The sequence below is a fragment of the Elephantulus edwardii genome, unplaced genomic scaffold (assembly GCF_000299155.1).
Source record: "Elephantulus edwardii isolate Elephantulus edwardi_28Jun2011 unplaced genomic scaffold, EleEdw1.0 scaffold00057, whole genome shotgun sequence".
Taxonomy (NCBI): domain Eukaryota; kingdom Metazoa; phylum Chordata; class Mammalia; order Macroscelidea; family Macroscelididae; genus Elephantulus; species Elephantulus edwardii.
In genome coordinates this window covers 8228955-8291908 of record NW_006399807.1, presented here as the reverse complement: position 1 = coordinate 8291908, position 62954 = coordinate 8228955, and the positions used below count along the sequence as shown (strand labels likewise).

General features: G+C 41.7%; 2 protein-coding genes across 2 annotated transcripts; one reads left to right on the top strand and one right to left on the bottom strand.

Moving 5' to 3' along the window:
• The first annotated feature begins 8174 nt into the window (after positions 1-8174).
• On the top strand, positions 8175-30994 carry TADA1 (transcriptional adaptor 1). Its single transcript, XM_006887386.1, has 8 exons — positions 8175-8421; positions 18774-18865; positions 19125-19190; positions 23231-23328; positions 25318-25527; positions 27355-27506; positions 30110-30272; positions 30842-30994. Exons 1-8 carry the CDS (start codon positions 8348-8350, stop codon positions 30992-30994), a joined length of 1008 nt encoding a protein of 335 aa, XP_006887448.1. The 5' UTR covers positions 8175-8347.
• Positions 30995-49225: 18231 nt separating this feature from the next.
• Positions 49226-62664, bottom strand: POGK (pogo transposable element with KRAB domain). The gene is made up of 4 exons (XM_006887385.1): positions 62533-62664; positions 54134-54260; positions 53298-53396; positions 49226-50694 (listed from the first exon to the last, which is right to left on the bottom strand). Exons 1-4 carry the CDS (start codon positions 62662-62664, stop codon positions 49226-49228), a joined length of 1827 nt encoding a protein of 608 aa, XP_006887447.1.
• Positions 62665-62954: the final 290 nt, after the last annotated feature.

The window sequence follows — 62954 nt, the reverse complement described above, 5'->3', positions numbered from 1 at the left end:
TGGATTTCCATTCATTCATTGTTGCACTTTTCTCCCTGCCCACCCCTCTCCTCCAGTTCATTCTTCTCTTTGAAAAGTAAAATTCTTTCATTATTATGCAATCTCTCCCTCCAAGTCCACTTCATTATGCAGTCTTTGTTCTGGTCTTACATCACATAGCTTTTAAACAGTTCTCTCTCTCATCTGTTTCAATGGAGTATAAACAATTTATCCCATCTTTCTCAGTCTCCCCCTAATCCCGATGTCAGTTCCATTTTACAATAGTGGCAGTATGCAGTATTTGTCCTTTTGTGACTGAGATACTTCATTCAGCATAATGTCCTCCAGGGTTGCCCATTTTGTAGCATATTTCATGAGTTCTTTGTTTATCAGTGCTGCATAATATTCCATTATGTGAATATACCACAGCTCTTCTATACATTCGTTTGTTGATGGACACTTGGGTTGTTTCCAACTCTTTGCTATTGTGAACAAAACCACGGTAAACATGGGTGTGCATATATCTGCTTGGGTGGTGGTTATGGTTTCTTTGGGGTATATTTCAAGTAGTGGAACTGCTGGGTCACCTGGTATTTCTATTTGCAACTTTTTGAGAAAGTGCCATTATTGCGTGCTCTGAGAGAGACACCAAGTTACCATGAATGGGGGCTGGGGAGTAGAAAAGGTCAGAATGGCATAAGGGCAGTCAAGGATAATTCCATTTTATAAAGATTTTAGAGAGGACTGACTAGGAGAGATGGTATTTTGCTAGAAACTTAGGCAATGGTCCTGTTAATTAACTTGGGTATGAGCTTTTGTGTTCAGGCCCAGAACCTTATTGGGATCCATTGACTGGTCATCTTGGACAATATCAGGATTCTTCGAGAGGTGATCAGGCCTGGAGGCAAATGTGACCTTTTTCCTCCAGGTCATACGTGGGTAAAGTAGGTTCAAAATCTAATCACCTTTGAGTTGTGAATAGTGGGTTAGAACTGAGGCACCATACTTGGGGTCGGGGAAGAGATTCTTAACAAACCAAGACAAAAAGAAATAATGTTCAGAATCACTTATAAAGAAGAAATCAACAGAATTGTAACTTTAATTTGGATTCAGTCTCCAGAGTCATGAGAAAAGAATTTTTGTTCTTTAAATCCACCTGCTTGCCGTATTTCTGTTACAGCAGCATGTGATAACAAGACACTATATATAAATATGTATTTATTTTAACATTTTGGCGAAACTCTTCTTTGCATCTTGAGTCTTCAGCCAACCTTTCCACCAGGCTTAACTATTTTTAGTGGTTCTTTGTTCAGTTTGTTAACTCCTTCTTTAGAAGGTTTAAAGAGTGGCCCCAGCTCTCAATAAGTTATATATTGTGCTCCATCTCATTACAAGTGTGGTCTGTAGTTTTCTTGAAGTCCTATCATAGCAGCAAAGGTGATCACTGCTGAGAACAAGAGTAAGAAGAGGCAGTAGAATGATGATTGTCCTTTGAGATGCTCTTCAGGAGATAAAAATATACTGGGGAGAGCTAAGGACTATATCCTTTCCCCTTCCCCTTTCTTCTTTTCTTTGTTGTCCAGCGGATTTCCAAGGCTGTAAATTGTTTGAGACAAGGCTGTCCATCATTCTTTCCTGGAGGTGCTGGCAGATTTGATTGTGCAGAGAGACACAGTGCAACTCCCAGAGCTCCCTGTGTCTGTGGTTAGTTGTTACCTCTTTATGTTATTGTTGTTGTTATGTGTTGTCTAGTCACCTGCAGCTCATATCAACCCTACACATAATAGCTCTAAATTCTGCCCCATCCTGAGCCAACTCTACTGTCTCCAACACACCGACCCTCATTACCCCAGTTACTGTGTCAATCCATCTCATTCAGGGTCTTTCTCTCTTGTGCTGTCCCTCCACCCTTCCAAACATAATGTCCTTGGACTGGTTCCTCCTGGCAACATGCCCAGAGTATGTGAATTAGAGCTTCAAAGTCTTTGCCTCCAGAAAGCAACTTGGTTTCACCCTCTCCAGGACAGACCTGTTTGTTTTCTTGGCAGTCCATGGTATGTTCAAAACTCTTCTCCAGCACCACAATTCAAAAGCATCGATTCTTCTTCTGTCATCCTTAGTCATTGTCCAGCTTTCTGATGCATAGCAAATAAATGCAAAGACTATGGCCTGGATCAGGTAAACCTTAGTTTATAGGCTGACATCCTTGTTCTTCCCAGTGCAATTTGTCTTTTGATTTCCTGACTGCTGGTGTCAAGAGTGTTGACTGTAGATCTAAGCAAGCTGAAATTGTTTTAACAACCTCAATCTCTTCTCCCTCTGTCATGGTGTTGTCACTTGGCCCAGTGGTGAGAATCTTTGTTTTTTTGATGTTGAGCTTCACTCCATATTGAAGACTACAGTCTTTGACCTTCTGCAGCAAACAAGCTAGGTTTAGAAGTTGTAGCACTTATCATCCATGTCAGGTGAATCTTGGCTGAAAGCAGAGTATCAGAGGAATGTATTATCTGTGTTTCATTGACTATGCAAATACATTTGACTGTATAGATCACAACAAATGGGGCTAACCTTGAGAAGACTAGGAATCCCAGAACACTTGATTGTACTCATGTGAAACCTGTACTTTGACCAGGAAGCAGTTGTCAGAACAGAGGAAACTAGGAAAACAGTACATCATCGATGCATCCTTTCTCCATACCTTTTCAATCTATATACAGAACAGGTAAACTGGACTTAATGAAGAAGAATGTGGCATCAGGATCAAAGAAGAATTCTTTATGTTATAGTAAGCTAATTAGTGATGTAGCTCTGTCCCTTCAGTTGAATAATAAACTCTACTACATCTTAACTTTCAGTTGACCTCCCAATTTTAAATCTTCCCATCCCAGCAATTCTTGTACTGTATTCCTCTAGCTGAGTGAAGAAAAAAAACCAATTTGCTATAAGATTAAAAACTAAAGCACTAACCTAACATTTATAAACTTCTTTACATTTTATAATGTATAAATATTGAAAGACTTCTAAATATCTTTCATGTGTCCTCCCTCTATTCCTTAAATCTTTATCCTTCCATTTTCAGCCTCTCTGGCTTCAGAAAGAGGGGAGGGAAGGAGAATGTTTTGATTATGTCAATTACAACCCAGTGGTATCACAGTACACTGTAAAAACAGTCATTGCTTTGGGAGGCAGCGTAAGGGTTTTTCATTCACTAGAATCCTTAGATGCCTTCATTTCTCAGAGCTCTAGAACTCTCATCCCATAGAACTGACAAAGGGAATTGAAAGCGATTGCTAACTCTTGGTAGTACTTACGAAGCATTAGAACATCTTAACCTAAGTGGCCCAAGGTATATATTCTTCAGTTTTTCTTATTCATTGTACAAGAAATTTAGCTATGTTAAAATCTATAGATTGATGTAGATATATGTGGAGAGAAACATTACATAACAATTTCGCAAACATTTCATTCTAGCAAACATTTCTGTTGAGTGCGAGCCACTATGTACCATATGTACCATAGTATAACCATATGCCTAAGGTGCCATATGTATATATACTAGTATACCATATGTATATGGACCATTTGTATAGGTACCATATGTATGTGCCAGATGTAACATAGTCTATTATATAACAAGTATTATATAATCAGAAAACATTATAACAGTAAATTCAAAAGGTCATTTAATAAAGGTTATTAATATTGGTTTTTAGTTGAACTCTTTCAGTAAAACAGAGCTGCTGATTGAAGCAACTCACACATTTTTCTGTCAGTGCTTAGAGGTGATACAGATGAGTCTATCTTACTGTGGAGTAAGAAAGCCCATCAACATGTTTACTCCGTGGCAAGTACTAGCCAGTGTGAAGAAGGAACACATGATTTATAAATAGCTCTAAAGAACTAGAATATCGGATCTAGGAGAGGAACACAGTAGGAATTAAAGACTCTCTAGGCAACTATAACTATATATACAATCTCCTCCTGTCTACTCTAAAATATATTTGCAAACACAAATAGATAAATTGCAAAGCTAACACTCTAGAGTCTCATAACCATTGTTATGTGCTATAGAGTCCAAACCAACCCAAAGCTGACCCTCCCGTGAGTCTTCAGAGGCTGTAAATTGCATGGAGGGAGAGTGCCCATCCTTTTCCCTCAGAACAGCTCAACCCAGCAGTTTGTGGATCAAAATTGCCTGGTTTTAGGTTGGCAGTGCAACTCCTTACCACTCAGCCACCAGAGCCCCATACAGACTGTTGGTGTGAATCCACCAGAGGCCAGTTCTACGATTTGGTTCAAACTAGAGAACAGTAAGATTGTTATTTTTTTGGCAATGAGATTTTTGTAATAGATAAGGTTAAGTCCGCAACAAAAATCCGTTCTCAATTCATATCAAGCTGACTCCACTATTTATTTAGCTTCAAACCATGCTCTAAGTAGGGAAGGGGGAAAAAAAAATTAGATGAAACTAACCTAACACTTGCAGAGAGCTTTACAATTTTGGGGGGGTTCCTTATTTCCCCCCAAGAGGGCTTTACATTTTATAAAGCACTTTCACATATTCTCTGAGGCTATTTAGTAATTGCCTATACCTAGATGGAGAAGAGATTGAGGTTTTTAACAGTTACAGCTTGCTTGGCTCCACAATCAACACTCTTGGCACCAGCAGTCAGTAAATCAAAAGATGAATTGTGTTAGGTAAGTCTGATATCAGGGACTTTCCAGAGTACCAAGAAGCAACAATGTCAGTCTTTAGACTAAGGTGCATCTGATCCAGTCCATGCTCTTTGCAATTACCTGCTATGCATCAGAGAACTGGACAGTGACTAAGGATGGTAGAAGAATTGATGCCTTTGAGTTGTGGTGCTAGAGAAGAGTCTTGAACATACTATGGATCACCAAGAAGGTTGGTCTTGGAGAGGGTGAAACCAAGTTTCTCCTCAGGTGCCAGGATTTTGAAGCTCCTTCTTACATATTTTGGGCATGTGGCCAGGAGGGACCAATACCTGGAGAAGGACAACATGCTCTGGAAGTTGGAGGGACAGCACAGGAGAGAAAGACCTCGAATGAGATGAATACAGTGACTGGGGCAATGGGGGTAGGTGAGTTGGAGTCAGTGAGACTGGCTTAGGACAGGGTAGGCTTCAGAGCTATTATACATAAAGTCACTATGAGTCGCAGGTGACTCAATGGCACATAACAACATCCCTAGTTTTACTGGAAGTTTGAAATCAAGGTATGAGTAGGGCTATGCTCTCTCTAAAGGCTCAGAGAGAGAATCCTTTTTTTTTTTCCAACTTCTGTTGGCTCCAGGATTTCCTTAGTTGTGGCAGCATGACTCCAACCTCTTTGTCCTTACATGGGCCTCTTTCCTGTGTTTCTCCTCTGCGTGTCCTCTTCTAATTGCTCTCTGCCTCATACCTGTCATTGGATTTAGGGTACATTCATGTAATTTAGGAAAATCTCATTTTGAGATCCTTAATTTGATGACATCTACAAAGACTCTACTTCTAAATAAAGTCACATTTATGGGTTCCAGGAGTTTGAATTTGGGTATATCTTTCAGGAGATCATGACTCAATCCATTAGGAGTCACTGCATGGTATAAACACACACTCAACTACTAAACAAAAGGTTGGTAGTTGAAACCCACTTAGAGAGATACCTTGAAAGAAAGGCTTGGCAAGGCATCCTGTTTCCAAAAAGTCACACCCTTGACAAATTTTATATAGTTTAACTCTGCAGCAAATACATCACCATGAATTGGAATAAACTCTGTTGCAACTTTAAAAAGATTTAACCCACTACAACGTGGGAAATCTTTACACATTATGAACTTTATTATAATATGTATTCTAATAGAGGAAAAATATACACTATCTTTAGTCTAACAATTGGAAAACAAATTATTTTCTATATTCTCTCTGTGATATTGTTATTGTTGTTGAGTACCATTGAGCAGCTGGAACCAGCGCATAGCTGACCTCCAGGGGGTTTCCAGAGGCAGTTAATCTCATGGGAGGAGGTTGTCGATCATTTTCCCACAGAGCAGCTGGTGGATTCAAACTACATGCCTTCGGGATTGCAGTGCAGTTTCTTACCACTAGGCCACCAGAGCTCCCTATTCGCTCTATAGGATATTTTGTTTGTTATCATTAAAGTTATGATTAAAATTATTTTTTATGTTGAGTTGGCACAAACCCATAACTGACCTTCCATGAGGCTTCTAAGGTTGTAAATCATAATGGAGATTGTCCATCTTTCTTCTGAGGAGCTGCTGGTGGGTTTGAACCATCAATGGTACAGTCCTTGGGTTAGCCATGCAATTCCCAATGGACTATGCCTGCAAAGCTCCTTAAATATGGTATCATAAAACTGAAAACCAAACTCGTGGCTATCAATTACAACTCATATCAACACCACATATTACAGAACTGCTCCACTGGGCTTTTTTTACTGGATTCTTTAGGGGAGCAGATTGCCAGGCCTTTCCTCCCACAGATATGCAGCTGTGTAGATTCAAACTGCCAAACTTCACTTTAATTGTTGCCGTGTACAGTCATGTGTCAAGTTTTCGCAATTCCTTGCTATGTATTAGAAAGCTGGACAATGACTAGAGATGATAGAAGGAGAATTGATGCCTTTGAGCTGTGGTGCTAGAGAAGAGTATTGACTATAAAATGGACTGCTAAGAGAACAGGTTTGTCCTGGAGAGGGTAAGATCAGGCTGTTCCATGGAGGCAAGGATTCTGAAGCTCCATACTTCGGGCATGTTGCAAGGAAGGACCAGTCCTTGGAGAGGGTCATTATACTTGGAAGGATGTAGGGACAGTGCAAGAAAGGAAGACTCTGGATGAGATGGATTGACTCAGTGACTGGAATAATGGGGGTAGGTGTGTCAGAAACGATGAGCCATTGTGCATAGGGTCGTTATGAGTCTTTAGCAATTCACTGGCACATCAACAACAGCAGCAGCAGCAGTCAAGTTAGAATTGACCCATAGCTGACCCTAGAGCAGGTTTTTGGATGCATTAAATTGCACTGAAGATTACTATTGGGCTCCCTTGGAGTGGATGGGGGATCTGAACCTAATACCTTTGAGTTGGTATCATAATTCTTTACTAATAAGGCAGGCGCAAATTTTGTTTGTGATAGCTAAGAACTAATATAATGTAACAATCAACTCTTGTGCAATTTAGTGCCTCTGAAAATCCGCAGAAAGGTCAGCTGTGGTTTGGTCCATAAACTATCACCATAATATATTAAGTTGACAAAAGAAAATTTAACATAGAATATGATTATAATTAAGTGGTCAGGGAGGGATGTCTCCCAATTAACAGTATTCGTCAGAGGTGATTAGACACTTTCTTTTGTCTTTATCCTTATGTGCATTTTGCAAAAAATTCACAAGTTTACTCAAATATTACAAAATATGTGCCAGACACTGCTCTAGGAACTGAGTATACTTTTATTTTAGTGGACCTAGCCAAAAAAGAAACAAAATAAAACTGTTAACTGCTTATCTGTTTTTGTTGTTCTGTACCATTAAATCGTAACCTACCTATAGCTGACCCTCCAGCGGCTTTTCAAGACGCAGTTTTATCTCACAGGAGATTGTCCATTTTCTCCCGCAGAGGAGCTGATGGGCACGTCTTCAGGGATTGCAATGCAGTTTCTCACCACTAGGCCACTAGAGCTTCCTCTTACTTAATTGCAGTGCAAAATACCATACTGCTTTGGCTGGACCTGAAATGTAATCCTAGACAGTGAAAGATAGTGATATTCTATCTACTTTACGAAGGAACCAGAACGGTGAAAGGTTTTTTGTTTTTTTTATTATTTGCTGTTAATTAGAATTCACCAGAGGCTCTGCTGAAGAAAGGCATGGCAATTTGGTTTCCTAACGATTCCAACCAAGAAAACGAGAAGGAGCAATTCTAGTTTGTAACACATGGTGTCGCCATGAGTAGAGTCTACTATTAGGCAGTGGGCTATCTACTTTATGTGCTGAAAGGTGATGGCATTTATTTACAATCAACAGGTAGGCTCCAGTATCAGGGAAGCGCTAAAGCGGGATAAACCATAGGCGGAGCAGGTCTGATAGGTTTAGATTGAGCGCGAGAAATCCAGGTGAAGCGGATCACGTGACCCAAGGCGCGGGAGGAAGAGGGTAGAAAAAACGCGGCGTTTGGCCCGGCGCCTTCCTTCTAGAAAGGCGGGCGGAGCCTAAAACCAAACATTTTCGGAGAATTTCGGGGCGGGGCAGACGGGAGCGGATTTAGCTTTCAGATCTCAGAGTAGAGTTGGCTTTTTGGTTGTTGGACCCAGTGGTCGGGCGGTCTGCGGTCGGGCTGAGAGGCGTGGAGCAATGGCGACCTTTGTGAGTGAGCTGGAAGCGGCCAAGAAGAACTTGAGCGAGGCCTTGGGGGACAACGTGAAACAGTAAGAGCTGCCTGAGAGCGGCCTCCGGGTCTCCGACTGGGCCAATTTCTGGCTTCGGGCGGCCAACCTTGTCTAAGACTCCACTAGCGCGCGGAGGCCTGTGCAGCCTTGCGTTTCGGCCGGCAGGGTCGTGGGTTTTTCTCAAGCTGGGGTCGGGAAGGTGACCTGGGCCACCCAGTTAGAGGGCAAGGTCTGTCTAGTACCATTTCTGAAGCCAGCCTGTGTCGTCGCCCGGACTTGTCCTGGTTGGAGCAGGAGAAGCACACAGGCTTGATAAGTGGGTGTGGGCCTGGTACCTGGGTGCGGGACGCGCGAGGGCGGCGGGCACCCCAGTGCCTGGGCACCACTCTGCCCAGACCAGAATGGGACTGCGCAGGGTGGCAGGTCTCCGGAGGGCTTCCTGGAAACGGGGTGAGCCAGGCTTTGAAGAGACTGGAGTTACTCTTGACCTGGGCAAGGGCAGGGTGCGTTGTTGTTGTTGTTATTGTTATGTGCCCTCGAGTCACCAGCCACACAGCGATCCTGTATACAACAGCTCTGAAGCCTGCCCTGTGCAGAGCCAGCCTCAACTGACTCCAGCACACCAACTCCCAATGCCCAAATTACTGTATCCATCTCACCCGAGAGGTTTTCCTCTCCTGCACTGTGTCTCTATACCCTTCTGAGCATGATGTCCTTCCCAAGGAACCATGCGCCCAAAGTATCTGAGATGGAGGTTCAAAATTCTAGCTTCCAAGGAGAAACTTGGTTTCACCTTCTCCAAGAGAGACCTATTTGTTTTCTTGGTGGTCCATGGTATTGTCAAGACTCTTCTCCAGCACAACTCAAAGGCATCAGTTCTTTTTCTGTTATCCTTATTCATTGGCCAGTTATCTGATGCATAGCAAGTAAGTAATCGTGAAGACTATGGCCTGGATCAGGTGCACCTTCATTTCTAGACTGACATTGTTTCTTCTCAGTACTCTGGAGAGGTTCCTGGCAGATTTTCTCAGTGCAGTTTGTCTTTTGATTGCCTGACAGCTGGTGCCAAGAGTTCTGATTGTGGAGCTAAGCAAGCTAATTGTTAACAACTCAATCTCTTCTCTGTCTGTCTGGACAGAGTGTGGAAATTGTTAAACAGTATCGCTGATATCACACCTAAGCAAAATCCTGCTGAAAATTATCCAAAAAACGACTGGAACGGTACATTGACAGAGAACTGCCAGAAGTACAACCTGGGTTCTGAAGAGTTCATGGCATTAGAGACATTCTCGCCAATGTCAGGTGGATTTTGGCGTAAAGCAGAAAGTACTAGAGGAATGTCTTATCTGTATTCCATTGACTATGCAAAGGCATTTGATTGTGTGGATCACAACAAATTGTGTGTAGCCTTGAGGAAACTGGGAATCCCAGAACACTTGATTGTGCTCATGTCAAACCTATAATTGGACCAGGAAGGAGTCCTCAGAACAGATCGAGGAAACACTGAGTGGTTCAAAATTGGGAAAGGCATGCGTGAAGGATGCATCCTGTTACCATATCTTTTCAGTCTATATTTGGAACAGATATTTGAGAGTCTGGGCTTTATGAGGAGGAATGTGGCATCAGGATTGGAGGAAGACTCAACAACCAGTGTTATGCAGATGACACAGCTTTGCTTGCTGCAGGGTGCATAGTGAATATATTAGTTGAGCTAAAGCTTTATTTGCTAAGTTAACTGAGGCACCCTGAACCAAGCCATTGTATTGCCAGTTCCTTCATATGCATGGAAAAGCTGCACAGTGAGTAAGGAGGTTGAAGAATTGATACCTTAAGGGAGCTCTGGTGGCCTAGTGGCAAGAAGCTGCACTGCAATCCCAGAGGTGTTGTTTTTGTTGTTAGGTGCCGTCGAGTCGTTTCGGACTCATAGCGACCCTATGCACAACAGCCCTAAACTCTGCTCTATCCTGCGCCAACCGCACTGCCTCTGACACACCCATCCCGATTACCCCAGTCACTGAATCGATCCATCTCATAGAGGGTCTTCCCCTCCTGCGCCGTCCCTCCACCCTCCCAAGCATGATGTCCCTCTCCAAGGACCCGTCCCTCTTGGCAACATGTCCCAGAGGTATACAGTTCAAATCCACCAGATTCTCTGCTGGAAAAGGAGGGGCAATCTCCTCCTGTACCAGTCAGATCCGATACATGCACAAAGTAATAAAATTTAAAAAAAGAATTGATGCCTTTCAGTTATGGAGGTAGCGAAGACTATTGATACCATAGATTAGAAGAAACAACCTTGAAGATGTACAACCAAAATTCTCCTTAGAAGCTAAGATGGAGAAACTTAGTTCATATGGAAGGGTCCAAATTCACTACAGCGTACTGAAGCATCACTAGCCGAGTGTTTATATCCTTTTATAAATATTCTTTATACAAAATGAGTGTTGATGAAAGCAGTCAGGGGCTCAGTTGTCATCAGGACTGAACAAAGATAAGGGTATTTATCCATTCTACATTGGCCAGTTGGGCTTGGAGCCATTTTACATTATTATTTCAGTAAGAGTAAACATTAATCATATTTACTATTTTCAGGAACACAGGGACCTATTTGGGTAGGGTAAGAAGGTCAGCAAAATGAAATTGTTTCGGTTTCTACCTTACACGTACTATAAGGAGAGTTCCTGAAGAAGGACATGCTAGTAAAATAGGTCAGTGGAGAAAGACCCTTAACAACATAGTGGATACAAAAATGAGCTCAAACATTGCAACAGTTGTGAGGATGGTGCAGTACCAGGGCAGTGTTTAGTCCTAATGTACACAGAGGGTCAGTACGTCTTAAAACAACACTCTCAGCAAGAAAACAGAAAGATGGGGTAAAATAATAACTAAGCTTCCAACCTGTTAGGACTGCTTCAAATATGGCGGACAAGGCAGAAAGCACAGCTGACTCAGATGTTTAAAGTTTGCATTATCTGGAATGCTCACTGGAAAAGGGAAAATTATGGTTTAAAGCCCTGGAATGGGAGACTTGGGAGAGGCATAGTGAACCCTTTCAGGAACCTGCTGTTTGAGGTTGGGGTTTGTTAGAACCGGAGAGCAGCATACATCCAAAGTGATGTGGTTGGACCCTGTCATTTTCTGCTTAACTATTGAAGAGATTAAGTTGCTATACAGTGAGCACAGCTGCCCTTGTTGTCTAAAAGGAAGATTAATTTTCTAGCAGAGCTTTGAGTCCTTATTTTTCTGTCTGACTTACCCATGACTTAATCCTTCTGTAATTTGTGGGACGTATTACCCACATACCTTTTTCACTTCTGGGGTTTAGTGGTAAGCTGCTATCTTGCTGTTAGTGTCTGCCCCCTTCTGCTGGGGTTCTGTATAACTGCATGAATCTGAAGAAATAGGCCTCATCCCACCAACCCCAGTACTAGAGACCACTTGAGACTTAGACACTCCACTAATTGTATGAAATTCCACATTAAGGGTTTGAATCTGTTTCAGCCTTGCTTTGTCAGTCATGATAGAACCTATTCAAAACCCCGTAGTGGTGAAAACTATTTGTGGAACACTCCTTGGAAAGGGACATCATGATTGGAAAGGTGGAGAGTCAGAGAAAGAGGAAGATCCATGATGAAGTAGATTGACACAGTAACTGCAGTAATGGGCCCAAGTATGTCAGAGGTGATAAGGATGGCACAGGATAGGGAAAGGTTCAAATCTTATTGTTCATAAGGTCATTGTGAGTCCTACTCAGCTGGACGGCACGTAATAACATATGCATTACAGACACCTCATAACATACATGGACAAGATTTGACATACAATGATTGTGACACGTTTTCTGATTCCTGCCTCTGATGCCTCGCTGGGCTTCACGGGATATGAAAACTACAGAAAACTTGGATTTCCATTCATTGTTGCACATTTTCCTCCCCACCCCCTATCCTAGTTTGCTTTTCTCTTTAAAAAATTCATTCACTGTTGCATAGTTCCCCCCCACCTCCACCCCAGTCCATTTTGCTCTGCTCCTTTTATTTTGGGCTGTTGTTATGGAGATAACGCCTAATCATATATTCCTTTTAAACACTTCTTTCCCTCATCTGTTCCAGTATTGTATTCATTATTTACCCCTGTTTTTCTTAGGTTACCCCTAACCCCCAATGTCAGTCCTGTTTTATAATAGTGGCATTATGCAGTATTTGTCCTTTTGTGACTGAGATATTTCACTTAGTATAATGTCCTCCAGGATCACCCATTTTGTTTAGTATATTTTATGAGTTCGTTGTTTTGCAGGCTGTGTAGTATTCCATTGAATGAATATACCACAAGTTCTCAACCCATTCATTGGTTGATGGGCATTTGGGTTGTTTCCATCTCTTTGCTGTTGTGAACAGTGCAGCAGTAAACATGGGTGTGCACATATCTGTTTGAATGGCAGTTCTGATTTCTTTAGGCTGTATTCATTCCCGGTACTGCCAATTGCTGGATCAAACGGTATTTCTATTTCCAGCTTTTTGAGAAAGCGCCATACTGCCTTCCAGAGTGGTTGTACCATTTTACACTCCCACTAGGAGTGAATAAGTGTTCCAATTTCTCCACAACCTCGCCAGCATTTGTTTGCTGAGAAAGCAGCTTTTAAAAACGTAATGTTGTAATCCTGCATTTTCACTTTCAGATGTTCATTTTCAAATGAGATTGGTGGAGGAATAAGGTGTTTGGGATATATTTTATTTTCTCCAACACTTTCTTCTTTTCGTAATTTTCCATTGGTTTATATTCTTTATTACTACTAGAATGAAATTACTTAGTTGGGATGTCATGTGTAATATTTGGAGTTTTACTTTGGGAAATTTTGGGATGGCAGTGTTGATGTTATGCTTTGAGAAAATATGCAACATCACCCCCTAGGATACTTATGTCCTAAATGGAAAAAATAAACATAAATACAATGCTTATAGATTATTAAATCAAATTTCTATGAAGTACATTTAGAGTGTTCTTTACATGCAAAGAGGTTGAGGCTTCGTCTTGCGTACAAAAACTCGATGCCGTCCAGTCAGCATGGACTCATGGCTGACCCTCCAGCAGATTTCCAGAGGCTATAAATGACACAGGAGGGTCCTGAATATATTGCCTGTTATCTCCAGTAAAATAACTGGTAGATTCAAACTCCCTGCCTTTGGGTTGGTAGTGCAACTCTTTAACTCCCCCACTCTCCAATTTATTTTCTAGTAAACTATATAACTGTGAGTAAAATCTCTGAGTCTTACAACAAACATTGGACCCAATGCTAGGAAAAAATAGGTACAGGAGCATGTAGGATGGCATGTTTGACTTGTAGTTATATTTATGATACCATGGATATTATTGATGGAGACAGTTCCCCTTTATGAAGCAGGTAGAAATAGGACTCGGCCTTCCCCATGCTGCATTTGCTTCTTTCACAATGACACAGAACTTTGAAGTGTTTTCTCTGCTGTTCCTGTCTCTGTTTGTTGATGGAATGAGATGGAGTAATACTCTATTTCATTTTAGTCCTTAATTGTTCTTATTCTTAGAAAAAGCATGGAAGTACCCACTTTTGTTAATGTTATCATTGTTTACTAAGTATTTGAATATCATGTAAAAAGTAGTGTTTAACTTTGTAGCTAAATATGTTTTGCTTTTGAGTGAAAATGTTGTCTGAAAGATGGAATTATAGATTTTCTTCCTAAAAATTAAATATACATGAAACCAAGTCTTGCATATAATTAACATGCACACATTTTTTATTTGTGCTGAGGAGTTGATGTCAACACATAGCAACACTGTGTATCAAAAAAATGAAACACTGCATTATCCTCACAGACCAGTCTCTAGATTTCTAAGCCTGTCATTGCAGCCATTGTGTCTGTTTTCCTTGAGGGCCATGTTTTGGGTTTTTTTGTACCCCTTCTGATGTTTACAAAGGATTTTCTCTGGCAACCCACAGGCAGGCAGTTCAAATGCATAGGCTGCTTGGAGGGAGAAAGATGAGCATATCCCTCCTGTGTGATTTATAGCTCTGAAAACCTGCTGGAGGCTTAGCTATGTGACTTATCACTGCATAACAGATACTAAGGATGACTTCTTCTGCAGACACTGGACATGTTTTCTCCTGATAACATGTCCATAAAGTACGTGGGACAGAGATTTGCTTCATATGAGCATTTTGGCTGTAGGTCTTCCAAGAAAGAATTGTTGGACTTTTCTGACAGCCTTTGGCATATTCAGTTACATGCGTATATCCATACAGGGACTAGTCATTGACTATTGAGAGTCAGTGACTGAAGCCAATCCATGTACAGGAGAAACCCTGCTGTGGCTACCTGATGGCTTGATGTGTGTCAGTAGAATTGTACTCTCTAGGGGTTTCAGTGGCTGATTTGCCAGAAGTTTATAGCAGACCTTTTTTTCTGAAGTACTTCTGGATTAACCTGAACCTCTAAGTGTTTGGTTAGAAGCTGTCTCATTAACCATTTGCTTCCAAGAGATGCTGTGGATCTAGGACACTGATAAGTAGTTAACAGATTGTAATTGTTGTTGTGAGCCATCGAGTTGGAATCAACCCATAGCTGACCTTCTGTAGGTTTCTCCCGCAGAGCAGCTGGTGGACTCAAACCATGTGCCTTAGCACAATTGAGCACAGCTTGTTGCCACAAGGCCCGCTGAATGACTATTCTGTTTCGTTGTGAAAATTATGTGGTAGGAGAATTGTGGACTCTGGCCTCTACTAACTTCTCAAGGGAGAATAATTCCCATCAACAGTACAGAGACAGTTTCTGTGAGGTCAGACATGCCCTCTCATCTTCCTCACTTAATGCTTCTTACCCTCTTTTATTAATCTTGACACCAAACATCCCTTCCAAGTCACACTCTACTTCTCTACTTAGTTCATGATTTTAGTGTAGTGGCCACACAGAACTCCCAGAAAATACTAATCATTAAGGAACTTATTAAGGAAATAACTGACTCCAATTCAGATTCAGGAACACCCAGCCTACAGTTTTTCCAAAAGATGAGTTCTTCTCAGGTAGCTCTCTTTGACCTTTAGTCTTTGCAGAATTGGCCTCTGCCCTGTTAAAAAGTGTTAAAAAGCGTTAAAAAGCTTTTCTGTTATGTGACAATGCATAACTGAACCTCCAGTGAGTTTTCAAAGGCAGTAAATGACACAGGAGGAGATTGTCCTTTTTCTCACACAAAGCAGCTGGTGGATTTGAACTGCATCCCGTTGGATTGGCAGGGCAGCTCTTTACTAGTAGTTTCACCCCTACCAGTAAGTGTAGACCCCAAGGAACCTGACTCTGGCTCTGTGGTTTGACAGACCCAGCTCACCAAGCAGGGACTTCACCAGCCAAGCACTCAACTTTTTTGCTTTGTGGTCCTGAGTCTATAGCTCTGTCTTGCACCACTGCCTGTGTCTCTGCCATTTCTGGTGACATTCCCACTTCTCTGTGTCTGGTTAAAAGAAATCATAGGTCCAGAGGATGTGCTGTGCTCTCTTGCTACTTTCTTCTTGATGGTAACAAGGTCCCTATTTTCTCATTCTTGAGTTTGTGTAATTTAACCCAGGCCAGGTGGCAAACTGACAGATGCCTACATTAGCATTCTTCTACATGCTTGTTTGCATGTTCCACTCACCAATACCATTTACCTTATTTACATGGTCTTTTTTACTATTACTTGAAATCTATCAGAGAACTGGACAGTGACTAAGGATGATAGAAGAAGAATCGATGCTTTTGAGTTGTGATGCTGGAAAAGAATATTGAACATACTGTGGACTGCCAAGAAAACAAGTTTAGCCTAGAGAGGATAAAACCAAGTTGTTCCCTGAAGGCAAGGATCTTTAAGCTTCATCTCACATACTTTGGGCAGGTTGCCAGGAGGAGCCAGTCCTTAGAGAAGGACACCATGTTTAAAAGGATGAAGGGTTAGAGCAGGAGAGGAAGACCCCAGATGAAATGGATTGACACAGTAATTGGGGTAATGGAGGAGGGTGTGTTGGAGACAGTTAGACTGGCTCAAAATCGGGTAGGGTTCATAACTGTTGTGCATAGGGTTGCTATGAGTCACAGGCAACTCAAATATATAATAGTATATATAATCTAACAATAATATAACATTATTAGCAAGGCACGTGGTCCCATTGCTGTTGTTGTGTAGTGTAGAGTTGGAACCACTCATCATTCACCCTCCAGCAGGTTTTCAGAGTCAGTAGATCACATAGCAGGAGATTGTCCATCCTTTTCCCACAGAGCAGCTGGTGGATTCAAACCACATACCTCAGGGTTGACAGGTCAATTTATGGCCCATAAACAAACCATAAGCAGACACCTCATACTTGTATAGTTCTTCCTAGTCAAGTAGTGAAAGTAATATAATGGCTTAGAAGAGCCACATCAAATAAGCCACCACACTGGATCCATAAGCAGAGAGCAGCTTAATCACTAAATAATAAAGGAGAGTTATAGATGGTAAAGCTCATGTCACTTCTTTTTCTAATGCTAAGGTTTAAAATGTATCTTTTTAAAGTAAATTCTCCTTCTACCAGCTGACAGCAATTTTTATCAGTAGTTGATTTAACTTTACAAACTTTCTGATGTGCAGCAATATTTTCTTTGTGTGAAACACTTAGAAATCTCTTCTTTAGAATCCATTAACAATAAAATTAGTGTTCTTTTAAAGGAAAAGACATCACCTCAAATCAGTATTGATTACCACAGGCACATTCACATTTTAAAACATGAATCTTAAATGTGGGAATCTGGAGGGTAGGTTTACAAAGGGGAGCATAAGGAAGGGAAAGCACAATTGTGGGTTTTGATCCTGAAATCTGATTGTGTGGCTGCTTGTCAGTCCTCTTAGGGAGGGCTTTTCTTCCTGTTTCTTCTCTTACATTCTAATATCCTGAGTTGACATGTTTCAGTAAACACACTTAGCCCTGGATGTGTTCACATCCATAGATGTTCATATCCCCCCAAAAAAGGGATCCAACAGAATGTGCAAATTATCAAACAGTATCAGTACCATATGCAAGTAAAATCTTGCTCAAGATTCTTTAAAAATGACTGAAGAGTATATTGATAGGAAATTCAGCCTGGGATTAGAAGGGGCCATGGCACAAGGAATATTGCTGATTTCAGATAGATCATGGCTGAAAGCAGATGATACCAGAAAGATGTTTATGGGTCTTTTTTGAGTATGCAAATTTATGTGACTGCTTCAAAACAAGTTATGGGTAACATTGAGAAGAATGGGAATCCCAGAACACTTACTCTGTGTTCATGGAAAACCTTCATACAACAAGAAGCAGTAGACCAAACAGAACAAAGCAACCCCACATGGTTTAAAATTAGAAAAGGTGTCAGTCAATGTTGGTTCCTTTCTCCATACCTTTTCAATCTTAATACTGAGAAAAACATTCAAGAAGCCTGACTATATGAAGAGAAATGTAACATGAAGATTGGAGGAAGATTCATCAGCCACCCGTCATACAGATAACACAACCTTGGCTGCAGAAAGTAAAGAGGACTTGTTTACTTTCAATTGCAGAACAATTTACAATTTACAAACAATTGCAGAACAATTGTTCTGCAACAATTGTTGCAGAAGGATGTTCCTTTAAAAACTAAAGTGTACTTAATGGAAGCCATGGTCTTTTCAATGACTCTAAAAGTTGGACAATGAATAAGGAGGACTGAAGAATCTGTGCCTTTGAATTGTGGTATTCAGAACTAAATATCCCATGGTTTGCCAAAAGAAAAAAAAGTCTGTATTGGTGGAAGTATAGCTAGGATTCACCTAAAAGGCAGTGCAGGTGAAACTTTGTCTCATGTACTTTGGACATGTTATCAAGAGGGGCCAGTCCTTAACAAATGACATCATGCTTGGAAAGGTGAAGGGTCATAAGAAGACCTTTGACAGGATGGATTGACAGAGTGACTGGAAAAATGGGCTGGTATCCAAGATGGTGAGGATGATGCAGGGTGAGGACTGGGTTCCCATCTGTTCATAGGGTTTCTCTGAGTTGTAGACCACTCGCTGCACTCAACAGCAACAAGATTTAAAGTAAGAATCTTTGCGTGCTGCAGCTGGTTAACACACACAGGGTGAGAGCCTTGAGTTCACCCAGTAACATTTCAGAGAAGAGGATTGGAGATCTATTTCCAAGAAATCAGCCGCTGAGAATCTTGTGGAACGTAATTCTTTAGCACAGAGGGGTCACCGTGATTCAGAATCCATTAGACAGCTAAAAGGTAAAAATGTATAATTTAGGGAATGTAAAATTCCTTTCTTAAAAGTTTGAACAAGTTAAATAAACTTGGGAAAGAAGTAAAAACATCTCGTTCTTACGGTTTCTGCCTTTGCAGATACTGGGCTAACTTGAAGTTGTGGTTCAAGCAGAAGATCAGCAAAGAAGAATTTGACCTTGAAGCTCATAGACTTCTCACACAAGATAATGGTAAGATGAGTACCCGGTTGGTTACCTTAGTACTTGGAAGTTTTCCCAAATTTACAAGAATTTAGTAAAATTCACTTGTAAAATACTGAAGTTCTGGCTTTGGGTGGTAAATGAAATCATATTAATAATGAGAATAATTTAAGGGTAAAGAATGGTAGGACGAGGGAGAGGGGCATCTATACCCTTACAAGCTAGACTAGTGGTTTCCTTGCATTGCAGATGTTTTATGTTTGATGTGTCATAATCTTCCCTTTTTCAGTCCATTCCCACAATGATTTCCTCCTGGCTATTCTTACGCGTTGCCAGATTTTGGTTTCTTCACCAGGTAAGGCTGTGGGCATATTTCCAGTGGATGTCAGTTGGCCAAGTCATGAAGAATTAGGCATTAAGTTTCCTTTGTCAGATAGATCTCTGCTTGCCAATGAAATGGTTTTTGAACTGGTTAGAATAAAAATGTTAGTATGGGAAGATAACATCCCTTAGAGAATTTTTAAAAGCAAGTGATTTGTTATACTTACTTTCAGTCTTCATTCCCAGGTCAGTTGGATTTTAATTACTTTAAGAAATGAGAAAAATGAGAGATCAGGACAGAAAGTTGAAGGAAAAAGAAGAGGGGGAATTGGTGTTAAGAGAAAGTTCAGGAGATAGCCAGCATGTGCTACCAGAACTTTCACTTGATTTCTTAAGAAAGATATTAGCACCTGCAGAATTAGAGTTTCATGCTATTGATGGCCAGGTATACAACACACTGTTTATCATATTACTTGTAAAAAAGAAAGGCTAGAAGATAGCATCATTGGAAGGTAGATGACAGCTCACTCTGTCATTTGAACCCAAATATTGAAACATTGGCCCTTTACCTTTGTGTAGTTTGGGGCTTAAGTTAAACTGGCTTATTTTGTGTTGTAGTTAAGTGCCATCGAGTCATGGGCGACCCATAGTGACCCTATGAACTAAAGTCCCCGACATTTGGGTGCGTGACTTTCATCCTTTCTCCAGGTACATAGGGTTTCCGGAGGCAAGCTATTAAGGAAGTGGATACCATTCCTCCTTCCAGCCTTGTTTTAACCAGGGAGCTCCACCAAACACTGTCCACTGTGGGTAACCGTTACCGCATTTGACACATCAGTGTCACAGTGTTTAGCTTCACAGCAACCACAAGTTACCTCTGTACAGCAAATGGACACACCAGGGCTATACGACCTAGAAGGCTGTTTGAACAAAAACAATGAAAAACAGGCATTAGGGCCGCGGATTAGAATCACCCACCTTTGGCTTGGTAGCATCACTTTTGGTCCACTAGGCCAACTGGTCTCTCTCTGTATTGTTAAGTGCCATTGAGTCGTAGGTGACTCATAGCAACCCTGTGAATGAAAGTCCTCGGCACTTGCGTGCGTGACTTTCATCCTTTCTCCAGGTTCATAGGGTTTCTGGAGGCAAGCTATTTATGGAAGTGGATGCCACTCCTGCTTCCAAGCTTATCCACCATGGCATACTTTAGACAATAAATAATATTAAATACTTACCTTTATAAGATTAATTCTGGATTCTTTTTAAGGACTTAGATTCATAGATCTGTCCTGCTATAGCAAAAGGGGACTGGTTTTGTTTTGTTTTAAAAACTATGGTTGACTCTTAAGCTCATTTATTGAAAGCCCCTGGTTTACTTGGAAAATGGCTGAGAATTTGTATTATAATCCTTCTCTCTAACCTCTACTCCATCTTAAAGAATTGCTCGTAATACATCATTCTTCCATCCTCAAAGATGAGTCCTTGTAAAAAGGATTTGTTTATAGATGTAGGTGCTGAAGAGTAGAGGCTGCTTCTTGGAAGCTTTGGTAGCCTAGTGGGTAAGTGCAAACTCAAAGGCATGCAGTTGAAATCCACCATCTGCTCCATGAGAGGAAGATGGGCAGTCTCCTGCCACTGCCTCTGAAAACCCACTTTAGGGTCAGCTATTGGTCTGTTCCTACTCGATGGTACATAACAATAAACATGTCTAGAGTTAGATCATAAGGAGGATCCACTGTAGGATATGACATTTAATAGGATCAGAAAAGCCAGCATTTTGAGAATTTGGACTTTTTTAGGTGTCTGTATTTTAATGTGCCACAAACCTGAAGGATTAGTAATCAAAAGAAGAATCCCAGTTGAAAGAACTAGGTTCACATTTGTGTTTTATCTACTAGCTTAGATAATACAATTCACTAATTGGTGGTAGAGGGACAAGAGTCTTTCTTAGCTTTTATATACATAAAATAAGAAAACTAATACCTGTTCTGTATAGTTATAAAAGTAGAAATGAAAAAACATATAAAAAAATTGAAAGTAAGAAATGATGAACACATGTTAATGTTAAGTTACTGAGTCTTATTAAGTAGAGGACTTTGTTATTTTTGAATGTGTTTCTGGTTATTTAAAACTATGTGAAGAAACATCCCACTAGGAATTTGAGAGGTTATTTTGTCCATTAGCAACTAAAATATATCTCCTCAAGATGAAATTAGTGTTTCCTAGCAACAAAGAGATAACTTTCTACTACAAGTGAAATATATATGTCTTTGTGATTATAATATAATTATGGGTAGATTATTTTCTATTTTTCTGAGCTACACTGGAAAGACAATTTTAGTAATAAAATTTACTAAAATTTACTGCAATATGCTAAACATTTTACATGCATTATTGTTAATTCTCCCAGCAATGTTGCAGAATGCTTTTATGTATAAAAAATAAATAAGGAAACAAAATAAAACTTGCCTGATGCTGGGGCTAGCTAAGTGGGAGTACCTGGTTAGTCCTTATTGGCCTCAGTGCTTCACCCAAGTAACGCTGGCTGGCTCCGTCGCTGTGATTTTGAAGGTCTGGTTTTATGTCACCCTCAGCTGTTTCTCTTCGTAACTTAATTTTCAATTCCATTTATCAGCCTAGATTTCTCTGGGACATCATCCAAGATTGACTGATGACATTGTCAAGTGAGATCTGGTGTGTTAAAGACATCTCAAGTGCTAGAGACTTTGCAATACTTCTTTTAATTGAGGAACTTAGAATATATATGTTTCCCAGATAAGGACTTCAAAACCAGTTGAGCCTGTTTCAATCATGGCTAAGGAAGAGAAACCCTAATTGACCTGAATTTTTAATGTAGATGAACTGGAATGCTAACAGAATTTTTATTGCTCTCCACAGCTTTTCTGTTAGTACATTCTTTGATTCAACTCCCCACCCCCCACCCCAAACCATCTTGTTTTATCCACAGATCTTTCTGAGGACACCAGCTAGAAGTCTTTCCAAGTTCTCTTTGGTTCTGAGAATGCTCCTTTTTTCCAAGGACTTCTGTATTCTGTTTGTTTATCTTGGTCTTTTCTTATCCTCAAATTTATGATGATTCACATTAAGAATGAAGCATAAAAAACCTGCTTGGAGGCTTTTGCTTTAGGGTAAGCTGAGAGCTAAACTGCTGTTATGTGCCTTTGATTAAAGTGGCTCAGAGGATCGGGTGGACAGCAGATCACAGAACTTTATCCTGCACCATCCTCACTCTCTCAGTCAAGCACATCGTTTTAGTCACTATATCAATCCATTTTGTTGCAGGTCATTTCCTCTTCCTCTGACCCTTCACATGGTGTATTTTCCCCAAGGACTGGCCCCTCTTGACAATGACCTGAAAATGTGGGATGCCCATCTCATGTATTAAAGACCCATCCTTGCCTCTAAGGGTTTTTTCCCTAGTTTCATTTCCTCTAAGACAGACTTGTTTGTTCTCTTGGCATTCCTTGGGATTTGGTAGTCTTCTGCAATACAACAATTCAGAGTCATTAGTTCTCCTTTCATCTTGTGCATATGAAGCAATTGCACATTGCTTGGATTTTCTTGGATCCTTTCTTGGATCAGGCACATTTTTAAACTGACATCCCTTCTCTTTAGGACTTTGACAGCAGTTTTTCCCAGTGCAGTTTGTGTTTTTACTTGTCTGCCACTTGTGTGGTATTGAATATGGAGTTAAGTAAGAGGAAATTCTTGACAATTTCAGTTTTTTCTCTAGTTTATGATGTTGCTTCTTGGTCTGTGAAGATTTTTGTTTACTTGATATTGAGGTATAACCCATATTGAAGACTGTAGTTGGGTGAGTGCTTCAAATCCTCTTCTCTATTCACAAGCAAGATTGTGTTAGGCACCTAATGCAGGAATCCAAACACCTGGTAAGTATAATACTTGTCTTCCTAAAAAAAATACTTTGGTTACAGCTGGGGAACACATGTGATTTGAGAGAATTTGTAATTTTTTTTTTTTAAGTAGAAAAGTAGGGGATTTTAGTTTAAGCATTATTAATTAATTGATCACTGTTAAATTTCTGTTTCATAGAGGGTGCTGGATCTTTACCCTGGCCAGGGAGTTCTGCAGCCAAACCTGGAAAACCCAAGGGGAAGAAAAAGCTTTCTTCAGTTCGACAGAAATTTGATGTAGGTTATTTGCTGTTAGATCTCAGTAATGAATAACGTGTAGTATGTCTTAAGTTTAGCTTTGAAAGGAATCTTAAAAATAGTGTTGGGCAAAGTATGATTTTAAGAGAAGTGACATTAATATAATTGAAATAGATAAAGTGTCAAAGATTTTGAGTCCCAGCTATGTGCATTTTTATAATTTTAGTTTGTTACTTCTTCAGTACTAACATGTTTTCGTTAATATCCATTGATTTCCCAATGATTCAAAAGCCATGCTGTTGTTGTTCTCTTAAACAGTCTCAGATTAAATAACTGTGCTCTGTGGGTCTGGGAGGCCTGGAGGCTGCCAGTAGGACCCTCACAGCCTTTCAATGGGCCTGGGCTGTCGGGACAGCAGGGATGGCACAAAAACATTTAGCTAGAACGTGTGTGTGTGTGTGTGTGTGTGTACACCGTCAAATTGGATCTGACTGGTACAGGAGGAGATTGCCCTTCCTTCTCTAGCAGAGTGTCTAGCAGATTCGAACCTCATACCTCTGGGATTGCAGTGCAGCTTTTTGCCACTAGGCCACCAGAACTCCCTTAGCTAGAACATTTTAAAACATTTTAGAATGACTTGCTTTTTAAATATGTATTGTCTGACATGCTTTGGGCATGTTGCAAGGAGGGACCAGTCCTTGGAAAGGGACATCGTGCTTGATACGGTGGAAGGATAGCACAAGAGAGGAAGACTCTGAATGAGATGGATTGATTCAGTGAGTAGGGTGATGAGCGTAGGTGTGTCAGAGACAGTAAAGTTGGCTCAGGATAGAGCAGGGTTCAGAGATTGTTGTACATAGGGTTGCTATGAGTCACAAGAAACTCAGAAGCACCTAACAACAACAGTAGAAGGAAAAGCATCCCTTGTATAGATTTCACTGATATTGTTTGCTTGTACTTTATCTTCTAAGCCGCAGTAATAATAATGCTGGAATGAATCATTGTTCCAAAGATACATTGGCTTCAAAGGGTATTTTCAATATCAGATACAAGTTCATTCCTGGAAAATGGAAAAACAATACTTTTCTTTTGTTTTTAAAATTTTATCTTATATTGGTTTGCTTACAAAGTTTGTGTATATTGTGTTTCACACGATCCTTCATTCTACAATTGTGGTTTGGTTTTGGTTTTTTTTTTTGGTTTGGTTTTTTTAACAGTACATTGAATAGAACCAGTAAGTTTGCTGTAACATCTTTGTTAGGGAAGTATCTTCTGTTGCTGATGAGGATTCTAGAACCTCCCAAAGTGAGGTCCAGGGTTTATAAATGACAAAATAATTAAGGGGAGAAAATAAATTAATCTTAGATAAATTCTGTGTTGAGAATTTAAAATAGGAAAAACCAGTAACTGAGATGTTATACTACCCAACATTATCGTGGAATATTTGTTGTATGGGTTAGTTGGGCATTTTAGTGCTTAATTAAAGCATTAACTATACATTTATATTTTCAGATCTTAAGATCTTATCCTCCTCTATAATATTTTAGCAAATATTCTTAATCACTAAGATATTGAATAAACCACTGTGCACATTACCATTCCTTCCCCTTGATTCAAGCCATCATTGTTAATATAATGGATATTTATGATTGTTTTTTCCACAATTTCTTTTTCTTTTGCCATGAATTTGTGGGATTTTTAATGCTATATATATATATATATATACACACACACACACACATATAAGTATTAGGAGGGAGCTCTGGTGGCCTAATGGCAAGAAACTACCCTGAAATTTCAAAGGCATGCTGTTTGAGGCCACCAGCTGCTCTGCAGGAGAAGGATGGTCAGTCTCGTCCCATGCGATTAACTGCCTCTAAAAACCAGCCAGAGGGTCAGCTATGAGTTGGTTCTGACTGGATGGTACACAACAACAACTATATATATATATATATTTGTATTAGTACTGAACTATATAATGATTAATTTTGAAACTTTGTGTCTGTGTCTATTTATTTTAACTTGTAGCATAGGTTTCAGCCACAGAATCCCCTTTCTGGAGCCCAGCAATTTGTAGCAAAAGATCCCCAAGATGATGATGACCTAAAACTCTGTTCCCACACAATGATGCTGCCCACTCGGGGTCAGCTGGAAGGGAGGATGATAGTAACTGCTTACGAGCACGGGCTGGACAATGTCACCGAGGAGGCCGTCTCAGCCGTTGTCTACGCTGTGGAGGTTAGTTTGCTGCTGTCAAAAATAAGTTTATAAATTGCTGTTCAGAGGTGATGACTGGAAAAAATGTGATTCAAGAGAATTTGTAAATTTATTTTTTAGACAAAACAGTAGAGGATTTAATTTAAGCATTGTTATTTAATTAATGGCTGTTAATTTTAGCCAAGAAAAGAACCGAAGTATTACTGTTTGAAATTGCCAATATTGGTGTTATTTTCAGAGGAAGAAGCACATAGTCCAAAGACTTGCCTTCAGTGAACAGACTAAACTCTTCGGGTAGGCTTGTTACAGCATAACACTTCTGTGTGATTTTATGTTTAATTTGTCAGCAGATGAATAATTTTTTTAAGGGTAAAAATGAGATTGAGAATAGTTAATTTGGTGTGTATAGTATTGGAAGAGCATCACATTTAGTATTTGAGTAGTAATATTCTTATCTCTGCACATTATTCATTTTCTTCATATATTTGACAAAATATACATTGGGACATATAATATGTACCTTGGATACTTCTTCCCAATTCCCTGTGCCTCAGTTTCTTTGTACCTCAACAATAATAGCTTGTCTCAGAATGGTAAACATTAAATGACTTATGTATATGATAACACATCTTATGTTGAACCGTGCTATCTGTGTCAACAAAAAACAACTCACTCTTGGTATAATTGAAACCCCCTTCTTGGTCCTGCCTGCCTTGTAATGGTGGTAGTCTTGGACAAATCCTGCCTCTCCATTTCCATACAGTCACCTCTCTATTTCCTTCTTTTTTTTTTTTTAATTTGGGCTGTTTATTTTCTTAGGTACTTGTCTCTTACAAAGATAATGAAAAATTAAATACTTTTTTCTTATTTCATCATATATATAGTTTTTGGAAAAATTAGAGTGATTCTAGGGAATATCTGTACACTGTTGTCATTCCAGGGGTTTTAGTAGTTTGGGTATTCTGAGTCAATAAATACCAGACCTGGGAACTTTTTGTTCTGTTTGAAACCAAATTTGAAGGTTGTTTGTCGTGTGTGTGTGTATGTGTGTATGTGTGTGTATATGTGTGTGTGTGTGTGTAATTTTATTTCTACCCTATTTAAAAGGAGCTCTGGTGGCAAAAAGCTGTGCTGCAGTCCCCACAGCACAATTTGAGGCCACCAGCTGCTCCACGGGAGGATGGGCAGTCTCCTCCTGGGCAAATAACAGCCTCTGAAAACCTGCTGGAGGGTCAGCTATGGGTTGGTTCCTATCTAAACCCATCTGAAAATCCTTTTTGAGAGGAGCAAATTTAGAATGTAACATCACTTGTAATAAGTTTCATTAGAGCAGGTCCATCTTACCTAGAACTAAATAAAAACAAGCCTGTCTCCCTGTCCCCGCACCTCTGGTGTGGCCCTGAGACTCCATGATAAGCATTGATCTGGTTCTAGCGTGTGCTAGCCTGTCCCATAATACCTCCATCCACCAAGTGCCAGTTAACTTTTTAATGTCCCTACACCCGTTTTTGTACACACACTTCTGTGAGTAGCATTGATTGTGTTCTTTGACATGTGTGGCCACTTTCACCCTCCTTTGCAGATTGTGCCTTCCTCCTTAATACAGCTCATTGCCCCAAGGTTTCTGTCCAGTCCTTCAAGCTGCTGTTATCACAGCGATCTTGTACAGATAGTTCCTAAAAGAGCAATATACTTGCTGCAGACCTTTTTAATTTTTTACTAGTTAAACTTTTGTTTGGTCTAAGAAGACTTGGGGGTATTTTTGGTTTAAGTTGATTACTCTGTAATTTCAGAGTTGACGTACTTTTAAGTAGAAGTCCTTGCTAATTTTCTTCCTTGTTTTTACAGAATCATCTTAAAGATATTCTAACATCAGTTGTGTCAAGAAGGAAAGCTTACCGTTTACGGGATGGCCATTTTAAATATGCCTTTGGTAGTAATGTGACTCCACAGCCCTATCTCAAGAACAGTGTCATAGCTTACAACAATTTAATAGAAAGGTAATTGAAGTTTATAATCTTACTTCCATCATTTGCCAAATTAATTAAACCAACTTAGGTGGTAGACAACTGTTATATAATAAGTGTTTCTCTGAGTGCTTTGACAGCAGTATAGCTTAATTGTCTTATGTTCTATCCTTGCATGATATCTTGGAGAATTGTTTGGGTGTTTTTCATATCAGGAGTGAGGTCCATAGTTTGGCTGCTCCCTGTGGGTTGGCATAGAGTACCGCCCCTGAGCAGTGCATGCTGCTGGCTCCTTGAGACAGCACCTGTCAGGAGCTACTCTGCATGAAGCAAGGCCTGTGGGTGCTGGGTCAGGTCAGGTCTCTTGATGGTGGGTGTTTCTCTAGGTCCTTCTGACTTTGGCAGATCAGGATAGTAGCCTGTTCTGGATATCGTCAGCTTTTGGCATCCTGATGTGTTGATCTGGTCTCTTAGCTCTGTGGTCTTTGCTAGATTCCTGTTCCTCATCCTCCCGAAACCTCCCATTCCCTCCCTGGGCCCGCAGTTCACTCCCCTGATTTATGAGACAAAGTAGATTACTTTCATGTTGGTGTTGTCTGTTCTGACCCCTCCAGAAAAAAATTTAGCCTGAATGTTGAGCCTTTGGGAAGCAGGTGGGGCAAACCATCAGTACACTTTTCCTCACGATGAATGAAGCTTGTGTCTCTGGGTAGTTAAGGACAAAACATGTAAAGAGAAAAGTTGAGAGGGAAAGTATGATTGGGAAGTTTGGCAGGAGTAACAGTGGCGAAGAAATAACAGGAAGAGAACGACAGGCGCTGTGACAGAAAAGGAAATGGGGGAAGTGGGGAGCTGAGAAGAGGATCAGACCGAGCGGAGGGTTGACATCACACAGTGGGGGTGTGCCAGTGCCTGAAGCAGGACTTAAGATCTGTTCAAAATGGTTCATTACTATTGCAAACAAGGACTGCATATATGTTGCATAGCAACCAGATCTGCTGCTGGTGGTATTTTGACTCAAGTAAGAAAACAGACAGTTGTGCCCTGCCTGCACAGGCATGGCATACAACCACACTGCCCTTAGTGGGTCTTGTTCTTCAGAGCCCTGGCAATAATCCAGTCTCGCAAGTCAGTCTTCCTGAAATTTTTTGGGGAGGAACGAGAAGTGCCCCTTTTGAGAGAAGGTTTATTAGCAGGACTGTGGGGAGCAACACGAGCTGAGTGGTAATGTCGACGCCCATCACTGAGCCAAGCACAACTGTTTGCTTCCCCTAGTGAGTCAGAGTACCATAAGCAGCAGGTCTGCCTGCTGGCCATCACCAGTGTGGACCAGTGTGGACCAGTGTGAAGCCCTGCTCTGGAGGAAGACCTTCCGAGAGTCACGAGGCTTGTTCTGAAGGGCACTATCTTAAATTGGGTGAACCATTTAGATTATCATATATGAACATTTATGTAATCAGTCTCATTCAGGTGTGGGTTATCAATTGGGGATTATTTATTTTGTAAATTAATCTTCCTTAGGGGGAAAAAAACCAAATGAAAGTGACTCTATAACGTGTGACTATTGGGAGCAGTGTCTGTGGCCATAATGGGCTCCCAGTCCTCTCCTTCCTATTGGGTGGCCCCTGTTAGGGCTTTTCTAATAGGACTGCTTTTGTTTGTTGCTGAAAACTCATATTACTGTTCCATTCTTGCTTTCCTTCAAATTGCTTCTTTACTTACTTTTGTTTTATCTCCTTTTTTATATTCTTCAAATTAGATGTGTTGTCTCTTATTTTTTAGTGTTAAAAGACTCCTGACTTCTTACCTTGTATTGTATTCAAGTTCTCTTTTAGGAAGATTGATAGGATCTGGACTCATTTTCTTTATTCTCCCTTTTTGCCTGTTGCTTCTTTTGTTCTATATTTTGTTTTGTTGCTCTTTATTTCTGATCCTTCTGTCTTATGTACCATTTACGTTCTCCAGTGAGTTGTTTTCTATTTCATATTTCCTAATTCACGTCTATAAGGGTAGAAAATGAGTCTTATTTAATAGCCTGGTCCCTCGTGGTCCAGTAGTTAAAACGTTCAGTGGCTAACCAAAAAGTTAACTATTTAAAATCATCAGCCATTCTGTGAGAGAAAGCCAGGGTGCTCAGCTTCTGTAAAGATAATAACCTTGGAAATCCTGGAGACTACTTCTGCTCTGTTGCATGGGCTCATAAGGAGTCATAATCAACTCAAGGGTATTGGGTTCGGTCTTTGATTATCCTGAGATTAGTAAATAGCATCCTGGAGGAGGGAGGATAAATGCAGTTAAGACTGTATTTTATTTCCAGTCTCCAGATGAGCTGTCTTTAAAAACTAAAACAACTGGTTAAAGAAAACAACTAGCTCCCAGCTAGTTAGGGAGCTCTGGTGATAAGAAGCTGCACTATAATCCCAAAGGCACACAGTTTGAGTCCACCAGCTTTCCATAGGAGAAGGATGGGCAGTGTTCTGTGCTATTTACTGCCTTTGAAAATCTGATGGAGGTCAGCTTTGGGTCAGTTCTGACTCCACGGTATTTAACAACTTAAATAATAGTGAAATTTTTAATTCATTTTATGGCTTTTGTTCATTGGCTCCATCTTAGTTGCCCGGAATGTTCTTTTTCAGCCCTCCAGCCTTTTCTGTTCCCTGTGCTGGTCAGAACCCAGCTTCTCACCCTCCTCCTGATGATGCCGAGCAGCAGGCTGCACTCCTCCTGTCCTGCTCTGGGGACACACTGCCTGCATCTTTGCCTCCGGTGAACATGTACGACCTTTTTGAAGCCTTACAGGTAATTCTGGGCTATAGCTAGCCTATACAGTGAATTGTAACTTAAAAGGTTAATGGTTTGGTTTGAGTCCTCTAGTCACTCAGGAAAAAGAGTGGCAGTTCCTTTGAGTAAAGATACACAGCCTTAGAAATGGGATGAAAGGTCACCAGGAATCAGAACTGACTTTTGGGCAGTGTGTTTGGATTTTGGTTTCTGACTCCTTAACATCTACCTAGATCTATGCATGGGTTACAGCACTAATCAGGACTGCAGAGATGTGCACTACCTTTACTACTACTTGGATTTTTTTCTTTTCTTTAGTTTTTGTTGTTACTAAGGCCATTCTTATTAACCTTGTTATTCATATTTTCAGCCCAGCAGGCCTTTCTAGTGCACTCTGGACAACCTGTCTACTCTCCCCACCTCTATAGCCATTTCAGAGCCTGATGTCCTATTTTTCTTTATCTGATTTGAAGTTTTATTAGATTCTGACTTTTAGATGATGTTGTCTGTTGTAGTCATGCTTCATTGTACATGTTGAAAAGTACTACTAATGTCTAATTGGAGACATGTTAACTTCTAAATCACAGGTACACAGGGAAGTCATCCCCACACACACCGTGTATGCCCTCAACATTGAAAGGATCATCACAAAACTTTGGCATCCAAATCATGAGGAGCTGCAGCAAGACAAAGTTCACCGCCAGCGCCTGGCAGCCAAGGAGGGGCTTTTGCTCTGCTGAGTTGGCACTTGGGGGTGTGGGACCCTCAACAAATTGCTTGTTTATTTAGAATTGAATGTTGGGTCCACATTTCAAAACTGAAATGTATAATGTATATATAACCTTTCCTATGGAAATGGGACATGGAGTACTTTTTGTGTTGCTACTGTGAAGCCATTAACATAAACTTGATTTTTATTATGACCCATCTCTCTGTAGGTGTGTGTTGCACTTCAGAATGACAGCAGAGAACTGACAGTTCTGGAGATGGTTGGGCATCTGGAGCTTAGTATACAATGCTATGAGGGTTTAGGTAGATGACATCCTGAAAAAAGTATGTTTTTATTACATGGTCCTCTTTAGTCAGGACATACTATACTCAATATCTGGCAAGTCAAATTTCTGCCTGCTAAAGAACTGTGCTTTGGGATTTTTTTTTCTAAAATAACCTATATAGTGTTAAAAGCAAAGTCATTGCAGTAAATTAGTATAGTCCTTATCACCATAATCTTTGTAACTTGCACCAAATGAGTTGATGGGACTATGCAAATAAGGTGTGTGACTTACAAAAGGAATTTGAGAGCTTGTCAATAATATAAAGTGTTTGGTTTATAAAATAAAGTTTGTTGTTTTTGTTGGTATGTGCCATTGAATCGCTTGCAACTCATAATGCCCCATTGTACAACAGCTCTGAACCGTGCTCGATCTTGTGCCAACCTTATTGTCTCTGACACACCTATCTCCATTACCCTAGTCACTGAATCAGTTCATCTCATTAAAGATCTTCCTCTCTTGCACTGTCCCTCCACCTTCCCAAGTATGCACCCTAATGAAGGGATTGGTCAGCTTTGCCATCCCAGAGGCAGGAAAGGAGATCTTGTGACCACGAAGAAAGAAGAGCCAGGAGTGGAGCATGTCCTTTGAACCCAGGATCCCTGCACTGAGAACCTCCTTGACAAGAAGAAAGAGTTGCAGCAATGGAGATGGTGAGAGATAGGCAAGAACCAGCAGCAGAACCCCAAGACAGGCAAGAGATGGCTACGTGAGCTTCTCCCCCACAGAGGGAGAAGGTTGAGCGTTTTCAGGCAGGAGGCTTGCTAACAGAATGGCGTCTCCTAGGCACTTGTTGGTGGAGCTAAAGAACTTTATAACACTTGCTGGATTAAGACAGAGGTGGAAGCTGGCCCGACCAGAGGACTGTGCGGTTTTCTCATCCTGAATCATAACTTATTTCCCTAATCCCAAAATTTCTGAATTCTTCCTAACCATTATAACAAATTATTAAGGCAGAGTGCCTTGGAAGGAATGACTGGTGTCAGCATTGGTAAAAAGATTGGAAGATGGAGACATGTCTGACTTAAAAGTTTTGTAGCTTCTAATCAGGAGCACTTGGCTTGTGGAAGGCTGAAGTATGTAGCAGAGCCCTAACTCTCTAGTTTGCCACATAAGCTTAGGAACCATTTGAATTCTTCCCACCCATCAACCAACTGGCTTTGTTTTCAACAAAAGTATTATTTTAATCACTTTAAAGCACTATGCTAATAGGGGCTTGCAAGAAGAACCAAGAAATTTGCCAAGGTACATGATTCCCATGCACCCTAGTGACAACCAGAACCAGTCCTTTTAATTTGAAGTGGTGTGTGTAAAAGTGTTTGTAGAATACATGTGAATTTGAGTGTCTTATTCTTCTAGATCATCCTAATGGGAAGTGAACACTGTTTTGAATATACTGTCCCTATACTGAAGTAGCTTAGGTGGGAAACCTGAGCTCCACCTAAAGCCTTTCCAACCTGGAAATTTGCATTTGAAAATATATGCAGACTCACCCTACCGAGAGAGAACAGGATATTTGCATTTGAAGGAAAGACATGTAGTAAAAGGATGACTTTGGCTTTTTGAATTAAAAGCAAATGGTTTGCCACTGGATGCATCCAGGTAGGAAAGTTCATGCCCATCAGAAAGACCCTTTCCTGGACTGGAAGTTAAAGGGAACTGGCAAATAGGCTGGTTTTCTTATTTGTGACCATCTGGGTTCAGTCAAGAGGAAATTGTTAAAGTGAGGCAATGAAGAGATGATGTTCTCTTGGCACCCACTGACCTAGCCCACAAACGCCAGGGATGAAAAGAAGGGGTTGGTTTGTGGGGAGTGCAGAGAGGTGTGGAGATTTCGAAGTCTGGCTAGAATCCCTTTGATCTAACAGAACCTAAAAATAAACTGACCAGCACCAGATTGAAGAGAAAGGTGTCCAGCTACCGTAGATTGCTGTACTTTGACGGCTTACTTCAGAATGGAATTTGGATGCAGATTCTCAAATTTTCAACTGGAACTAAGTACTGGTTTGATATGGAAGGGCCATGAAACACTGGTGATCTAAGATGAGGGGACTACCCGTGAAGCTGCTGGCTTACAAGCTTGAGTGAGTGTGCTTAGTGTCAAAATGAGGGGGGCAAGGAGAACCCCCACTGAGTACTTGCCTTCTTTTCCTAATGGATCTGGGGAAGCAAGGGTGGAAGATGCTGATAGTATGTGGTTCAGCTGTGAGTGATGATTGTTAAGAGGGTAAATTATCATTGTAAAGCTGTATTTGTTAAGGAAACCTAACTGAAAGAGTAGAGCAAGAGGGAGGCACTGCTGAGCAGAAGCACAGAGGCCAAACCCAATGTCCCATAAAGATTTAGCTGTATTGCTATCTCCTGAGGGTCAGAGCAAGCTAAAGTTTAAAGGGTAAAGAGAGAACTTTGGGAGAATCTGACCGGGTCATATGGATACATGCAGGTGCAGCAGAACTGAATGGTGTCAGAGTAACTTCACCCAAAGGTCCTTTTGCCCTCCTTAGGGACTTATCATACTTGTCCATAAGGTGGGCAAACCAATAGGCAGTGGCATGATGAATGGAGAGGAGATTGAAACTGTCAACAGCTTCCTCTTTCTTGGATCCACAATTAACACCATTGATATGAGCAGTTAGGACATGAGACACATTGCACTTGGAAAATCTGCCATTAGGGAGGGGCCTTTACAAATTATTGAGGAGTAATGTCAGTTTGAGGAGTAGGTGTGTCTGATTCAGGCCATAGTCTTTCTGATTGCTAGCTATGCATACGAGACCTGGACAATGAATAAGGATGATAGAAAAAGAACTGATGCCTTTGAGCTGTGGTAAGAGCACTGAACATTCCATGGAAGGCCAAGAGAATGAAACGATTTGTCTTGGAGAGGGAGCAGCTGGCGTGGTCTTCAGAAGTGAGAATGCTGAGCCTTTGCCTCATATACGTTGGACATGTTGCTAGGAGGTGCTATTCCTTGGAGAGAGACATGATGTTGGGAAGGGTGGAGGGTTGGTGAAGGAGGGGAAGATCCTCCACTAGGTGGACTGGCGTGGTGACTGCTTCAGTGTATCAGGAAGTGGGAGGATGGTGCAGGAAAGGACTGGGTTCAGATCTTTTGTTCATAGGGTAGCTATGAGTTGTACTTGACTCAATGGCACCTAACAACAACAGGGACTAATTGCTAATGACTTTTTTTGGACTGCTGAAATGATTGTGAGGAGGAAGTTAATAATTCAAGTATAGAAGAATTAGGGGGTGTTCTTTGGTGCAGTGAATTACTTACTATGGCCCTTTTCCCTAGAGTCTTTGTACTGCTCACCATATGACTGGATGTTCTTGAGACTGTAGAGTCAACCATTGCAAAAATGACTCTCCAGAGGGTTTTCAGAGACATTAAATCGCACAGTAGGGATTGTCATCTTTCATGGAGCAGCCAGTGGATTTGAACTGCTTGCTTTCAGGTTGGCAGTGTAGTTTCTAAGCTTCTAATGACTGGATGATGTTGTTGAGTTGGAACCCACTCTTAGCTGACCCACCAGCAGATTTTTAGAGACAGTAAATTGAATGAAGACCATGACTTGGATCAGCCACACCTTAGTCTTTAGACTTACATCATTGCTCTTTAACACTCTGGGGAGGTCTCTGACAGTATACTTTCCCAGTGCAATTAGTCTTTTGATTTCCTGACTGCTGGTGCCAAGAGTGTTGATTGTGAAATTGTTAACCACCTCAATTTCTTCTCCATCTGTCTTGGTGTGGCCACTTGGCCAAGGGGTAAGTATCTTTGTCTTGATGTTGAGCTTTAATCTTTATTGCAGACTGCCTTCTACAGCAAATGTTTCAGGTTCTCTCCACTATTCAGCAAGCAAGGTTATGTCATCTGCATAAGGTTGTTGACGAGTCTTCCTCCAATCTTGATGCCATATTCCTCCTCATAAAGACCAGCCTCTCAGATGATCTGTCCCACATATAGATTGAAAAGCTATGGAGATAGGATGCATCTCTGATGCACTTCTTTCTTGATTTTGAACCATGCAGTGTTTCCTTCCTCTGTTCAGACATCTGCTTCCTGGTCCAGGTAAAGGTTTTGAATGAACACAACTAAGTGTTCTGGGGTTCCGATCCTTCTCAAGGTTAGCTACAATTTGTTGAGATCCACAGTTAAATGCCTTTGCATGGTCAATGAAACACAGATTCCTCTGGTACTCTTTGCTTTCTGCCCAGATCCATCTGACATTGACGATAATGTCTCTAGTCCTACAGCCTCTTCAAAACCCAGCTTGTATTTCTGATAGTTGATGTACTGTTCCAGTTGTTTTTGGATAACCTTCAGCAGGATTTTGTTTGCATGTGATATTACATTGTCCATTAATTTCCACATTATTGTGTCACTTTTTTTTAAATGAGAATAAATACGGATCTCTTCCAGTCAGTTGGCCACATAGTTGTCCTCCAGATATCTTGGCACAACATGGTGAGCACGTCCAAGGCAGCATCTGTTTGTTGAAATATATCATTTGGTATTCCATCAATTCCTGGGGCCTTAATTTTTTTCAATTCCTTCAGAGCAGCTTCAACTTCCTCCGTCAAGAGAGCTGGACAATAAGGATATTAGAAGAAGAATTGATGTCTTTGAGTTGTGGTGATAGAGAAGAGTATTTGAACATACCATGGACTGCCAAGAGAAGAAACAGGTCTGTCTTAGGGTAAAACCAAATTTCTCCTTGGAGGCAAGGATTCTGAAACTCCATCTTACATCCTTTGGGCACATGGCCAGAAGAGACCATTCCTTGGAGGAAGACATCATGATTGGAATGGTGGAGGGACAGCGCAGGAGAGGAAGAACTTGGATATAATGGATTGATACAGTAATGAGGATAAGGGAGGTGGGTGTGTTGAGTCAGTGACTGGCTCAGGACAGGGCAGGCGTCAGAGCAATTGTACATAGGGTCACTATGAGTCGCAGGTGACTCGGCACATAACAAATTGAACAGGAGGTTGGCCATTTTTCTCCTATAGAGGAGCTGGTGGATTCAAACTGCCTAACTCTGGGATGGCAGCACAGTTCCTTCCCACTGAGTCACCAGAGCCCCCTAATAACTGGATAGAACCATGCAAATGAAAGACTTGCAGCCCACCAAAAGGACTGGATAGCTTGCTAATGTTAATAAGATGTACAACACCCTTGGGGAGGTAGCACCATGCATGTATGGAATCTTAACAAGGTCAGTTACCATTCTGCTGGCCTTTAAACAAGCCATCCCAGATGGAAAAGGAGGGGCTTGACTACCACCAAGAAGATGGGAGCAGAGAATGTGCTTTGATATGAGGTTCCTGTACTGATGAACATCCTAGACATTAGAGACTGTTATAAAACTGACATACTGAGTAACAACAGAGAAGTGGCAGTAAAGGGGACAGCAGAATTGGGACACCACCCCCAGACAATGAGTGAGAGAGCTGAACAGCTTCACGTAGGAGACTTGCTGGTGGAGTGGGTACCTCCAGGCACTTCATCACCTACTCATAGCCACTGAGTTGGAGCTGACTCATAGCTGACTTCCACTGGGTTTCCAAGGCTGTAAACCACACAGAAGGAGATTGCTCATCTTTCCTTGAGGAGCTGGTGGTGAATCTCACCTGTTACAGACATTGCCTTTGGGTTAGCAGGGAAACTTAACAACTACACCAGTAAGGCTCCCTAGACACTTAGCAGTGGGATTAAAGAACTTAATAGCTGAAGTATAGTACTTGGTGTGCTGGCCAGAGAGAGAGGTTGAGTTCCACAGAAAGTTCTGCTTGTAGGCATGGCAGAGAAGAGGCTGTCCCAATCAAAGAACTATTTCCTGAGTCATTCTTATCCTCAATTATAACTTGTTACTTCCTACTAAGTATTGTCTGATTTGTGTGACTACTGCAATGAATTTTTGAACCCAGCAGAGAAGTTGTGCTGTGGGACAGTTGGCATTGGAATTGATAAAAATATTGGTGAGAGGAGGTATTTCTGGCTTCTCTACCTCATAGGAATCAACCTTGTGGTATTGATCTTAATTACCCATCTCTTGTAAAATTAGAGATCAGATATTCCCACCATGCCAGGTTTACAGCCAGATATTTGTTGTAGCCAAGAGGAGAAAGAGTTGTAGTTGTGCTGCCAGCCCAAAGGAATGTGGTTAGGCAATCTCCTCCCAGGTGATGCAGTTTACAGCCTCTGAAAACCTGCTTGAAGGTCAGCTATGAGTTGGTTCTGACTTGGCAGCATCTAACAACTCTACCTTTAGTGACTAGTGTAATTTTTAGCATATGTAGGTAGTTGTTGTTATGTGCCATTGAGTCACTGTGGACAACAGCTCTGAACCCTCATCTATCCCAAGCTGACCTTATTGTCTCTGACACATCTACCCTCATACCCCAGTGACTGAATCAATCCATCTCATCGAGGGTCTTCCTCTCTTGCCCTGTTCCTCCACCCTCCCAAACATGAGGTCCCACTCCAAGGACTGGTGCCTCCTGGCAACGTGTCCAAAATGTGTCAGAAAAAGCTTCAGAATCCTTGTCTCCTAGGAGCAACCTGGTTTCACCTTCTGTAGGATCAACCTGTTTGTTCTCCTAGCACCACAGCTCAAAGGCATCAAATTCTCCTTTTATCGTCCTCTCAAAAATTAATCATTTCAATCCATATGCCTTTGGGTTGGCAGCACAGCTACAACTAGGCCACCATGAATATTTGGCTGCCCAAGTTCAAATTGAGGCTGAAGAAAATGAAAACAAGTCCACAAGAACCAAAATATGACCTTGAGTCTATCATACCTGAATTTAAAAATCATCTTAAGAATTCATGTTCGGCAGGCTCTGCTGGCCTAGTGGCAAGAAGCTGCACTGCAATCCTAGAGGTGCGTGGTTCAAGTCCACCAGATGCTGTGCTGGAGGAGGGACAATTCCTTCTGTACCAGTCAGATCCAATTTGACAGTGCACACACACACACACACACACACACACACACACACACACTATTTTTTAAAAAAAACAGAATGCATGTTTGAGGCATTGAACCAGTGATCCATGTGACCAGATGTAGGTGACATCAAGAATATCATCAAGGAGAACAAAAGATCATTAAAAAAGGAGAAAGCATAAACCAAAATGGATTTCAGAAGAGACTGAGAATCACACCAGAGTATTGAGAAGCCAAAACAAAGGGAAGAGCTGCTGAAGAGAAAGGGCTAAACAGAAGATTTTAAAGGGCAGCTTGAGAAAACAAAGCAAAATATTATATTACAACATGAAGTGCTGAAAGAAATGAAAAACAAATTTGACCTTTGAGTTGCAATACTGAGAGATGCTATGGGAAAAATCGTGAATAATCTAGGAAGTATCAAAGAAGATGGAGGGAATACACAGAATCACTGTACCAAAAAGAACTGGTTGACATTGATTTATTTCAGAAGTACCATATAATCAAGAGCCAGTGGCAATGAAGGAAGAACTTCAAGCTCCACTGAGGCAATGGTAAAAAATAAGGCCCCAGGAATCAATGGAATACTGATAGACATGTTTCAACTAACAGATGCAGCCTTGGATGTGCTCATCAGTCTGTGCCAAAAAATGTGGAAGACTTTTATCTAGCCAACTGACTGGAAGAGGTCATATTTGTTTCTATTCCCAAGAAAGGTGATCCAACAGAATGTGGAAATTATTAAGCAATATCATCATTAATATCACTTGCAAGCAAAATACTGCTGAGGATCATCCAAAAACAGCTAGAACAGTACATAGACAGAAAATTGCTAGATGTTCAGGTTGGGTTTAGAAGAGGCCATGGCATTAGGTATATCATATGGCTGAAAGCAGAGAATACCAGTAGATTGTCTATGCTTTATTGACTATGCAGAGGCATTTGACTGTGTGGATCATAACAATTATGGCTAGCTTTGAGAAGAATGAGAGTCTCAGTACTCTTGTGCTCATGTGAAACCTATACTTAGATCTAGAGGCTATGTATGAACAGAACAAGAGAACATTGTATGATTTAAAATCAGGAAAGGTGTGCATCAGGGTTGTATCTTCTTTTTAAAATTATGTGCTGAGCAAAACATTTGAGCCGCTGAACTTTATGAAGAAGAATGTGGCATCAGGATTAGAGGATGACTTATCAACAACCTGTGTTATGCAGATGACACAACCTTGCTTGATGAAAGTGAGGACTTGAAGCACTCATTGAAGAAGATCAAAGACTACAGCCTTAAAAAGAACAAAAAGACTATAGCCTTCAGCATGGATTACATCTAAACATCAAGAAAACAAAAATTCTCACCACTGGATCAATTGGCAACATCATAGAAAAAGACTGAAACTGTCACTGGCTTCACCTTCCTGTATCCACAATCAACATACCTGGTACTAGCAGGTTAGTAAGTAGATCAGGAGACATACTGGTTTGGGTGAGTCTGTAGTCAGGGACCTCTCCAAATTACTGAGGGGAAACAATGTCAGTTTGAGGACTAAGGTGCCTGATTCGGCCATTTTTTAAAAAATAATTTCCTGTCATCTGTGAGTTCAACAATAAGTAAGGATGACTGAAGAAAAACTGATGTCTTTGAGTTGTGGTATACTGAAAGAATAAATAGGTCTTGGAGAAAGTACAGCCAGTATGCTCCTTGGAGGAAAAGGTTATAACCTTTGCTTTACATACTTTGGGCGTGGTGTTGGGAGGGACTATCCTCGGAGAGGAACATTCTGCTTAGAAAGATGGTGGGTTAGTGAAAAAGAGGAAGACTTCAACCAGATGGACTGACACAGTGCTGCAATGGGCTCAAGCATGTTAGAGATGATGAGGATGGCCCAGGATAGGAGAGGGTTCATAAGGTCATTATGAGGCATACTTGACTCAATAGCACCTAACAACCACCACCATCATAAAGCAATGTTAATATGTTAATAGACAAATTAATAGAAAATTCTTTTACAGCATTTTTTAAAAAAGAATTTAAAAGACAAGTTAACCTTATAAAATGCCCTTCCTTAACTCACTCACTTCTTCCATGGTCATAGAATTAATTTCATTAGTGTGACCAAGTCATTTCAAATTCATAGTGATCCTGTGTATAATAGAATAAAACACTGGCTTGGTCTTCCATTACCCATGTAATTGTTCTGTTCAGTCTACTACTGCACCCATTTTGTCAGACCATCTTGTCAGAGGCCTTCTCTTTTTCACTGACATACTGCTATACCAAGCGTGATGTTCTTATCCAGGGACTTGTCCCTCCTGATAGTATAACTAAAGTAAATGAGATGAAATCTTGTCATCCTCTATTCTGGCCATATATCTTTGAGACAGATTCTCCAGGCAATTCATGGTATATTTAATATTCTTCTGAGAAGTTGGACTCTATGAGCAGGAGTGTGGCATCAGGATTGGAAGGAGACTCATGAATAACTTACATTATGCAGATGACACAACCTTGCTTCCTGAAAGAAAGGACTTAAAGCACTTGTTGCAGAAGATCAAGGAATGCATCCTTTGGTATGGATTGCATTCCAATGTCAAGAAAACGAAGAATGTTACCACTGGAATAAGAGGCAGAATCATGATGGATGGAGAGGAGATTTAAACAGTCAGCAATTCATCTTTCTTGAATCCACAATTAACACCCTTGGCACTAGCAGTCATGAAATAAAGAGATGCACTGCACTGGGAAAATCAGCAGTTAGGGACCTCTCCAAGTTATTGAGGAGTGATGATGTTTGAGGATCAAGGTGCATCTGATTCAGGCCACTGTCTTTCTGATCACTTGCTATGCACATGAGAGCTGGGTAATAAATAAAGATGACAGAAGAATTGATGCCTTTGAGCTACAATATTCGAGAAGAGCACTGAAGATCCCATGGACGGCCAAAAGAACAAACATATGTCTGGGAGAGGGTGCAGCTGGAGTGCTCATTGGAGGCAAGAATGATGAGGCTTCCCCTCACATATTTAGGGCATGTTGTAGGAGGTGCTATTCCTTGGAGAGGGACATGATGCTGAGAAGGCTGGAGGGTTGGTGAAGGAGAGGAAAGACCCTCAACTAGGTAGATTGACAATGGTGACTACTGCAATGGGCTCATGTGTCAGCAGGAAGTGTGAGGATGGTGCCCGATAGAACAGGATTCAGATCTTTTGTTCATAGGGTTGCACTCGACTTGTAGACACCTAACCACCACCAACTATGTAATTAAAAAACATACTTCCTTCATCATTCTTCTTTATTCATCATCTAGCTCTTGTACACATGAGGTGGTTGAAAATGCCATGAGTTGGGCCAGGTACATGTTAGTTCTAAAAGCGACATCTTTGCTTTCACCACCTTGCAGCGATCTCCTGTGGCTGATTTGCTCAATGCGATATTAGTTTGACTTCTTGACTACAGATGTTGATCACGGATCCAAGTAAGTGAAATCCTTGACAACTTGAGTCTTTTCACATTCACATTCATCATGATTCTGTTGAGTATTCTTGTTTTATGTTGAGGTGTAACCTGTAAAATATATTTTAATAAGATGTATACAGCTAAATTGAATTTTTGCTTGGTAATTCCCATCTGTTTTTATCTTTTCAAGTCATAAAATGAAGAGAATTTATAATCCACAGTGTTACTGTTATCTTTCTAAAAAAGAGATATGTTGCTATGTAATGAAATAAGTGTTGGTGGATAAACTAGAATGTACAGATGGATATGTGTAGATCTAAATACTGTATGTACATATGGCCAAGTTACCAGAGTTTGTGAGTTAGATTCCATACTTTAAATGTGACAAATAAACCTTTTGGGAGGAATAATTTTTAAAAAATTTATATACATGAGAAGCACTGACTTTTACATAAATATGAAAAGCCCTGCTCTGTGAGATCTTAGTAGACTTTTCTTTAAAATGTAATAGATGAAAAAGATTAAAAGGCAGGTTTCAATCAAGATATATCACTTCTACAGGGGAAGACCCTCTATGAGATGGATTGATTCGGTGACTGGGGTAATCGGGATGGGTGTGTCAGAGGCAGTGTGGTTGGCGCAGGATAGAGCAGGGTTTAGGGCTGTTGTACATAGGGTCGCTATGAGTCGCAAACAACTCGACGGCACATAACAACAACATCTTAACATCAAGAAAACAAAAATCACCACTGGGCCAATAGGCAGCATCAGGAGAGATAGAAGATAGAAATTGTCAATAATTTCATTTTACTTGGATCTACAATCAACACTGTTGGTAGGGCAGCCAGGAAATCAAAAGACATGTTGCACTGGGAAAGCTGTCAGAAACCTTTCCCAACTGCTGAAGAGCAATGACATCAGTTTAAAGACTAACGTGCACCTGATTCAGGCTAGGGTCTTTTCAGTTACTTGCTATGCTTCTCAAAGTTGGATACTGAATGAAGTTGACAGAAGAATCTTATACCTTTGAGTTGTGGTACTAGAGAATACTAAACATCCTGTGGATTGCTAAGAGAACAAACAATGTCTTGAAGAGGGTGCAGCCAGAGTGCTCCTTAGAGGGAAGACTGATGAAACTTTGTTATATAACTTCCAGGGTGTTGTTAGAAGGGCCAAGTCTGTGGTAAATGATATAATGCTTGGAAAAGTGAATGGTCGGTGAAGGAGGGAGAAGGCCTTCAACAAGAGGGATTGATACAGTGATTTTAACAGTGGACTCAAGTGTGGCAGATGATATGACAGGGTTCAGATCTGCCATTCAAAATGTAGCTAATTATTCTGGACATCAAACACCTGAGCTCTAATGCTGTCTAGGAAGTAGTGCTCCAGTTCATGAATACTACAGTGGTGAGGAATTGCGCTGCCAACACAATGGCATATGGTTTGAATCCACAAGCTGCTCCAAAGGAGAAAGATGGGCAGTCTCTTCCTGTGTGTTTTACTGCTTCTGGAAACCTGCTGGAAAGTCAGCTATGTGTTGGTTCTGACTTGATGGTACAGAACATCAACAGCTGGTTGCAGCTAGGAGCCTCAAGCATGCCCCACTTCTCTAGGTCTCTGTTACAGAAAGGGAACTTCAAATAAAGGATGATTCCTTACCACTCCCTGGAGCTACATATATCCCTGAGTCATTGACCTGGCTCGGTAAAGGTCACAGGATGATTCCTTTTGCTATGTTATTTCAGGCTTATGATTGAAACAATTTGAGAGGTCTGCTCTCTGCCAGAGTCCCTCAGGAACATTCTAAAATGAGGAGATAGGGTTGAGGGAAAAGGTAGAAGAGAGGAATAATATTGAAGATTTTTCAAGAAAGTTTCTCAAAGAGACTTCAACTCCTGTTTCTCTTACTGAAGGCTGGCTTCAACTCAAGCACCCTGGCCAACTGGGATCCCATGTACAATCTTTTCTATAGCGAGGTTCCCAAGAAGTCTTGAAGATTTTTGTTTAAGCATTTAGAAAATTATTGCAGTGAGTATGGAACCAGATTGCTTGAAACTTAAAAATGTATCTTTTAAGAATTTTAGTAATAACTTTCAGCTACAAGACTAGGTTTGATAAATCCTTTTTATACCAAGCACCAGGGGGGCTGCCTCAGCACATTTTTAACACCTTCACCACCTGTACTGTAATCAATTTTTTCCCTTCCCATTGTCTTAAGTGATTGAGGTGTTCCTGACCAGATTTCACAATTGTCTTCTAAATGTTTACTTGGACCACTCAACATTTTAAAATTCCTATCAACATGCTTTTGGGATATAAAGGGTGAGGAAGTATGGCTTTAGGGGTTAGATTTAGAAGACGTGCCTAATGTTCTATAACTTATATTGATGGCTTAAAAATGGGGGGAAAAACTTATTTATGAAGAGTAGACTTGAACCCAAGTCAGTTTATGGTATGATGATGCAAATGGTTGAAGTCTGGGTTGATCCAGAGGCAGCCGCTGAAATCTCTGTGGAGCATGGTTCTATTCTGACTTGGATTCAGGTCCTTCACAACTGGTAACTGCTTTGAGATTCTGACTCATAAAGATCCTATAGGACAGAGCAGAATCACTCTATAGGGCTTCCTAGTTCTATATGACTTAAGGGAGCAAATTATTAGGTCTTATCTTTAGTGAGAGGAACATCCTCGATCAGATGGTGGGTTGACACAGGAACTATGGCAATGGACTTGAGTGTGATCAAGACTGTGAGGATGGCAACGGGTAGGACAGCGTTCAGATTGATTATTCACAGGGTCACTATGAGTTGTACTCCCCTAGTGGCATCTAACTCGATCTCCAATGCAGCTGCTGGTTGGTCTGAATGCTGACCTTTTGATTTCTAAGTGAGCCCTTAACCGCTGTGCCACCAGGGCTATCTGGTGTGGCTATGAACTGTCACTGCTCCTTGGGAGAGAGATGGAATCTCCTGTGTGACTCAGAGTCTCGGAAAACTCCCTACACGGCCAGATGAGTCAGTTCCAACTCAACAGCCATGAGCTGACTTTGAATTTATCTGAAGGCACACCCAATGATGAAAGGGTGTATGAATCCATCATGCTGTTTTAAAAATTTATGAAAACCAAGTGTTTTTGTTGGTATGTATTCACTCATTTTAAATTAGTGCCACTTTAAAGATTTCCATTGAGTGATTTTGTAATGGACCATTTCTGAAAGCATCCAAAATGATTCTTGAGGGGAAAAAGCTGTTTATGCACAACTCGTTTCCCTTTTTAAGCCAGTTTAAAACCAAGTACATACTTTTTCTTCCCTTTGTCTTCAAAGACATCAACATTACTTTCACTGTTATCCTATAAACAGACTTGAATCAAAGGTGTAATACCAAAGTAGATGGAGAACAGATATAGACAATAGCTTGGAAATAACAATGCTTGCTGGTAAAAATAATAAAACCACCATAGTCTATCTTGTTTATTACCAAAGTTTATTGGTAGGGTGAGTTCTTACCTACTGGGAAGTAAAACTATGCCTCAGTATGTGCTATTGTAAGTCTAGGGTAAAAGGCATTTTGTAAAATAGTTGTACTGGGGCTCTGTTAGGCCTACATGACACATCAGTGGAGAATGAGCCCTGAAAAGCCCTGACAGTAGAGCCATCACTCTGGATAAAGTTCCAGTGCTATGCAACCTGCAAGCCATCATCTGTCAGTTGGTGATGAGACTCAAGGAGTTAGTGGTAGAATGAAACACCCATTTCATTCCAATTTTTGGGAATCTGAGCCCATTTTCTACTCTTCTCGGCAAGATACTGGGGCTATAATGCAGGAACCTGAAATGAGGTCTTGTAAAATCCGTTAAGCTCCTAACAAAGTGAAATAAAACATAAAGAGGAAAGCCAGAAACTAGGACAGTGGAGAATTAACTAGAATGGGAAGGAGGAAAAACTCCTGGAATGGAAAAGTACCTAGGTGCGGAGAACAGCTGAGATGATCAAAATACACGTTAAAAGCAAAGCAGGAAACAATTCAAATATTCCAAGTTATTCACATACAAGATGTGACATTTCTCCCTTTGTTTGGGGTAAAACTGGTCTTAAAAAGATAAGAAAGGCGAATCACTAACAAGGAAGTGAATACCTGAGTAGAAACTGGTGTTTCAGGATGCCAAGAATGGGGACAATAGAGAAGTAGACTGAGTCTATAAGAAGTTAGCAACCTGTTATCCGGATGTGATATGGGAGTGACATTTATAGCAATGGCTTTGTCTGTGAGGTGCTAGCGTAATTTTTTTAGCTTACCGTTTTGATGGAATGTTTCTATTAACATTGTGAGGGAATGCAAATTACCAATGTGAAAATGCAGTGCCCTCTCCCCAACCTATATTCAGCAGAGTAGAAGAGAAGGAGCTCTGAAACAGCTGTGGATAAAGGTCCAAGCCCACCCACCACCCTTGGGATAAAACTATTATAGAAATTAACAAGTAACAGATGACTCAGTGGGCCATGTACCAAGCAGACAGAAGAAAATTTATGGTGACGTCTTCTGCAGGCAGCCTGACCAACAGAAGAGTTTGTAGACTAAATGCTGCCCTATCATTAAATAGAACAATAATAATAAAAAAGGCCATTAAACAAGAAGACCCCAAAGAAAGGTCTAGCTGCCAACCAGATTGGGAAGATAAATAAAATAGCATCGTTTATTTTTAACCTCTATCTTCCACACTAACCTAGTCTGTCTATAGAAAAGCCATTTTACTGGCACCAGGCCAGTATGCCTTAACTTTGCTGTTACGGTTAGTATCTCATTTTTTCCAAAAGAGGAAGCAAGTAAGTAGTGGGTGTACATGGGCGAGACAACATTTCTATAAAGCCTCTGGAATGTCTCCTCTTGGAAGCATTTTCAAAGACTGAAGAATACAGTGACTTGAAGTTTTCTGTGCAGGATGGACACCAGCAGAGCCGTGCCCTGCGATGAGTTTGTCGGTGCCGAACAAATGATCTCTTCTCAAGGAGAGAATGCCTCTGTTAATCATATTTACAGGTTCCTTCTGATGGATGGACACAAGGGGTTATCTCCAAACCAAGAAATGGGGCAGAAACAGTTTCTTCTGCAACCCCTCTCTTGATCATCTCTGATGATCAAGTGCCCTAGGTGCGTGTCACCTCTAGCGTGGGGCACACCTCATATGTGTGGGGCTGGGCTGTGTCCTGGGAGAGAAGCACAGGCTGCAGTCTGGACTGAGTCTGTAGAAAGCACCATGGCCTCTTCCTGCTGTCCCCTCTGCACTCACCACCAGGAACCTTCTAGAAGAGCTTCCTCTCCAACTGTTGCAATCACAGTTCTTTTTGCTGGAAAACAAAGAAACCCAAGAATTAAATGATCTTTGGATTGTGGATATCTGACAACTTTAATCTAGCACAATGTCATCACCATATAATCAGTTAGATATCCAAGTAGATGAAGATGAGAGGAAGCAGTCTGCCTGCCTCTCTTCCTACATTTTTGCCCCGAGCAAAAGAGGGTAACTATGACGAGAACGATGTCTGCCAAGAACAAAAGCTCCAGGTGCCTGTAATGCTACCCACACCAGTGTTCACAGTGGCAGCTCAGTCACTGATCCAGATCCCGCTCTTTCTCTCCTGACCGTTTCTGACTACTGATACCCCTAGGGAGGAAGAGCTAAAAAATTAAAAAAAAAAAAAAAAAAAAAATTAAATTAGAAATGGTTAAAAATGTTTTCAGGGTGTACTAAAACAGCCAGGAGAAGAGAGGCTAAGTTCAAGAGGTGGAAAAGTGAGAGACATGAGACGAGAAAAATAAGCAATTTTGTTGACTTTTATTGCAGTGCAAGATTTCTAGTTTTGTTGCAATTTAGGGATCCCAGTAATATGGGACAGTTGACAAAGGGCAATGAAGGGACACAAGTCACTCTTCAATACATAGATGTACTTATATGAGATGGGAGTGTGGAGCTGAGTCTATAAGAAATTAGCAACCTGTTATCCAGATGTGATATGGGAATGACATTTCTAGCAATGGCTTTGTCTGTGAGGTGCGAGCATAATTTTAAAAGGCAAGATGATTTCAACTCCTCTGACAGAACGAATGGTCTCTTCCAGCCTATCAAATTTGTTCAAAGGAACAAATCAGCCGACAATTAGAGACACAGAAAGGGAAAGTAAATAGGTCTGTTCCTCCCACTGTTTGTGGATATCATCTTCTTGATGGGGGTGGAGGTGGGCTGACTGACTTGGGTGGTCTCTGCCAGGACCCCAGTCCTCATTTCCTTTTAAAGCTGTTCCCCTTCTATAGCGAACTCTGAAAATCTCAGGTCCAGCTGTACTTAGCCCTACACTTCACTCTTGGTGTCCTAGATATACATCCTATTTTATTTTCTTTTTGGTTGCAAAGTTTAAATTTAAAATTATGTTCCTTAGATATCTGCTGATATTATAATTACCAACTCTCTACAGGTAAAGATTACTCATAGTATTTAAAAAAAACAACAACAAACTTTTGCACTCCCTAGGGAAATACAAACAGATGCTTCCTCAGAGGGATGCCTATAAACTAGGGCTGGGACTCTCGAGTCTCTAGGGCTGAGGATACCTCACCAAAGGTGCTCTTGGTGTTTTCCCTGTCCCAGGCCCACGGAGCCACACGCATGCTCACTGCTGTCCAGTCAGAACTGCCTCACAGCTGACCCTCCACTGGGTTTTCCAAGTCTGTAAATTGCGCAGAGTACAACAGCCCATCCTTCTCCCCTGGAACTGCTGGTGCAGAGAGGGGAGAACTGCCAAAGAATTGAGGCCTTTGGGTTTGGGTTATTCCCTATGGATTATGACACCAGAGCATCCTGTTCTTACACTTATTGGCCCTAAATTTTCAGTGTGATTTATAAGACTGGGGGGAAAAGTTGTTTTCTCAAACAAAACTTTTCATTAACTAAGCAATGCCAGCCTGTGTTCCCTCAGGCTCAAATGTTTTATTTCAACATTACAGCTCTCAGATGAAATGTCCTGACAGCTCCCTCTGTTCATTTTATTTATGACACAAGTGTGCTCCTGGGACCATAGACTGCAGAGCAAACCACACACAAAGTTAAGTCCAAGCAAGAAACATTCCACATGAAAGAGGGAATGATGATGGCCTGGCATCTATATAATTAAACTAGGGGCTGTCAGAGAACCTGAAAACAGAAAAATAACTGAAATAGAAAGGTATGTAGTACTCAAATATGTACCAAGGGGAAAAACAACAAACAAAATCCAATTCTGTCAAATCCATTCCAGCTCACGGTGACCCCAAGGTCACCAAGCAGTGCTCCAAGGGATTTCCTGGATGACAATCCTTGAACAAGCAGACTGCCAGCCCTTTCTTCTGCAGCACCAGTGGGTGGGTTCAAACCATCAACCTTATGGCTTGAACACAACCATTTTGCCATCCAGGGACCATTAACAAGTAAGACACAGACTATTCCCAACTCACCTAATCGTTTCCTCTATTTGCTCTAAGTTAAGCTCTCAGCTTCACATTCTTTTGATGGTTCTCCTCCTGGCAATTCACTCTCGATTTCCCACAGGACGTCATCTTCTTCTTCCAAGTTGCTGGAGATGTGGCACTTCTTGAACCCTTGCACGATGGACTCGACCGGGATGCTGTTCCACGCCACCATGACCCACTCCAGAAAGAGCCCCAGGGGCGGCTTCTTGGCGTTTCCGGTGGGGCTCAGTGCCAGGTTCCCCGCCAGCAGCCAGTCGGAGTACTGGGCCCGCACGCTGTCGTTCAGCGGTTTGTAGACCACCACATCCAGCACCTGGAGCTGCGAGGTCAGGCCCCCCGGGATGATAACCATATCGGTGTTCATGTTCTCCATGGAACTCTTCACCGAGTCGGTGGCATGGCCCCGGAAGCCGTTCAGGATCAGCATCCCTCGCTGCTTGGGCACCGCACCAGTCCTCCGTTTCCATACCACTTCCAGCCAGTCCTGCATCAAGTCCTCGGTCATCCACCCATACCGGTGGCAACGGATCTCCATCCCACTGGGGAACTTCCCAGGGGGGATATATGTCCCCCTCAAGATGATGTACGGAGGCAACTTCCTCCCGTCAGCCAGGACACCAAGCATGGCTGTGATTTTCAGTTTTTCCCTGCCGGGTGTCTTGACCAAAACGGGCTTTCCTCCCTGGTTGTCCACTGTCACCCGCGATGGCACCTCCAAACAAATAGGTGTCTCATCTGCATTGCCCATCTGAGCCACCTCGTACTTGTGTGTCCTCCGCAGGGACAAGACGCTCCGCTGGTAGGTGATGAGCTTCTCCGTCAGGTCTTCAGGCAGGTGCTGTGGCACCGGGACTTTATGCCTCAGAGACAGGTCATATCTTCGCATCATTCTCCGGCACCAACCCAAGCTTGCTTTGAACCCTTTCTCTGGAATGTTCATCTCCTGGGCAATCTCCAGAGCTTTCATTTGCATGGCCTCCCTGGTGATCGGGTCCCCTTTGGCCTGCATATATCTGACATATTCAGCCACACGCTGGTCCACCAGTGCAAACCTCCCATTCTTAGGGCCCCGGAACGCTCGGCGCATGGCGTGGGCATTCTGGAGCTGCGGCTTTACTTTGCGCCAGTCTCGCACGTTTTTTTCCAGCACTCCGAAATGCTTGGCAGCCTGACAGTTGTTGGTGCTCTCGGCATACTCCACCACCATCAACTTGAAGCCGGCGTCGTAACTGCGGCGCATGCCCCGGCTGAACTGGAACTTGGCGGCGATGTCATCAGCTGAAAGGTCGTACCCGGAGAAGCCCATGGCCATGTAGAAGGGGTACCCCTCACCCCATTCAGGCAGGTCTGTGAGGTCCCGAGGCAGCCGGAGGCCAAGGCTGTCAAGGTGCGCAGGTGAGGCACGAGGAAGCCGGGCGGTGGTGTTCACTGGGCCCGCCCAATCTGGAGGCTTCATGTTGTCAGACTCTTCATTTTCTGGGAGACAAACAAGAAGGGACAAAAAGGGTGCACATGAGCAAAATTTTGTAACTATTCCCTGAATTTCTGATCAAAATGCAAGAATATCTTAATCTGAAGTGTACTCTGTTGTTGGTTTTCAAACTCATGGGTGGCAGAATAACCCTAATAGATTACTAGACTTTTCAAATTTTTACTTATTTAATGTTTTATTTACTGTGTGAAGGTGTACTGAGTAAATCAGTTTTCCAGTCAATAATTCATACACATTTGTTTTGTGACATTGACTGTAATGCAATCCCCAAGATGAAGCATCACTCATCCCAGTTCCTCCCTCTGTTTCCCAAGACCATTCTTCCTTTTTTCCTAACAGTTCTTGCCTTCTGGATTTTGTTAAGATACACACTTCAGGGAACAGATTGACAGGCCTTTTTCCTGCTGTGAAGCTGAATGGATTCAAATCACCAACCTCATCTCTACTGGCAGTTAAGGGCTTACTTCACTTGTACTGACAGAATTCTTTTAAACACCTAAGTCTTCACCTACATGCCAACTTATAGGAACTACCCTATAATAAGCTGGAGGCTGTGTCTGGGTCAAAATAATTTCTACATGGATGAGAAGCCAAATATAACCCACAATCTACGTATTAGAGGGATTTAGATATATCAAGAACTGAATCATATCTTCTGAACAAAAAAAAACCCCAAAAACAAAAACCAAAAAACCTCCCAGTGCAAAAACCATATTTAGCAAAGTTAAAGCAAAAAAACTGGTTTTGCATACCGATGTGAGAACTGGGTTTCATCAGAAGGTTGTTACAGAAATTGTATGGCTTGGTAAAATGACCATATTTAACCAAAACAAAATGTCATTACTTTTAAGATGTTCCTTTATGTGACATTAAGAAAGAAGGAAAAAATGCCACTAATTAAAATACTTTCTGAAGTATTAAAATGATTGTGAGAAAATGTGTCTTAGAATCAAAGAAATAAAAAAAAAAAAGAATCAAAGAAATACAGCTATAGAAAGCAAGCAAGTAAAACTATTCTGCCTAAGGGATCACAGTAGAGGGTCCTAGATACAGCAGGAGAAAAACATGGCACAGTACTCAAAAACTTAAAAATGGCCAAGCTTTCTTGGTACAATAGACTGGCGGAAACTCAAAATTATAGCCCTTTGAACTGGGAGCAAAATTCACCAATGTGGCTCATCTTAATAGTCAAACAACAGAAAGGCCTGTAAGGTGAATGGCAGCACCACTCACTCCTCAGAATATTTAGTCATAAAATATGACAAGGGCATCATTTGCTCAGGGATAAAGCTCAGAAGGCAGAAGGGGTAGAAGAGATGGATTAATGGAAACCAGAATCACAGGGAGGAAGGGGGGAAACACTAATTACATTTTAGGGACAATAGTTAACATCATTAAATAAAATGTTATCTGATTGGAAAACCAGTTTACTTTGTATACTTTCAGTCAAATCCCAATCAAAAACAAGATTCTGCCTATCTGGAGGCTATGCTATATTCACCCATCTATTACTGTCCTAACTGCATTCTTTGATAAGGAATTATATGCTGCTTAGGCAGATCTGTCTGAATGCATGCTACAGCGGCTAGATACTGCTTTTCTTTTTCTTTTTTTAATTTTTATTATTATTTGTGTGTACCATCAAATCAGATCTGACTGGTATAGGAGGAGATTGTCCCTCCTTCCCCGGCAGAGCATCTGGTGGATTCAAACTGTGTGCCTCTGGGATTGTAGTGCAGCTTCTTGCCACTAGGCCACCAGAGCTCCCCTGATACTGCTTTTCTTATCCAGTGTGAAATGAACAGGAAATCAGGGTAAATAACTATGGAAGTGTACTCTCCCATTTTATTATTCCTTGGTCTGTGGAGGTCCTGGTGGCCATGTTAACAAAAACGTATGCTAGACCTAATATTCCGTCGCTATGAGTCGGAAACGACTCGACGGCACATAGCAACAACAACAGACCTAATATGTCATAAGCCTCATTCCAATTCATTTGCATGTCAGGTTGCATCAAGGCTACACACTTACAGATGAAAAATCAGAGGCTCAGAGAGATCAAAGAAGTTGTCAAAGAAGGTGCCTGAGGCCAAAAAGCATTAAAAGGAAGGGGACTTTTTAAACTCTAAAGCCCATATTCTTTCTCTCTTGCAAATCCACTTCACTTTTAAAAGACCCTGGACCACTAGGAGAACAAACAGGTTTGTCCTGGAAAGGATGAAGCCGGAATGCTCCTTGGAGGCAAGGATTCTGAAGCTTCGTCTGACATACTCTGGGCATGCTGCAAGGAGGGACTGGTCCTTGGAGAGGGATATCAAGTTTGGGAGAGTGGAAGGACGGCGCAGGAGAGGAAGACCCTCGATAAGATGGATCGATTCTGTGATTGCGGTGGTGGGAATGAGTGTTTGAGACGGTGAGGTTGGCACAGGATAGAGCAGCGTTTAGGGCTCCCGTACACAGGGTCACTATGAGTCACAAGCGACTCAATGGCACATAACAACAGGGAAATGCAGACTCCAGCTTTGTAAAGCTCCATTTGGATGGATGAAGGATTGGTTTGGGTGTGAATGGTCCTCCTTGGACCTACCTGCAAGTGGTCCTCCTTGGAACTGCCATTCTTTGGATTTCTGAGCCTCTTCCTCCCCTTCCAGGCGAGTGATCATGTCTGGCTTAGGGAACGGGAATTCTGTTTATGGGAAATAAAATAGCTGTGTTACTGTCCTGGAGTGCTGCCAAAGTAAAGCATTTCATAACAGTGATGGAATCCCTGGGCCTCTCATTACTGGGCCCTCTCAACAAAGAAATTTGTTGAGAGGAAGGGGAGAAAAAAAAAAAGAGTCAGGGAAGCGAAACCAACAAATATAGCTGGAAAGAGGTTTATTCAAGGGAATTATGGATCTCTTCTAATGAGAGGTGGTAGTAACAACTGCATGTAGCAGGGAAGTGGATGTAGCCACTGGGTTAATGAACATGTGGGAACACAAGGGAACAAACTGGGAAAAGTGTTCCAAGTGGAAACTCTAACACTGTGGATGATATTAATGTAGGGGAGGAAGCTAGGATTCTTTGGGGGTATGTCCTCAAGTTTCGAAGCCCAAAGGGATGAAACCTGTCTTAGAAAAGAAAACAAAAGCCTGCATCCATGGTGACCTTTTTGAGGTTGTATGGTTATTTTTAGTGAGAATGCCTGGGGTGAACTGATGGTGTTTCTGAGATATAGGTATATGTTGCTGAGGTACAAGAATGCCATATTTATTTTCAGCCCAAATTACAAAGAGGACATCTGATGAGATCAGGCACTGAGGGGACAGAGTCCAAGTTCAGGAGAGAGGGTTTTCTGGCTACTCCAGAGAACAGACACACAGAAAGAAGCAATTCTCTGGATTCAGAGTGTCTAGGAGACAAAGGAAAAGGAAGCTTTACCCAGGGACAGGACAGTTTCATAATTCATCCTCATGACTTCCCGGTAGAGGGCCTTTTGCTGCTCCGTCAAAACTTCCCACTCCTCATCGGAAAAATATATGGCCACCTCATCAAATAGGGCTGGTACCTGGAACAGTGAACAGGACTTTCTCAGCAACTAATAGGCACACGCAGACATATACTCAGAGCCTGGCAGGCCGCGCAAGAACACAGAGCTATGAGCCCTGCATCCTACAGGTAAAGAACGGTGGCTCAGGGGTCTAAGGGTCTGTCCCCACTGATGAGGCAACCGAAGGCAAACCAGGAGAAGGTCACAAGCCTCACTGCATCACCTTACAGCAAGGCAGCCTGCTTCCTCAGTTAATGGGTAAGGAAAGCAGGGTCTAGCTGATTATAAAAATATTCATCGTCAGCTTACAAGTCAATCCAGGTGTACAAGGTATAATATCATCCATCACCTAGACAAACTGGCCTTTGCTCCTTCACAGAAGCTCACTCATTCCTTCTGCAACCGCTACATCTCAAGGCCATTGAGCAGATTCTAACTCATGGCGACCCCATGTGTGCCAGGGTGTAACTGTGGTTCTACTCTTATTGTTGTGTGCTGTCAAGTTGGAACCGAACCATGGCTGGCCTTCCAGCAGGTTTTCAGAGGCAGTTAACTGCACAGGAGACAGAGCAGCTGGTGGATTCAAACTGTGTGCCTGCAGCATTGCAGCACAGCCACCAGGCCATGAGAGCTCTCTATACTCTTAGAGCCTCAGAGAGGGTTTTCAAAGGCTGGCGTTTTGGAAATGGATCTCCAAGCTTTTTCCTAATGCATGAGAGGACTCTTTTCCAGTTAGGGATTGGTAATTGCTCCACTCATTCTCCCATTCCTGTAGAGAAGGAGGGACAACCCATTTAGTCAAAACACAAAGAAGACCCAGAAAGGCTACTTTTCCAGTGAAAAGTCCCATGGCTGAAAACAGCAGGGTTAAGATTGGGACACAGCATCCTCCAACTTGAGGGCTGAGCAAAGTGGCCTCCCTGGATGATTTAGACTCAGTTCTCATCCAACAGCATGCCTGGCTCCACCCAGCTACTTAGCTCCTCTGATGGCTCCAGGGCTCTGCACACACCTCTTCCTGTCTCCAACGCGCTTCCCACTCTCTGCCCTGCTAACATCACCCACAGGTCAGGCGACCCATGCTGGGTTCCCATTACACATAGGGGCTCGGGTGGCCCCTATTGAACTGTACTGTTCTTTTTGCTCATTTGTCTGCTTCCTCCACTAGAATCCAAGCTCACAGAGGGCAGATCTTGTGCTTTACTCAGTTTTGTTTCCCCAAGTCCAGGATACCTGTGACAGATGTTGTTAGGCGCCATCGAGGGGGCTCAGACTCTCTGCTACTCTAGGTACCAAAGAACAGTGCCTGCTCCTGGGCCATCCTTACTCCCTGCTGTGCCTGAGCCCACGGTGCCAATCACTGCACCAATCCATCTCATTGAGGGTTGTCTTCTCCTTCACCGACCCTCTAATTCAAGTGTAAAATCCCCTTCCAGGTACCGACTCTACCTGCTAACATGACCAAAGTATATATGATAAAGTCTCATTATCCCAGCTTCTTAGGAATGCTCTGGCTGCACTTTTTCCAAGACAGATACGTTTGCTCTTTCGGCAAATCTGTTTCATACTCTTTGCATCAAATCAGCTTCTATTTTTCTTATTTGCTGTCCAACGTTCACATACATACAAAGCAACTGAAAATATCATGGCTTGAGTCAGGCAACTCTTAGTCTTTAACGTGATATTCTTGCTCTCCAGTACTTTAATGGTCACTGGCAGCAACTATGCCCTTTAAAATACATCATTTGATTTCCTGACTGCTGCTTCTGTGGGGCTGATTGTGGATCCAAGCAAAAGTAAGATCACTGACATCAACCTTTCCTCCATCTATGCTGCTCCTCCTTATTAATCTAGTGGTGAGGTTCTATGTTGAAGTATCATCCATACCAAAAGCTATATAGTCTTTGAACTTTATCAGTTAAGTGCTTTAAATCATCTTTGTTTTCTATAAGCAAGGTGTGTCATCTGCATATTACAGATTATTCTATCTTCTTCCAATCCTGATGCCACAGTTTCCTTTACAGTTCAGGTTCACCAATTATTTGCATAGATTAAACAGGTATGTTGAAAGGAGGCAGCCTTGACACATACTTTCCCTGATTTTAAAACACAAAACATCCCCTCATTCTGTTTAAATGACTGCTTATTTGTCTATGTACAGGTGTGACATGAAAATGAAGTGTTCTGCAATTCCTATTCTTCTCAATGTTATCCATAATTAAAAATCATTCACATCATCAAATGCCTTTGCCCTTTTTAGAGCCACTTAAAATGTGATATGGAATAAACTAAGCGCATAGCTCTGGATTCATCTTCTCTTGTTTAACCTGAACAATTTCAAGTAAGGATTAAATTTTATGTCACAAAACCAAGCCTACTCTTTGGAGCAGGAATGGACAAGTCCTTAAGTGTGAAATAACAAAGTAAAAATGGATTCAACCCTAGGTTTTCCTCATTTTTTACTTACTGCCTTAGTTAACAAATGCTGCTATAACAGAGATACCACATGTGCACTGTTTTCAACAAACCCAAGTTTACTGGTTTCCCGTTTAGGAAGCTAGGAGTCTAAATTGAGGGTACCAACCCTAGCAGAAGGCCTTCTCTGTCAGTTGTGGAGGAAAGTGCTTGTTCCTTCAACATCTGTAGCGTTCCCTGGAGACCTTTTTGCATCCTGGTCTTCCACAGCGTCTGAGAACTTCCTGGAGCAGGGGCCTGGTTCAGAGATGCATTCCACTTCTAATGATTACTTTTTGGTGGTACTTAGGGTTCCCCTCTTTCTGCTCCCTTTTCTCCAGTAAGTTAAAAGATATTACAAGGCTACACCCTAGAAAAGCCTTTCTTACATTCAACTGGGGCTTTGATGGGATTAAGGAGGGTTCAATTCTGCCTTTAACTCTCCTAGAACTATTTGACTTAAGAGATCACAGGGTCTCATTGCAGATTTCCACCTTACTTGTTGTTGTTATTGTGTACCATAGAGTCAGAACTGAATCATAGCTGACCTGCCAGCAATTTTTCAGAGGCAGTTAATTGCATGGGAGGAAATTGCCCATCCTTTTCCCACAGAGCGGCTGGTGGCCTCAAACCACATGCCTTCGGGATTATAGTGCAGCTTCTTGCCACTAGGCCACCAAAGCTTCCTTCCACATTACATACATATGTGTATTTTCAGGGGTCACAACTAAATTTGTGATTTTTACCATCCTGGAAAGTCAGTCAATTAGAAATTTTCCACCCCACAGTTTCCCTCTATAAATACTTTTAAACAACTCGCCTAGGCCTTTTCTCTCGCTAGAAGTTCCAGAACCAAGCTATCTTATTCAGTTCCTTGGCTGATACAACTGGACCCAGACCTAGCTGTTTCCATCACTTCAGAAGGGCTGTTAATACTCTGAAGGTGTTGAGTCAGAACAGTTCTAACTCCAAGCAAGTGTACAGGACACAACAGAAGTGACCCATAGGGTTTCAAGTCTGCAGTCTATGGAAACAAGACTGCCATATCTTTCTCTGATTCAGCAATTGAGTGCTCAACCAGTGCACCACCAGGGTTTCTAACATGTCTTACACCTAGTGAAAATATCAAGATCCTTGAAGCCGTGAGCCATGACAAGGCCCGAGGCTGGGCAGGCCTCACTGCCTCTTATGACTGAGCCACAGAGGAACTTCAAACAAGCCCACATTATGTTCCAGAGGCACACAGTACAGTGGCTTAGCAATTCTCACAGCTACCCTCTGTGTGAATCAAGCAAGCTCTCAGCCAGGCCCTGCTGTGCAGGCCTCCCATTGCTCCAAAGAGACCTTTTATCTGGCTGAACTAAAGCAGAAGGTAAACAAGGCCAGCCTTAGGCAAAACTGAGAAGGCAGCCAGCCTGTGTCCAAGCTTGGAAACCCTCTGTTGGCCCCATAAGCAGGTGCCCCCAATTGCCCCTTCCTCCACAGATTAAAGACACACTTGATAGGAGTCATTCCATTAGTTTGCTTGCACTGCCTTGCTCTGCCCAAGAAGCTGGCATTCCAAAGCCGTCATAAAGTGCTGACAAATTCCATGGTGTCACTCACTGAAGCCTTGCAGCCACCCAGAGAGGAGGGCGGTGATCTCAGGGGAGAGCCTGCAATAGTGGAGCCCTGCTGTGTGCCATCACCGTGTCAGGAACTCCTTACACATTTAATCATTTACCACACGTAATCCTTGGAATAAGCCACAGAGCTGGGAATTGCTGCCTCACTTTTATAGGAGAAAAAAAAAAGAATGGTTAAGTAACTTGCCGGAAGCCGTAATGCTATAAAGTTGATTCCAAAGCCCTAGCTTCCTCACCTGACAAGCGACGAGACCTTAGCATAGTGGCTGAAAAACTTAGGGGCTGAGGGAGTCGTCTCCTAGGTCTCTACTGACTCATAGGGAGCCCATGTATCAGGTAGAAATGTGCTCCTCTGATTTTCATCAGCTTTCTTTTCCAGCTGCCTCTGTGTAGACTCAACTGGACAACTTTTCAGTTAATAGCTAGATGGTAACCATTTTAACCACCTAAGGATTTTGGTGAGAGCCAGCTCCTTCCCTCCTTGGATGGATGAGCTGAGGACAGAGTCCTTGAGAGGAGAGCAGTGAACACCACACCCAACTGACTATTCCTGTCCATGGTCTGTCCCACTTCTCCCATCCTAGGGATTTCCATTTCCAACCATGTACTTCGCTCTGGTGGCCTAGTAGATAAGGGGTTGAGCTGTCAACCTAAAGGCAGATGGTTTGAACCCACCAGCTGCTCTGAGGGGAAAAGATGGACAATCTCTTCCTGAGTGTGATTTACAGCCTCTGAAAACCTGCTGGAGGGTCTTCAACTATGAGTCGGTTCTGACTTGCTAACAATGAGTTTTCTGAGTACCATGCATGGACTTCAGGCTCCAGCTACGTGAATAGCTCTGAAGTCTGCACATACCTTTCTCCACCCAGTGCTCTGGCCAGTGCTGCCCTCTCTGCCTGGAATACAACCCTCTGGCTGATTCCATGACTAAGAATCAGTTTAAGTGAGTTTTCCTTTTTTCTACCTGAAATTGTTATTACCATTTCAGTTCTCCTACAGATTTTTATCTGAACACAATATGGCTCTTACACTGGAAAAATCTGTGATTACCCTAACATAATCCAAAATGAACTTTTAAAAAAAGGATTTAATTATTTTCTTCCTATAGTTTAATGCTTTAGGGACCTCTGGTGTCCTTACCTGTAGGAAGGTGACTGGCCCTCTCTGGAGGTATGAATCCACCAAGGGCTCCCTAAGAGAAAGATAAATCTTCCTCTGCGATTTATAGCCTTCAAAAAGGCGCTGGAGCAGCAAACAACAAATGCTGGCAAGGTTGTGGAGAAAAAGGGACCCTTATTCACTCTTGGTGGGAGTGTAAAATGGTGCAACCACTCTGGAAGGTGATATGGCACTTTCTCAAAAAGTTGAAAACTTAAATACCATTTGAACTAGAAATTCAACTACTGGGAATAGACTCTAAAGACACCAGAGCTGTCACCCAAGTAGATATATTCACAACCATGTTTATTGCTACAATGTTCACAACAGCAAAGAGATGGAAACAACCCAAGTGTCCATCAACAAAAATATGGAGAGAAGCTCGAGTATATTCACACAATGGAATACTATGCAGCATTGAAAAACAAGGAACTCATGAAATATTATAAAATATTAGTGACTCTGGAGGACATTATGCTGAGCAAAATATCTCAGTCATAAAACGACAAATACTGCATAATGCTACTGTTATAAAACAGGACTGACTTTGGGTTGGAGGAAACTAAGAAAAGAGGGGATAAATAATGTACATTGCACTGAAACAGATGAGGGAAAGAATTGCTTAAATCGAATATATGATTAGGTATTATTTGCATGACAACAGTCCAGAATAAGAGCTGCATAGTAAAGTGGACTCGCAGGGGTGAATTGTTTAAAAATGAAAATAATTTTTTTTTTCAAAGAGAAAAGTGAACTGGGGGGTGGTGTGGGCAAGGAGGAAAATGTGCAAAAATGAATGAATGGAAATCCATGTTCTCTATAAACTTCCATTAAAATCTCAATTAAAAACAACAATAACAACAACAAAACCAAAAAGCCACTGGAAGATCAACTACAAGTTGGTCCCAATTTGACAGCAATGAGTGAGTTTAATGCTTTACAGCAGGGTTTTCCAACCTTACTACTACTGATATTTTAAATGCTGGGTAACTCTTGTAGGAACTGTCCTGTGCAGTTTAACAGCATACCTACATTCTATCCACTTAATATCTGTAGGTATGCAGCCTTCTCCCTCAAGCCATGACAAAAATGTCTCCCAAATACTGTTAAATGTCCCCTAGGGCAAAACTGCTCCCAACTGATACAACTGTGACCCCTTTGAAGTGCAAAGGTAAATGCTCCACTGTTATCCAAGGTCAGTGGTCTGAACCAACCTAGAGGCTCTGAGGAAGAAAAGACTTGGTTCCTGTAAAGATAACAGCCAATTAAGATATTATGGAGCAGTTTTACCATGTAACATAAAACTCACTGCCACTGAGTCAGGATTGACCCTCCAGAGGGTTTTTGGAGGTTGGACACTGCCCAGGAGGAGACTGTCCATTTTTCTCCTGGGGAGCACCTGATGTACTAGAACCATCAAAAGCACTACCTTTGGTTTAACAGGGCAACCTATGGACTACACCACCAGAGCTCTCCTATGTTATATAGAGTAATACTAAGAGATCACTATCAGTAGAAAAATGAACTCAAATACCCCCCAAAAAACAGACTAGGCCAATGACAGACAGTTTCCCTGGGAGACCCTCTAATTCACCAACTTGAAGGCAGCCTTTCTCTTCTTGGTCACCATTGTCTCCTGGGCTGACCTTCACCACTGTGCTTTGCACACTACTCTGAACTGTTTATTTTCTGTGTTCTACTTGCAACCAGGAACTCCACAGAGGCAGGGAGTCTTATCTACACAGAACCTAGCACCCTTCCAATACCAGCTGAGTGGATGACAGAACCATAGAGGCCACAAATGCCAAATTCCCAGCACCACTCCACTGCCAGTTCTGCTTCTCCAATTCTTCTGGTTATTTCTTTCTTTCCCAACCTAAGTACCAATTTCACCTGGCACTTTTCTCGTTGCCTTAACACACGTAGACAGGACCTTTACTGTACCTATTTTCCAAGGCTCTCTATCTCAACATCTTGGGTTAAACAACTAGGCCTCAGAGTCAAGGGTTTTTCTATTGCCTTGAGGTCCCATTCCAGGCCAGTTGGTACTGACTCATTCCCTCCAAGGCTTCCTTAGCTGGGAGAACCAAACCTGAAGATGAGAACAGGGTGGACAAAGAACAAAGGCAAAGGTAATGTCTAGTCAGTGGTGAATCTCGGCCTGCAACGGCTTTTAGCTTTTTACTGAGTAAAAAAACCCAAAAGAATCATAGTACTTTTAGGATATAGCTAAGGAAGCTTGTTTCTAAAGAACAAATATCAGCATACACATCCATCCTTGGGGCAAAGCACCTCCTAGTGCTCCAGTTCCCTCACCTACAGGGAATCCAGACTTGATCATTTGAATGTAACAGTTCTATGAACATGAGCTTCTTCTCAGAAAAAAATAAGCACTATATAAGATGGGAAACTATGCACAGAAAAAAAATGCCAGTTTGGTGTATATAAAGCTTTTATTATTCCTGTCCATTTATCATGAAGCCCAGCAAACACTGTGGATAGATACTGTCAAAGATAGATTCTTTAAGTTTGCTCTAGCACATACCCTAGCACAAATTTCTGCATTCCTTATCTGCCCATCATCCATGCCAACCCCTCAATCCCAGCAAGTTGAAAATTCAACCATCCTGAGTGAATTATTAATGAACCAAGTGGCCCTAGGCTCACAGAACTCTCCCCATACTAGCTCAACATCCCCAGGTCTTATTGGAAATGGTTCCCTTTGCCCATTAGTCGCTCAGCAAACACTTATTTGGCACTTACCATTCGCCTGACACTGAATATAGATAGCTAAAGGATTCAGGGGTGAACAAGAAAAACAAGGCCTTATAGCCTTTTGAACTTCCATCCTGTAATAAGCTATGTGGCTGGAGGGACTGTTCCCATAATCAGCATTCTTCTGAGTGCCTTTTAAAGGCATACATTTGTTTTCTCAGGAATGCAAACATACCAGGTTGGGCTATTTTTACTTTTCTTGTCTGAGGCGACTTCACAGAAACCTGGCTCCCAGGCTAGTTCATCATTGCTGTGCTGGGACCCCACACCTGACTTACCCATCCACCTTCTGAGCAGATTCGCACTTTCTGCATATCTGAATGGCCATCTTCCAGTTTCCGGCTCTGAATCTCTTCTTCCTCTTCCTCTTCCTTCAGGGTTACATTGAGAGGGTAAGCTGTGGACTCCATCTCTGTAAGAAAGGTTCCGTTTAGAAAAATCTAGTGTCAGCTTGAGCTCCACCTGTATGGAGGTGAGGGGAGGTTCAGCAAACACAAACCCACAAAGCCCCAGATACTGCACAGACTGGAAGGCAGGAAGGGAATAGTCAGGTCTGAGGAAGAACAGCTTTAGAGACACCACCAGGAAGTTAGGAGGCCACATATTTAATTATGATAAGAGGGTCTGTAGGCAGGCAGTAGATCTGACTGCCGTCAAATATTTTAAAAGCTTTCTGGGGAAGAGTGGCTAGACTGGTTCT

Coding starts and splice junctions, on each gene's coding strand:
- TADA1 (XM_006887386.1), top strand. CDS start 8,348: ATGGCGACCTTTGTGAGTGAGCTGGAAGCGGCCAAGAAGAACTTGAGC. Junction 18,866..19,124: donor ACTTCTCACACAAGATAATG/GTAAGATGAGTA, acceptor TCCCTTTTTCAG/TCCATTCCCACAATGATTTC. Junction 30,273..30,841: donor ACCTTTTTGAAGCCTTACAG/GTAATTCTGGGC, acceptor TCTAAATCACAG/GTACACAGGGAAGTCATCCC.
- POGK (XM_006887385.1), bottom strand. CDS start 62,664: ATGGAGTCCACAGCTTACCCTCTCAATGTAACCCTGAAGGAAGAGGAA. Junction 54,261..62,532: donor TCTGCTCAGAAGGTGGATGG/GTAAGTCAGGTG, acceptor TCACTGTTCCAG/GTACCAGCCCTATTTGATGA. Junction 53,397..54,133: donor TGAAACTGTCCTGTCCCTGG/GTAAAGCTTCCT, acceptor TCCCATAAACAG/AATTCCCGTTCCCTAAGCCA.